This window comes from Danio rerio, chromosome 11 (genome assembly GCF_049306965.1).
Source record: "Danio rerio strain Tuebingen ecotype United States chromosome 11, GRCz12tu, whole genome shotgun sequence".
Taxonomy (NCBI): domain Eukaryota; kingdom Metazoa; phylum Chordata; class Actinopteri; order Cypriniformes; family Danionidae; genus Danio; species Danio rerio.
The window spans coordinates 26,768,664-26,840,752 of record NC_133186.1 but is presented as its reverse complement, the minus strand read 5'-3'; the positions used below and the strand labels follow the sequence as shown (position 1 = coordinate 26,840,752).

Genomic DNA, 72,089 nt, shown 5'->3' with positions numbered 1-72,089 from the left:
TAATTTTCAAAAGGTTTTGGTTAGGAATATGCATTGCTTAGAACTCTGGGAAAAAAATCTGGACACCTTTAAAGGTAATCGACTCAATGTTTAGATTTATTTGAACCCTCAGAGTCCAGATTTTCAAATAGTTTTATCTTGGCCAAAAATTGTCCTATCCTACAGACCAGACATCAGGAGAACGCTCTTTATTCAATTTTCAGGAGACATTCATTCAATTATTTTCTTTTCGGCTTAGTTCCTTTATTAATCTGGGGTCACCAAAGCGGAATAAACCACCTACTTATCCAGCACTTGTTTTACGCAGCGGATGCCCTTCCAGCTGCAACCCATCTCTGGGAAACATCCACACACACACTCATACACTACGGACAATTTAGCCTTCCCAATTCACCTGTACCGAATGTCTTTGGACTGTGGGGAAAACCGGAGCACAGGGAGGAAACCCACGCAAACGCAGGGAGAACATGCAAACTCCACACAGAAACGCCAACTGACCTAGCCGAGGCTCGAGCCACCAACCTTCTTGCTGTGAGGCGACAGCACTACCTACTGCGCCACTGCGTCACCTTTCAGGAGGAATATAAATCTCAATTTCCAAAAAATTGACACTTAAGACTGGTTTTGTGATCCTGGGTTGCTATGCCCCTTGTGTTCAACTTAGTCAAGAACCAAGACTGTAACATATTTAGACTTTTTAAAACATTCTCAATACCTTTTCCACCCATTTATTCGTAGTGACTGTGAAGAACGTATATTTACCTGTTGTTCCTGGTACCTGTGGTGTTGGGAAAGTGAAAGTGGGGACTCTTGCCCAGGCACATTTCGGATACGGAGCGCTCCTTGTCTGTTCCGATCCAGCGATTGTGGTCGAGGCGGTCGAAATTGGCTGCGTTGATGCCATGATTTGAGTTCCTCTGACACAACCTGCCTGGGCAGGCCTCGGCTGGGGTGATGAGGATACTCTCTGAGTGAAGGGGCCCGAGACAGTTTCACATGGGCGGGTAACAACCTACAACTCCGTTGCTGCGATGGCAGAGCCTCACAGTAATACTCATAGTGACCATTGGAAGAATAAACAGGAGCCTGGTGGTTAACATACGACCTCCCGCTGTCCATTTCTAAAGCATGACCCCATCCGTCCTCTATGTAGCCCCTTGTGAAACTAGGTGAGGATTGGTATTGAGTGTTCTTGTAGAAGTGCGTAGGTGAGCATCTTTGTGGCACTTGGTTGTCGGCGAGGCTGGCGTATTGGTAGCCGTATTGGGATTGGTGAGTCCATGGAAGTTCTCCTGGGTGCTCCTGGCAGGGCGAGCTGGCGTATGACTGGAAAGAGTGCTCAGAGTTGCTGTCTTCTGAGCTGGAGTAGTATACAGGGTTTCCTACATTCAGTCGCATCTGGGAATAATCGGATGATGACACTGCGAATTCCGTCAAGCGTCTTCTGGGGCCCTTCAAGCGCCCACGAACCGGCTCGGGCTGATAATGGTTGGGTTCGGTGATAGGAAGTCTGTCAAAGTGAGAAGAAATATGTTTCTGTTTATCTGAGGTGGCAATAATGTTCATGAAACACATGTGATCTGAGGCGTACGCTGCAATTTAAAGGTAACAAATTAATGTTTTGAGCATTTTTATTTCAAATAAATGCTGTTCTTTTAAAGCCTGCATGAACCGGAAGCTGCAACCGTTTTTTTTCTGTATTGTGACACAGTAAATAGAGAAATGGAGTATTAAAGGAGAAAGCAGTGGGTGTATTGGTGATTGGATGTAGTAAAGTAGGCATTTCATTCATAAAAAATGGGAAAAGGTTTCGGGAGAGTTATAACAACCTAACAGACACCTCCTCCTCACCATTTCTATCATAGCGCTGTCAAACTGACAGATGGAGGGGCGTGGTTAAGTATGTTAACCACACCCAAAATACTTATAAACAATTGTAATCTGAGAATTTAACTGAAAACAAACAGGAAGTGCATTTTCAGATTTCAATTTTAGGTTACAAGACCAAACTTTTTTTTTCTTACCATATAATAACACAAAAATAGCATTGTGCACTAGCAAAATCAAAACGGTTAGTTTTGATTTCATGTGTACTTTGAACTAATCATCAAAGAAATCATAAAAAAATCAAACAAATTAAATATTCTTTCCATTATTTAAAAATGTTTTATTTATTATATAACACAGAAAAAAAATTTAGTATTCAATGATTTGTTTACATTCACAAAACTGAATCTTTAAAAAACTATTTATAATTATGGTAAGTAAAAGTAATACTAATGCTACAACTGAGAAAATTTTTCTAAAATTAAGTTTAATTTCCTGTAGTCCATTGCAATCGCCAGCGGTGTGTTCTCTGTCGGAGATTACTTCCTAATGAACTACAACTCCCAGAACTCTCTGCCTCACATCAACTCTTGCAACAGCTGACAATAATCTGGACCTTTACACACAGACACAGTTGCTGCTCATCTACACTGATTACAAGGACTATAAATACACCTCCCCTACATTCACACAATGCGTCTTGTTTCAATACTTGCGTCTTGTGTTTTGTTTTTGATCCTAGCCTTATTCCTCGTTCTGATTCATTGCCGCCTAGTCTGACCTTTCGCCTGTATTTTGACCACGATTATTGGATTATCCTTGTGATATTGTTTTGCTCCTGTTTATGACCCTTGCCTGTTCGACCTCGATTCTAATAAATTCGGAACATTAACAAAGTGTGTTTAAATGTTCGGTTGAAAATGTAAATGAATCAGATTTTAAAACATTTTTTTTGTTGTAGTGTTATTAAAGAATTGCCTTTCAAATAAAAACTGATGTCTCGAATCCTCAAATAAATCAACATCCGAATTTTTTCTGAGGAACCATGTAACACTAAAAACAGTACAGCGACAATTTAGCTTTGCGTTACATGAATGTATTACACTTCAACATATTTTAAATAGTTACTTAATTAAAATATAATAACATTTAATTTAATATAATGAATGTTATAATAAAAACATTTCACTGTATAAACATTTGCATAATTATAACAACATATTACACTTTTTACTAATCAAATAGATGCAGCTTTGGTGAGAGACAACAGATTTCTTTGTAAAACATCTTCCTGACAAACTTTTAAAAGTCACTCTTTATTAAAAGTATTTTGAGGCAGACCTGAGGGATTGTCTTCTGCGCAGATGCATCTCTGGAGTGGAAGGTGCGCTGCAGGACTGTGTGTGTTTCAGGGCAGCATGTGTAGGTATCTGCAATGGGATTCCAGCATCCGCAAGACAGACCTCTATAGAAGGCAACGTGGGGGTAGAAGGACTGCAGATGTGTGGAAAAAAACAAAAACAATCATTTACAATTACAAAGACAAAACTGACACAGTAGAGCTGCAGTTTCCTGATGACATACTCTACTGGTAACAACACGTGCTCCATAAATCAGCCTTAAAAGCCATTATAGAACAGGGGTGTGGTCAAACCCACCCCAAAATGACTATGTGACGTCTTAATGACCAGGTGAGTCAAAGCTGCTTTGTAGAGGTCATAAATCATTTGGGGTTTTTACAATAAATAATCCATGAAAAAGAAGTAAAGGAGATGCAAGTTTGAGATACAAGACATTGCATTTTTTTGCATTTTCTTGTCATTTATTTTACATATGTTTCTTTATTTAACCGTGGAAAATAGGGGGGAAAATTTATGAAAAACAAATCAAATAAATAAATAATATAAAAAAAAACATAATAATACAGTTTAGTCTTTCAGCAATATAAAACAACTATATAAAAACACATACATTGAGAAATTGATGTATAGGATAGAATGGAATGATTTAATCAGGACATTCTCAGACATTTTCAGCTCAGACATTACATTTTTTATTTTTACATTTGTTTTTTTAATGTCATTTACTCTTGTGATTACTAAGCATCTTTAGTGCCACACAACTTGTTTAATGAGCTAAATCAACACAATTCTTGAATTTTTTTTTGTGACAGCTTCATTGTTTTATGTTCAATAAACTTAAATTAACTCAAGTTAACTTAATTGATTTGTGTTGGGACAATATAAAAGAATTGTGTGGAACCCAGCATTTTTTTTTGCATTGGATGATGATCCTTCAGAAATTAGTATTATATGCTGATTTTCTCTAATATGATCAATTATTATTGCTACTCAATCATTAATAACAATTCTTATAATTTCTAATGTTGAAATCATAGTTTTATAGTTTTTTTTTATTTAAAATGTCATTTATTTAATTTCACTTGAACAGCTGAACATGTCCTGATGAATAAAATAAAATACATTTGTAATGGTACTTTTGAATATTACTGTGTTAACACTTCCTCAATAATATAATGCAGCTGAATAGATTTCAAGAGTGATAATAATAAGAATGAATGTAACTGATAATCAGCATTATGATACATTGAATATTGGAGTGATAATGTTGAAAATTCAACACAGGAATAAATAAAAATGGAAACTACAATTAATAACAAAACAGTTATATTAAACTGTAATAATATTTCACAATTTTACAGATTCAACTATCTTTTTAATCAAATAAATGCAGCAGAACAGACTTCTTTTAAAAGACATCTTCCCGATTGCAGATAGATATACCTGGATTTGACAGAGGGAGATCTTTTCATTTTCTGATAGGGCTGGTCTAAACTGCTCTCTGTCCAGGGTGAGTTTTGGATGGGTGCAGGGTCGTTCTCTGGACTCTGGCAGGTGTGCAGGCTCTCCAGGGATTGGGGAGGGGTTTGATAGGAAAGGGGCTGAAGGGGCCGATATGAGGGGCCCACAGGTGCATGAGGAGCAACATGAGAGATGACTATAGGCGGAGGGTAAAAGTCGACAGCAGGAGCTGAGGGAGGCTCTGAGGAGAGCTGGGAGGACAGTTCATCTGAAACACGAGAAAGATGATTTCAATTCATGATAGTTGTGTAAATTACACAATTTTTTTCCCTGAATATGATTATTTCTATAAAATAAAGAATGCATTGAGTAAAGTGCAATGATTCATTTTTAAATGTTAATAAATTCTATTTCATGAATATAATAGTAAGTATTAGGACTGCATGATACTGGAAAAGTCTGACATTTCAATGTTTTGTTTTTCTGAAATATATTTTGTGACATGAATAGAATTGCACCAGATGACTTATACAACTATTTTGTAAGATTTCTGGTACAGAAGTTTAATAATGTAAATTAATGTAAAATAGCACTGCATAGGAGGGCTGCACGATATGGGAAAAATCTGACATTACGATGTAGTTTATGCGACATACTGTATATATAATAATTTCACTAAATGATTAAATAGCACTATTTTGACAGAATTTATTGTCACATTTTATTTTAAGATAACTATGACAGTAAGTAACTATGACTTTTGCTTCAATAAACTCCTAATTAGCTCCTTATTAATAGTAATTACAGTATTTAGGTATTGAGTAGGATCAGGGATATCTAATAAGATCATGCAGAACATGTAGTTCAGAAGTACTAATAAGCACTAACCAGCATCTCAATAACATGCATGCTAATAAGCAAATAGTTAATAGTGAGAATTGGTCCCTAAAGTGTTACCAAATGTATTCATTTTGATTGATTAAGATGATTCTGTAAGAGAGTGAACATGCATAAAATGTAATAAACAAATTACAAGCATATGATAAATACAATAAAATAAAAGGAAAGTTTAATAAACAGTCGATGCTTTATGGTTTTGTAAATGTAGAAATTACACTGCAGAGTCTTTACTGTATATCTAATTCAATAAAACTATTCTGTATTCAACTTCTAATTTTAATAACATTTTTGTGTCCAGGAATACTTTAATCTCTCTCAGGCATTAAAAACATGCAAATGATAAAATTTCACTCCATTGTGAATAAACTCTGCATCAACCCAGTCCCAAATCAACATTGCATATCTATTCGATGTGACTATTGCAGGTGCACACATTGCGATATCGGTGCTGAAATGATATATCTTCCTGAGACCCTGCCCATTAACTTGTGTCCTCTGTAGTGAACATTGCATTTTCATGAATTTTCTTTGAATTTTTTGACCTATTCTGTCAAGTCCTGTTGTACTGTTCAGAGGACATCATGGGCTTTCTAGTCATATGTCATTTGATTGGTTGGCATGCTAGGTACCACTTCCTACACTGCATCCGAAATGGCCGACATACAAAAAAGCACATTTAATGGGAAGGAGAGAGGTTTGTAAAGTTTAGCTTTTTAAATGTTTTTTACTATTATTATTACATATATTTGTTTATTAAAGTGTCAGGAACAATACATTAAGCTTTTAAAGCTATTAACATGTGTTTCAAAATATCATTATTTTAAATGTCCACTATAGTGGACACCAGGACCATCTTAATGTAACTGATGACTGCATGATGTAGGGGGCAGAACTGAAGCAGAGAGGATTCTTTATAAAATAGTTGAGGGAGACTCTGATAGAGTCTGACAATCAGACAATTAAAGACAATTAGAGAATGACAATTAGTTTTAAATCGCTTTTATGTTAAATTTGTTTTGGATTAACACCACTTCTTTTTTTGATTTCAGCTTCAGACTTTTTCTTGAGTTCTTTCAAACTAATCTGTTTCAGGAATTTCAATACAAAAGGAAAAAACGGCTTTGTTACAATAACGTTGGATTAATATCCCTTTACAGCCATTTCCTGTACAGTTTTGTTGCTTGTCCTGTGGTCCATTACCGTGAACATGCTGTAAAATTAAAAATAAAAACAAAATGTAAAAACTCTAAATTGTAGATTTTTTTTAACCCAAAGAATGCAGGAAATCACAGAAATAAGAAAAAAAGAACAAATTCTTTGGGTCTCAGGAGGATATTGTGCAGCCTTACAGCATAGCTGTTATTGTAAAAATAATTCAATAAAATACATTTTATTACAATTAAAAATGGTACAATTTCTTGTGCCAGTATGCTTTAATCTAATTTGATATGCTCATACAGTCACAGGCCTCAAAACATCTAAATAATTAACTTTTGTTCCATTATGTCAAAAATCTTCAATGACTGTGGCTCCTGGTCAACTATAATCTCAAATCAACATTGCAGATCTTGCGATGCGACTATTGTGGATACAGACATTACGATACCAATGCTAAAACCATGTATTTTGCAGCCCTAGTAAGTATAATGATTTATATTATTTGTGTAGAGTGTAAAAGCATATGTAATATATGTAATATATATGAAGTATATATTATATAATTAATTTTATTTACATTCACTTTTAATATTTACAAATGTACATTATTTTTATATATTTAAATAAAGTATTGTATACCACATTAAAAATATGTATAATTATGAAAAAAATATTAAATCATGTTAAATAATACAAACAAATATTAAATAACTACAAATGTATACTCAGGAAAAAAAATTCCCTTACCCTCTTCAAGCACAGCTGAGTCTGACAAGGAGCTGTCATCTGAAGCACCTTAATTAAAAAAAATATATATATATATTATATAATAAACGTAAAAACCTTTAATACAATGAAGCTGATAACACACTGTACGGTGACATCAAAGTGCAATGAATCCCAACAATTAGCAAATGAAATGTCATGGTGTAATGTTTTAATATAGTGGCTGATTTAAATCTGTACAATCGTATTCTTACATTTTAGCAAGATTTGCTCATACCCCAATTAGAAGTAGAGTTTAAAGTTTGCCTCTTTTTTAAAATCATACATTTCCATATGAATAACATTGATCAATTTCATATGAATTCGCTTCTTCTTTAACACCTAAAATAGATACATTTCCTTTTGAGATGGGGCGATTTTAGCTGCTCTAACTCTCTAACCTCTCTGTGTGATTATGCCAGGCCGCGGTGAGGATCGTCCGTGTTCCAGTCTCAGTCTGAAAACGGCCTCCTGAAGGTCTTTGAGTTTCCTCTCCTCTCGCTGGTACTGCTGCAGTCGACTCCTCTTCACCCCCTTACTGAGATGCTCCTCCTGGCACAGTCTCTGCGCCGCCACATAGATCTGCTGCTGAAGAGCCAAATCAGCCTCCACCGAGCTCAGCGCAGAGTTCTGTGTGCCACAATCATCAGATTTACACTCATTCATATTAACAGGATAGCATGGCTAATGATTTCATGCTGATTGTTCAGGACTTTACCTCAGTTCTGTGAAGGATGCTTGGCTCGTCTAATTTAAATGCAGCTCCGATGCGCCGGCGAATCTGAGGAGGCTTTTCTCCAGGTAATAGAGGATAGACTGAGGACAAATGTCCTGTGAGCTCCTGAAAGAAAAGAGTGCATTACATTGATTTCTGTTTAATTTGATTTTAATTCAAAATCTTTTTTATAAATTAGTTTAAATGCATCAAGTACGTTAAAAAGTATTTGTTAAAGATTAAATTTAACTGTGTTATTAAACTATTAGTGCTTTTAAAGATTAATTTTAGATGACTGTTAGTTCACTTTAAATGCAATCTAAATACAAAAGTACAGTTACAGTTCAGGTCCTATGAAATAATATTATTTTTATAAATTAATTAGTAGTTTTTTGGATTCTGTATGAATGGTTAAATACAATTGTAGCAATCAAAAATGATATCCAAATAATTTCAGGTTTTAATAATTTTAACTGTGTCGCATGTCTTTGGACGGTGGAGGAAACCGGAGCACCCGGAGCAAACCCCTGTGAACGCGGGGAGAACATGCCAACTCCACACAGAAATGCCAGCTGACCAGGCAAAGGCTCAAACCAGCGACCTTCTTGCTGTGAGGCAACAGCACTACCTACTGCGCCACCGTGTCACCCTCCTTTTATTATTAATATTTTTAAAAGATTTTTATTTTTATTTTCATTATTTCAGTTAAAAGGAAAACAAAGAAACAATTGTGTAATTTTTTACTCAAAAATATTAATATAATTATGATTATATTTCAGGCAACGCAGTGGCGCAGTAGGTAGTGCTGTCGCCTCACAGCAAAAAGGTCGCTGATTCGAGCCTCGGCTAGGTCAGTTGGCGTTTCTGTGTGAAGTTCTGTGTGCATGTTCTCCCCGCGTTCGTGTGGGTTTTCTCCGGGTGCTCTATTTTCCCCCACAGTCCAAAGACATGCGGTACAGGTGAATTGGGTAGGCTAAAATTGTCCGTAGTGTATGAGTGTGAGTGAGTGTGTATAGATGTTTCCCAGAGATGGGTTGCAGCTGGAAGGGCATCCGCTGCGTAAAACATATGCTGGATAAGTAGGCGGTTCATTCTGCTGTGGCGACCCCAGATTAATAAAAGGACTAAGCCGAAAAGAAAATGAATGAATTATATTTCAAATAAATAGAATAAATGAACATAATAAAAGTTATTAATATAATTATTAGTAGTAGCAATAACAATAGTAATATGCTAAATTGTCAGTGTTTTTCGATTACACATTCACAGACACTATATTAAAACACTATATTGACCTTATTCTAAAATGCGGAAGTGCGCGTGTTTTTGCGATTGTCTTAGAACTTCCTTAGAAGTTGATCTGATCTGTCTTAGAGCTTTAGTCGCCTATGGGAGAAATGACAAGGAATAATAAACGGCAGAAAATGGCCAAACTACTTGCTCAACAAACAAATGTTTGCATGACTATACAGACCAAGTAGCATATTATAATAAGAAAATATTAAATTGCAACATCAAGCAGCGTAACGAGCAGTTGTTAACGTTAAAAAATGAATGGAAGTGAATGTGACCGGAAGTCGCGAGACAAAAAGATTCAAATGGCAGCGCCCGCTCGTCAGCTGAGAATAAGGTGAATACAGTAAATGATTTAAAATTAACCAAATTCAGTGACATTCATTTTTTTTTTTTCGGCATAGTCCGTTTATTCATCGGGGGTCGCCAACTTATCCAGCATATGTTTTACACAGCTGGATGCCCTTGCAGTTGCAACCCAGTAATGGGAAACATACATCCATACACACTCATTCACACACATACACTATGGCCAATTTAGCTTATTTAATTCACCTATAGCTAGGGATGTAACGGTATTGTAAATACCGTCATACCGCAATATTAATTTTTTTCGATATTACCGAAGTCGCATGACTCGGTAAAACTATAGGTCTTCTGAGAAAATTTGCTCAGGCGAATGAAGCGAACGGGAGGTAGCGAAAACTACAATCCCCATCATCCCTTGCGGTCTGTTGTCGCTACAGATCCAGTAATGCGGAAATGGAGTGTGCTGCTAGAAGCGGGGATCAAAAAGAGCTGTAAAACTCTAAGGCCCCTTTTACAAGAGTGCGTTTTAGTTTTAAAACGGCGTTGTAGAATGAAAATGATCCGCGTCCACACTCGCGTTTTACCCAGCGTTTCTGAACAGCTCTCCGTCCACACCAAAACGCTGAAAACGCACATCACGTGACCACAGACACTCTCGGGCAAGCGCTCCAGCATTCTACCCAGATGAGAGCTCTGCTTGTCGGACTGCTCATCAAGCATCTTCCGCTGGATCTAATCTCACTATATTTGCTAAACGTGATATTTCATTCATGTTGTTGTCTTTATCTAACGACATAGGCCAATTCCCTGACTTTGGTCATTGGAATCTATTAAGTTACTTGTTCACGGGTAACATGTTTTGGTTAAGCGCAAAGATAAGTTAATGATTAATCCAGGTACATTGACTGATCGCTTGCCTTTATTTCCTACAATGTATAAACTTATTGTATGTGATACTTTTATAATTGTCGATTATTAAAACTGATATTCAACAAAAGTGAGGGTGCGTTTCGTATTTTCACTGAAATTGAAAGGAGGTAGTTGTTATAGGCTCCGTTTTGTTATAAATATCCTCACAGTGAAGATGACGCTCATATATGCAGCACGACGCCTCAACATTTCTGCTGTCTGTAAGTTTTCTAATATTAAAAAGGAAATAGGCAGTTCCTTAAATCATGTTTATATTTTATTGTTGAGAAAGTGAAACAACGTAGCCAAGGTGATGTGAATGAAGTTATAAGTACACTGTTCCCTTTGAAGATTTACCCGTGTCCTCGGTATGTTTTCCATATCAAACTGAGAAGGGGGAGACTGCAGCCTTGATCAAACTTGCGAAGTCTTAACTTACAAGAAGAGGATGCGAGACTGAACTGTGTGTGGGCTACTTAATATTGAGGAAAAGCCCCAATCAGATAGGCGAACGTTTGCAGCCCCGCCTCCGTTTTCAGATGTCTCCGTTTTCCATCATCCACACTGAGACGGAGCAGCAGGTTTTAGAATGAAAACGGCCTCTCCAGCGTTTTCAAAAAGCTCCGTTTTCGGCGCTCGAGAAATAAGTCATATAAGTCATATCTCTCTTGTCCCAGAAACCTCAGTACCAAATGAGAGGTTTTTTTTCTGTTGCAGGGGACATTGTAAATGCCCAGAGATACCAGCTTTTACCAGATTATATTTATATGATAATTTTCCTTTAAACCCATCTCTATCTAAGTGAGTGAGTGATTAAATGTTGAATGTGATGAGTTTTCAACAATACTAAATTAAAAACTTAATTTTTTTTTTACATGGTTTAATATTTTTTTTTGTTATTAAAATTGAAGTTCCTGTTTCAAAGCTTACAGATAGATGGCTAATTTGTATGTCATTGACACTTTTGGCTCTTTTTTGGAGTATTTTCATAAGTTTTGTTTTTTCCTGTAAATGATTCAATAAATACCGTACCGTGACATTCATACCGAGGTATTACCGTACCGTGAAATTCTGATACCGTTACATCCCTACCTATAGCGCATGTGTTTGGACTGTGGGGGCGAACCAGAGTACCTGGAGGAAACCCTTGCCAACACAGGAAGAACATGTAAACTCCACACAGAAATGCCAAATAGCCCTGCTGGGACTTGAGCCAGCAACCTTCGTGCTGTGAGGCAACAGTGCTAACTACTGAGCCACCATGTCGCCTAAATTCAGGGACATTCAAAATGATATAGCTTTTTTATGACTGCCTTTCAGTCTGCAACATCACAAGGCTCTAAATGATAATATACCATACACCCCTGCATATAATAGTCTTTAAGATTGGTATTACAAAAATCTTTTGGACAGTGAAGCAGATCTTTAATTTGTCTGCTTAATTTTAAGTATGATTACATTGATTATACTCTATTAATCACATTTAAAAGTCACAAGCAGGTTATCTTGAACCAAAATTCCTGTTTCTCCAGTGTGAAACTTTCCAGCGAGTCGGAACAAGTTACAGCCTTCAACCTCTACATTATGCAAGCCTGTTGAAATATTTGGCTCTTTCCTAAGTCCTACCAAGAGCCCTACCTGTCAAACTAAACCTGCCATCTATCTTCTCCAAATCCATGCCTGCATGCATTTAGAAACAATTCTCTTGGAGACAAAAACCACAAGCCCACGGCTCTTTAAAAAGCCACAACAGAGGTAAGGCTCAGATGATACACACACTGGCGTGACTTCAGACTATTGTGACATAAAGGTGTCATCAGACACTGAAGAACACCTGGACAAGCCCCAACAGGAAACAATGATGCATTTTCTGTGACTTAACATCTTACCAGGAGGACTAATACGCCACAAAGCCTCGGGGCTGAAGATCATGAACATTTAGTACTAATTTTTGTGGTATTTAAAAACAAATGTCATCCTATTCTTCTTTAGAATGTGTAGGTTTTTGCTGAAAAGCTTCCTGAACCATTTAACATACTATTTATTTCAATGGAAAATTGAACGTCATCTACACGATTGTGTCAGCATGCAGTGGAAGTCCACTTTAAGTTATTTAGGAGTGTTTTGCAGGATTTGTGTGGGTGTCCATTTGCAGCAAATCTCAGAATTCAGTCCTAAAATTAGTAGTTATGATGTGTTACAGGTCAAATTTTAAATGACTAAATCAAAAGTGTAGCTGTTTTATTAAAAAACACATCAAATTGTACAAGTGTCTGTGAACATTAAACCATAAAAAACTTTTAAACAATTATGAATATTTATTTTATATCTCACAGTGTCTGGTTTCATCTACTCCACATTATCAAGCTTGATAGTTATGGCATGCTAATACATGCTAGCAAAATAGTAAAATTTAACAACTTGCTACAAGATTTTATCGATATACAAAAACATGCTAGCAACATGCTAATAATTAGCTATTAACTTGCTAGCAGCTTGCTAGACACGTTAGTAATGTGTAAAACATTCCTGAAAGACGTTTGAAATATTACAATGTTAACTTGTTAATACGTTATAAAGGTGTAAATCTGACTAACATGATTATATCATGCTAGTACTTTGATAAAATCTGTTAGCAACTTGTTAAAACATGCTAACAACCTTATTGCATTTCAGTCACATTTATGATGTCAGGTGTGTTCAATCAACTTATGTCTGAACAAGTTTATGTTTGAAGTGAATCAAAAACTGAAATAATTCATAATTTGTGGGTTTTAATATATCAGGGTGATCATTTTATTTTCATGCTGGTACCAATAACATTGGTGAGATTTTACTGCCTAATACTGATATGGCAGCCGAACTATTTACGATTAATTTGTGGTGCTAAAAATGTGTGTATAAATAATAAATGCAACCTTTCAACATGATTTGAATGCACAACATGTTAAAACAAGCTAGCAATGCTAAAACACATCTGCAACTTGTTAAAACATGCTAGCATTGTGACAAATGATGTTAGGTACATATTAAAACATGATAAAACATGCTAGCACCCCATATATGTGAATAGTGACTTACAGCCTCTCTGATGCAGAGTTTCTTGAGCTCCACTAAGCACATTTTCAGCCTGTCTTCCAGAGATTGCTGCTTGAGTTTCATGACCCGAGTGTGAGTTTTTACATCCTTCATCATTGTGGTGTGGCTGTCCGGACCTAGAACACAAAACATAAAACCACACGTAAAAAAAAGAGATGAGAAGCAGCTTTGAGATAATAACAGAAAATAAGCAATTAGACTGTGTTATAAATATTGTATGTTCTATATAGATACAATAATTTCGAATTCTGTCTAACTAAATTAGCTAGCAGCACAACTATTGCTCTATAATCGCCAAAAAATGTAATTACATTCATATCAATCAGAATTCAAGATAAAAGATATTTCAGGATGTACACTGTTAGACATTTCTGTAATTTACAGTTATTTACTGTTTTTCACCCAGTATAATACTGCAAATTCCTTTTACAGTAAATAACTGGATTTACCATTGCATTATGGGAATTTAGTGTAACGTCGAACAACATATACAGCGATTTACTGTATTTGTAAAAATTTGTGTATTATACTGTATTTTCCACAACTGCTTCGATGCCACCTTGCGGCGATTCGACTACTCTGCACCACAGGATTTGCCAAATTTTGTCTGAAGACCCTGAAAGAATTCTGGAGAACAATTTAGTAGCGTGCCTGACGAACATGCTGGATTTAACAAACTCTACTATGGTAAGCTAAGGCATCAGCTGCGTCCCAAATGGCACACTATACACTATGCACTCATGCACTATGTACTTATGCACTTACACACTCAACAGGATAGTATATGTATGTAGTGGCATCCCAAATGGCACACTAATGTTTTTTTACTAAGCGGAAATTCCACCCGTTTCCCTAATGACGTTTGACGGTTGCCAAATCAGTGAAATAAACGACCGAATTATCAATAATACCTGCCGTGAGTATTGCCGCATTCACCATCAGGAGGCGCTATAATCATTCTTGTAGGAGAATTTTGCTTTCACCATCCAAAATAAACAAAGTTATTCAACATGTGCGTCCCATAGCTCCGCCCCTTCCGCTATGTGAGCAAACCTGCGGTCGTTGAGTGCGTGAAGTGTCCATCATTACACACTTCATTTTACCGGCTGAATGAGTGCATCATCAGGGTAATCAAAGTGCACTTATTATTTTTAGAGTTTTCAGTGTGAACACACTACTTACTACTTACACTATTTATACTACAAAATGGCGTAGAATAGTGCATAAGTATGCGATTTGGGACGCAGCTAGTGTTTCATTTTACAGAATGTTTTGTGGACGAGAATAAAACAAAGTAATGTATAAAGTTGGCTTATATTATTTTCTCTGGCTTGGAGTTATTTTGCCCATTTGAGAAATATAATATCTATTAAGATGTTACCTTTATTTAGTTTATTAAATTAACACTGCTATTACTTTAAATAAGACTGTTTATGACTATTAGCCATTGTTCTCATCATATCTTTTTATTTATTTACATAGGAACCGGTGTTGCAACGGGTTTTGGTTTAGGAGGAAACCAGAGGGATGCAGACGGAGGACACATTAGCACGAAACAACGGTCTGACGAAGAGTATTTTCCCCCAGAAGAATGTGAATAAAAGACCAACAAATAATCCAGGTAAACATGCGTCTGTCTGTGCTGACAACACTCGATGTTGATTTGAGCACATTTATAACTTGGTTAGCATTTGCTCGGCGACATTGGCTGAAGCGATCTTAAAATGGTAACGTTAGCTAAACTGAGCTAAGATAACACAGAATTGAACTCAAACTCATTTTAACGTGCAACGTTTAACTTATATTGATTTATGCTATATATATATGTGTGTGTGTGTGTGTGTATATATATATATATATATATATATATATATATATATATATATATATATATATATATATATATATATATATATATATATATATTAGCTGTTGTGAACTTATTTTTCTCTGGTTTAGAGTAGCTTGAGAAAATAACATCGCGACGTAACCTATAATAACGCCACTTACACTAACGTAAATCTATACAATATGCATAGAGGTAAAGTTGGTTTTATATTCGCACATTCGTTCATTTAGAAGCCTCTATACTGTTTACCATGTTACTTTGAATATTCGATTAGAATTAGCATGCCAGTATGACTCAACATTAACACTATTTATTTGACTGTGAGCAATGTTGTACTTTGAAAGTCATTTGCTGATAATATGATTTTGCTATTTAGAGTTTGCAAATAATACTTTTATGAAATTGTGTTATTAAGCGGAAAGACTGAATTGCGAATATAAAACCAACTTTACCTCTATACAATATGCTGATAACCACCTTTTTGCTAATTGTTGTTTAGATTTGTTTTGTTGGGTTTCAGACAGATACTTTATTTTGTAAATTGATATTAACATACATATACACATAAAGTCGTTTTTTTTTTCTTTATCACAACACTTTACATTTGGTTAAACATAATTGTTACCATTATATTTTTTTGTTTAGATATGGCACTGGCACAGCAGCGCTTATAGGTTTTGTCTGAAAAGGAAAACAGCATTTTGGAGGAACATCTTGAACAGCACAGCCTTATGCTTAAAAATAAGCAAGAGCAGTAAGCAACCAAGGTAAACAAATAAAAAAAGTTGTGTGGAGGTTGTGGATTGTAGCATGGTATTCTTATCTTTTATTCTTAACAGTGTTGTCAGTAAGTTACAGTAAAAACCCTTTAAAATGTCTAACAGTGTATGTAGACTTTCAGGAAACAAATGCTGATGGGGGTTTCGACAGTAGTTTCAGTTATGGGGAAATGAGTAAATGGGTGACAACAAAGGGTTTATTACTCTTGTATCCGGTGACTGAAGGCAAATGCCTCTGGCCTGTCTGGAGAGCTTATCTACTGAATTCCTCAACATACATGTTCAATCAATCATATGACAGCACACAAAGACATAGCTGAACAATGACAAAAAAAAAGAAAAGAAAAAAACGTTGCACTATACAGGAAAAAAATATGGGGTTTTATTTTGTCTCATTGTAAGAAAAACTGAGTTTAACAAGGCTTTTTAAAAAGCTGCTATAGTGTGGTAGCTTCCGATTCAACTGTTATATCTTTACAGGTGTAATGAACATTAAAATCATTTTCTTTACTGAAGTGAAAACTAACTACTAAATTCTATAAAGCTATAAAAACGTTCAAAGGTTGAGGATCTGTGCTTTTAATGTTTTTTTAAAAATATTTCTTATGTTCTAAATGATTTTACCCTCTATATCAGGGGTGTCAAACTTAATTCTTGGAGGGCCGAAGCCCTGCACAGTTTAGTTCCAACCCTGCTCCAACACACTTACCTGTAGGTTTCAAACAAGCCTGAAGGACTTAATTAGTTTCATCAGGTGTGTTTAATTAGGGTTGGAACTAAACTGTGCAGAGCTGCGGCCCTTTTGGAACTGAGTTTGACAACTGTGCTCTATATCAAAAATATAGACTAAAAGCCAAAATATTGTCAGATAATTAAAAAGCTGTTAGTTTAAAAAAACTATTGGCCCTCAAGAATATTTTCAGCCAATCTGCTTTCTTAGTTTACAGTAACTGTCATTGGTTGGTGATTATTTCGCATCCAGTGAGCAGTGAAAATAAATAATGGCATAGTGGCCTACTTAAATAATATTTATATTTACAAAATGGCAAAGAGGCAGTCATGCATATTTTCATTTTTTGAAACCACAAATAAATCTGAAAATGAGCCTGATCAAAAAAGCTCTCGATAAAACTAAACTACGTGAATGGATCAGGATAGCGGGAGACAGAAGCAAAGTGATCAGCAAAGCGCCAGAAAGCATGACAGAAGAGGAATATGTGGGCTCTTCTTGAAGACATCTACAGTTTGGACAATGATAAACAGACGTTACATATTATCGTCTACAATCCTACACAGCTGTTGGCATTACAGTTGTGAATTTATTATTTTGAAACTGAAGGTGACTGTGCTGAGACACAAATAGCATAACACCTTCGTGACATCATACAAATACAGACTTCATGTGAACTTATAACAGAGCTGAGGAGATTACTTTTATTCATTCATTCATTCATTTTCCTACGGCTTAATCTCGGATTTTTCAGAGGTCGCCACAGCGGAATGAACCGTCAACTATTCCACAATATGTTTTACACAGCGGATGCCCTTCCAGCCACAACCTGGCACTGGGTTCATTCATTCATTTTCCTTCGACGTAATCTCTGATGAACCTACAACTATTTCAGCATGTGTTTTACACAGCGGATGCCCTTCCAGCACATCCATACACACTCATTCACACACACTCATACACTACGACCAATTTAGTTCATCCAATTCACCTATACCGCATGTCTTAGGAGGTACATGTGGGCTCTTTTCTTGAAGATTAGACTGAGTGAGTCATTTAATATTCTTTTTTTCATTTGTCACATATTAGTGAAATGAACTGAATAGTGATTGTTTTTACGATTTATGTTTGTAGCCATATGTTTTCATTATCCATTACTGACCTATAATGTTAAATGGCACAAAATAATTAAAGACCATTCAGAAATATGATGCTCTTTTTTTGTACGCTATCACCATTTAACGATATCATGTTCTGGGAGAACTGAGGTTGTGTGGTGGACGTCGATCACTGTAACTTTTATTTCCTGGTTTTGTTATAGGAATTATTCATTTACAAATTAAGCACTGAAGTTAATTAATCGCTTTTTACAGTTTACAATTTAATTACACCTTGAAATGTAACGTATTTTGGTAAAGCTACATAAATGTTCAAAACCAATGTCAATCAATCATAATCAATGCTGACAAAAGTTATGCTGCTTCGTATTTTATAAAGAAATTGTGGTACTTTATTCAAACTGATAACTGTTAAAAGAAGAGCATTTGTCTGAAACAGTTTTCTGTAGCAACATTATAAATGTCTTTACTTTTACTTTTGGTGAATAAAATGATTCATAACTTTACAGGACATTTGCATTTGAACGAGTATTTTAGAATGTATTTAGAATATTTCCAATTTATTATTATAAATATATAAAAAAAAAAAAAATATATATATATATATATATATATATATATATATATATATATATATATATAAATATATATATATATATATATATATATATATATATATATATATATATATATATATATATATATATATATTTTACATTTCAAACTATATTAGTATTCCTTTCAATTAACTATAAAGAAAAAGAAAATTACACAGGTTTGAAAACAAAAATAAAAGCAAAAAAATTGTCATTTTTGATGAATGATCGTTTTAACCTCACAACCACATGCGTTTTAACAAAAAACTGAACTTACCAGAATGCAAAATAACCCCACTATCGGTATCACTGATCTCCTCTTTCCCTTCCATGACTGTTTGTCAAGCGTTATTCAAAGCCACGGTTTTCACTTCCTTCACAAGTTCCTAAAAAAAGCAAATACAACTGTTATCACACTCATGCATGCTCACTAGAGACCAATTTAGCTGTTGAAGCCAAAGTGAAGAGAAACTAGTCTCGTGGAAGCACTCAGTCGCTCAGCTGTGACGGGCCTCCTGACCCACAGCCTCAGGGGTCATTGCGGATTCCAGGAGACAAACAATAGGTTTCACAGGACTACTAAAAATCACAGTCTAACTACGCCTCGCAGCAATGCGCCGTCAGCAGGAGCTCCGGGTGAGCTTTAACTAAGAAGGCATTCAAGTACTCTTACTTCCATGTGTATCTGAAAAATGTCAATTTTTTTTCCAATGAGCGGTGCTTAGATCACAACACTGGAATGCTCCCAGCAGTACAGGTTAATGAAGAGGTCTGCTATGCCTCATTGCACTCGGTTGTAATTAATTAACCCCAATTCATTTCTGCAACAGTTTGTCAGACTCTACATGCAGGAAGGGTGATTATCCACAGACTGGGCACATTACATTACTTTTACAGTAAAATAATTTTGGTCAAAACAACTGATATCCGTTTACACATTCCATGGGTGTGTTCAATTTCGATTATGCTGTTATAGCTAGAGGAAAGGATTATGATTAATTAGCGTGTGCATACAAGCTTATGTTGGGCTGTGCTTGTGTGCTTAGTGCTATGCATTAAAAAGTCACATGATCCTTGCTGATTTGGTGTTCAAGACAGATTTCTAAGGATTGTTTTTATGTTGAAAACAGTTATCTTGCTTCTTATTTTCTTGTAAACCTGTGACACACTACTTATTAAAAGTTTGAGGTAAAAAAAAAACATTCAAGCGTTCATGAAAATAAATAATAGGAACCATTGTTAATATAAAAGCTCTAGATCAGAGATATCAGAAAGATCATCTGACACAAAAGATGGGAATAGTGATGCAGATTATCATGTGAATAAATTCCCTTTTAAACTGCATTAAAACAGCCCTTTTACATTGTTTTAATATTTTACAATATTACTGCATTTTAAATCAAATAAATTCAGCATTTTTTAAGCAAACTTATTTTAAAAACTTTCAAATCATTCTGGCTGTATTTCCCAACAGCTTCTGAAGTCACAGTCCAGAGCACCACCAGTTCATGACACATTTGTTCTGCGGTGTACGAGTCTGACCTGCTTCCTGTCAGTATGTCAAAATGTTATTCTACGTCATGATGACAGTATCCTCAATGTTCTGAGTAGGCTGTGAACATCTACAGTTTGGACAATGATTAACAGACGTTACATATTCTCGTCTGCAATCGGACAGCTGTTGGATTAGTGACAGCATTACAGTCGTGAATTTATTACTTTGAAACTGAAGGTGACTGTGCTGAGACACAAATAGCGTAACACCATCTTGACGTCATACAAATACACACTTCATGTGAACTTATACCAGAGCTGAGGAGATTACTTTTATTCATTCATTCATTTATTCATTTTCTTACGGCTTAATCTCGGATCTTTCAGAGGTCGACACAGCGGAATAAACCGTCAACTATTCCACAATATGTTTTACACACCGGATATCCTTTCAGCCACAACCTAGTACTGGAAAACACCCATACACTTTTACATTCATACACACATTCATTCACGTAGGCCAATTTAATTAATCCAATTCACCTATACAGTATGTCTTTGGACTGTGGGGGAAACCGGAGCACCGGGAGGAAACCCACGCCAACATGGGGACTCTGAGAACATGCAAACTCCACACAGAATTGCCATCTAGCCTAGCCGGGACTCGGACCGATGACCTTCATGCTGTAAGGCAGGGGTCACCAATCCTGGGGCCTCATGTACGAAGACTTGCGTGGAAATCTTACTAAAACATTGCGTACGCACAAAGCTGTAAATGTGCGTACGCAGAAAAAAATTCAGATGTATGAAACACTGCGTACGCCGAATCTCACGCATATTCTTTTGTACATCTGAATGAACGTGAAACTGAGCGCAACATGCACGAGCGCAAAACCCCTCCCTGCCTCCTCCCCCGTATGAATATGCTAATGACTATGCTAATGGCAAAACCCAACGAAAAAGCAACGGCAAAATCAAACAAAAAGAGAAACTTTGAACAGAATGTGAATTGGAGGTGCTGCTTTCGGAGGTAGACCGGAGAAAAGCGGTGTTATTTGCAAGTTTGTTCTCCGGAATTAACAACAAAAGAAAAAATAGAGTGGGAGAGTTTAGCTGATACGGTTAACACAGTTGGGTCTGAACATCGCACTGAGTGCATTTAAAAAAGAAATAGTGTGGTTTATATCTGTAAAATGTTGCAGTACCCTTAGCAGTCTCAGTGGCGCACCTCATAAGAGGCATGTGATCATGTACTGACACGTTCGAGCATAAACTCGGCTCGAATCCAGCATCTGATGAACTCTTTCTTCTTTTTTTCCCCGCTACATATCAGATTTTGCCCACTATTTATCACGAGAAAGACAAGTAGGAATCATCAATAAGTTTGTGCATCAATAAGCATCATATTTTATTTGCACATTTATTGAATGGAAATGTTTCTGATTCACGCATGCAAATTCATCTTCAGATAGTGTCTTTATAGCAATGTGTGTGCGGTAGATAGCTCAGATTACATTGGGAAAACAGGCGACCGCTGCAAATTGTGCTTTAATGTTTAGCTGGTCAACTGTATGATATGGAAATCTTACATACCTACTATATGAACCCGTCTCATACAGCTGCCATTGCAAGGATCAGACACTTTGTAGAGAGGAATTTAACACAACTGCCTCTAGGAGTCGCCAATGGAAATAAAACAGACACGCACAAAAAATGTGCGTACGCCTGCCAGAAAGCTGCCGTGAACCTGCGCACATTCCCACGTTCAGTTCATTGTTAGTAAATCCAAACGTGAGCGATTCTGAGCATGAAACCTGGCGTACGCAAAGTTTTTGTGCGTACGCAGCGTTGATACATGAGGCCCCAGCTCTTTAGGAACAAGTTTGATGACCACTGCTGTAAGGTAACAGTGCTAACCACTGAGCCATTCGGCTAACCGAGGAGTACTTATGGATTGAAATCAGTTACTGAATACAGAAAGTGTGTCAGCAATGTAGTCAATTAGATTGTACATTTATAGTTACTTTTTCTGATTACTTTTGGATTACATTTAGATTACTTTTGTGATAACCATTATTTGTTGACACATATATTGTGCTATTTTAACAGATGCAAACAAAAAATATACTCCATTCTTAGTCACAAGAGCCCCACTTGATTACAACTTTCACTTACAGCTTACCACCATTGTGTAAATAATCATGTAATCCACTAAAAAGTAACTGTAGTCTGATAACGATAGTTTTAAAAACTAGTTTAAATACAAGACCTTGATTTTTTGAAAATTCTAATTACGTAATACAGATTACAAATAATCTGTTTCTATATTCAAATACCCAATACAATTTCCTGAACTTTTAGGCAATTTACACATTAAGCTAATGCTCATTTCTTTACTTGACAGATTTTAGATTTGTTGACATAAAGTGTTTTTAACTTATAAAAGAAAAGTGTTTTAAAATTGGAAAAAGGAAATGTAAGCAAATGGTTAATAAAAAACAGACTTAAAACTATACCAAATATGAGTTTTAACCATTAAGAATATTTTTAACAAAGTAAAAAAGAAGTTATTAAATGCGCTGAGCTGTCTCACATATAATGACTTGTATGAAAAACTAAAGTACTCACATATTGTAACACATTAATTCCACTAAAAGTGTATCCGGTAAACAAAATCAGTTGATTTCCATAGGACGTCTAGCTCCACACTGCACTCTTGACTCTGGATGAGCAACGGTAGGAGTTTGGACTGTGAAATGAACCTGGGTGCGTCTTGCACATACCTCAGTGTGTGTGTGTGTGTGTGAGGGAGAGATATCACGGCGTCACACCTCTTGTAGACACCTGTCGAAGGTGATAATAACGCTTCCTGTTGTCTTTGTTATCAGCAAGAACAAATATGAATATGTAACAAGTGATTATATTCAATCATAAATGTGTAAGCATGGTATGTAAGTCGATACGCACTTGTTTCACTTTAACTAGGTTAAGTTAAAAGTTAATTTTTTGCATTTTAAATAACTTGAATAAGACCTGTTTCTGGTTCATTAATCAAACAAACTATTTTATGATAATGATGAGACATTAAGTTCTTTATACAGACAGTCATGTGTTTGACTTGCGGCTTAATGCTCTTTGGATTTTATTTAAATATTCAGGAGAACATGAGATTTTACAATTAGTCAATGTAGTTCAAATGCTACTATCAAAGCAAAATGATTACAGTATTTGACATTTTTTAGTTTTTACTCTTACAGCTTGCAATAAAAACTGTAATCTTTTTAATAGTGTTATCAGAACTTTTGACCTATTCAATTGAGTGTTTTAAGGCTGCCTCCTACTGGTGACTGTTAGGCATCTCAATTCCCACACGATAAGCCTGTATAGCAGGGGTGTCAAACTCAATTCCTGGAGGGCCGAAGCCCTGCACAGTTTAGTTCCAACCCTGCTCCAACACACTTAGGGCCTACTCACACTATGCCATCCGTACCGTGCCCAGGCCTGTGTCCCGGATCGTTTGAGAAGTGTGAGTGCGCTGAATCGGGCTCAAGCACGGTTCACTTGGCCGGCCCTGGCCCGGTTGGAAGAGGTGTGCCTGAGAGCGGTACACTTGGGCCCGAAACTGAAAGCAATACGTGACTTTTAAGGGGCTGTTTCATATGGAATTAATAATCATTCTTACTGTTCAGTGATCGCAAACTGCCGTAGTTTATTAAAGACGAGAACTCCTCACAGCATGACAGCTGCGCACCTTCAGCAGATGACATAAGTGTGCCGAGGCCCGATATGGTGTGAGCGCGGGCCGTCGGGGGAGACGAGAGGGGGGACAAGCGTGCTTTGGCCCGGTTCGAGGCAACTGTACCTAGTGTGAGTACGGCCTTACCTGTAGGTTTCAAACAAGCCTGAAGGACTCAATTAGTTTGATCAGGTGTGTTTAATTAGGGTTGGAACTAAACTGTGCAGAGCTGCGGACCTTTTGGAACTGAGTTTGACACCTGTGCTGTATAGAAACTCATCTGGACTGAATTAATACTTGATATATATGATCACTGATGCTAATCTAAAATATTTCTGTGGCTTCTGATTTCTGCAAATACCACAGAACTGAAAGGAGAAGCTCCAGTGCATGTGTTGCCAAAATCACAGATAACCAGTGGTCTAATAGGGTGTTTAAAAAGCAGAACTTGAATTGAAATTGAATTTAAGGCTGAAGCATTTTTAAAAGATCACTATTCTTTACTTTACTTTTTTATTTTATTTTTTTATTAACATTTTATCTATTAATTACAAAACACATGAAACAAACCATCAGACAATGCCCGTTTTAACAATTTAATGCTAAAGAAAACAGAAAATTATACATATAAATACCTTCATAAATAATATAATTATAATACAAAAATAAATAATAGCATAATAAGTAAATAATTAAACAAAAGGAAAATATATAAAGATAAAATAATAGTAAAATAAAAAAACATAAATATAATTTTTGACATACCATAACTCAAAATACAGCTTAAAGAAATAAAATCAATTAATAAAATCCAAGTGGAGTCCAGACTTTATAAAAAGCCTCAGTGGACATATGAATGACTCAGGTTAGAAATTCTAAGGAAATCATTTCCCTAATAATATTGCACCATCCTTTCAAAGATTGGGTTTGTCATTAGTGAAATAAACGATTAGTGAATTTGTCGAGCAATTCTTTACTTTATGTTGTCATGCAGTTTCGGCCATTTTCTACTGCTGATAAAAAGAACAGAAGCTTAAATATATATGATGCGCAAGAATCAGTGAGTAATGATGAATGTTATATCAGTGGCCATATTGGTATCAGCCAATAAATGTTTATTTTTGAGGTTATAGCAATATTCCCAATGAGAAAGTAAATTATAGGCCATTCAATTATGGGTCAGTTCTACCCTTTTTAATCATTGACAATATTTTGTAACAATTCACTCGCAAGTCATTTGTTTGCTGTTTATTCTGAGTTGCCATCAAACTTTCTGAGACACTTATAGCATTGCTATGGGTTGTGTCTTTCATTTCATTCTGACACCAAAAGCTTCCTGCTTTTTGAACACTGGTTTAGTCAGTGTATGTCTTTTTAAATGCAAATGACCTCTTCTCAGAAGGGGCAGCACTTTTACACCTTCACATACAGCATCCAGCAGCCACTATTCTTCTCACATTTGAAAGATTTGCCACTTTGAACATCGAATATATGGTTTTCTGAGCACACATATGGGTAATACGATAAGTTCTCCTACGCATTAACTGTCGGATACACACAAGGTTATGTCAAAACACATAAATTGTCAATGTTGTTTTTTTGTCTGTGAATGTAAACTTATTTATAAATATAAGATTTATCAAACAGCACCTACTGGACATGAAAACAACACACAATCAAATCAACTCAACGAATGCTTTGTTGGGCAGGAATTATTCAAATGTGCGATACTGTGATGTATGATCCCAGACTACAATTGAGACATTTAAGGAGATCAATTGAAAACTCCTTGAACACCTTTAAGTATCAAATACACAGAACTGAAGCCATATTCTGTTGCTGTGTGAATGCTGTCTAGGTTTCCAAAATTACTACTGAAGAGACAAACTACTGTATGACACTAAACAAGCAAGCAAACAAGCCTCCTTTTCAGCTTCATTCTTTTAACTGTACTGTAATGCAAATGCTGTTGTCATGCATATAGTGTCTTCACCGAGGCATTGTATGGACGATCATTCCACACATGCAGACCCAATAGAAAACCAACCCACACACACAGATGTCAAGAGAAACACTTTTCCAAAATACTGTGGGAGACGCTGCACCTGCTGCTCTCATGGATCACTTGCATACATTCAGGATTCTTGTCCTCGCACTGGCTCTCTAAGAATGCCGGTTTACTGCCTATAGGAGCCACCGCGACTGGCAGATGGCACAAAATCATATCATACAAAAAAATGACCAAGGAAACAAGACTGCTGCATGCCGATGTCTGCTTTCACAACTAGTTTGATGAGTAGCTACGCCAAGTAATTGGTTTGCGATCAGATTGGTGAAATATTAGTTATGTGTAATTGTGCTGTTGAAGTTTCACGTCATGCAAGCTTGCATATAATTATTTAAATTTTTATATATTTGCAAAAATAATAAGCATTGCACCTCTACAGTAACATGTAAATTGGACTGCAAAATGAATTTAAAAATGTAGTGTTTATATGAACAGAACTTTAATTAAGCTGAAATTAGATACAATTCATTCTGACAAAAATTTGTCTATTTTTTGTAGCAGTGTGTTTTTTCTAAAATATAAAGACCCAAAAAACCAGTACGGTAGCATTTGGTAATGCTTGGCTCGGTTTGCATTTACACTGCAGTTAATTACCACTTTAAGTGGATGAGACTATCGCTATAGTTGTGATAAAGTGGCTTTAGTCTTTTTTTTGCACTAGTGTCTTAAGGTTTGTATTGTGGCTTATCTTATAGCTTATATATTGTAAACATCATCAATAAAATGTATACCGAATTTGACCTTTTAATATTACTATATTAATAAATTCGGTCAATTTAGCATTTAAAATACTGCAGAAGGTGCTGTGTATAGATCATAAAAGCCAAATTGTCCCATTTGTTTACCTACAGGTTTCTGCAGGTTTCACCAAGTCAAATTTAAGACTTTTTAAAGACCTTTTTAAGACCATAAAGAGTGAAAATTTAGACTTATGTAGGACTAAACACTATGAATTCTTTTAATGGCCAAGTAGAAAAAAAATTTACTTGCTCCATCAAAAAACGAATTCTAATTAGTTATTTCTTTATTTCTTTATTTTATATTTCTTATATATTTTAAATAACCTGTTAAAACAAGTGCTGCTTAAAAAAACTCTTAAAAACGAATGTATACACAACAGACTCTTCTAATATTAGTTATGAATATTGCTTGGCTTTTTGAAATGTATTGTTGGTAATTGGATATGTGTTGGATCTATTGGGTGGCTTATAATAATTTATTATTTTTCCTTCGACTTACTCTCTGATTTATCAGGGGTCGCCCCAGCTGAATGAACTGCCAACTACTCTGGCATATGTTTTACGCAGCGGATATCCTTTAAGCTGCAATCCAATACTGGGAAATGTAGCTTTCAACAAACAAAGAAAAATTGAGACCCATTTTAAAATGATTTAAGACCTACAAGGCAATATTTCAGCAAAGGCTTATTAAAGACCTAAAACTGTGTTTTTAAAATTTCAGAGAGAATACCCTGTTCATATCTTCTTTGTGGGTTATCTAAACATTTGTGGCCTGTAAATATGAAAATGCCTTCTACTATTTGGCTTTGCATAACACCAAACCTGGGCAGGGCACCAAAAAGCTTACTAGATTTAACCACATGACTTTTGTAAGAAGTAATTGAGTTTTAAGGACTGTGTTATTTGTGTCAAAAGAAACCCCAGAGGGACTTTCCAAATATGAGATACTGTAGGTCTTTGCTATTGCTGACACTTCTTGCAGATTCTGAGTCTTGTTTTTATGTAAGCACAAGGGATGATTAAGAAAACAACAAGTTTGACTAGTTCTTGTTTATCTGCTAACTACTCGGATGGCATTAATTTGTTGATTCTAGATTTGTTTTGTTTTTTTAAATCCTCCTGTAGTTTTGTACCATGGTTGCTATAGAGAGAGCTAGTATTTTTGTGTAAGAAAAAAAAAATTCTTGGGTCAAGTCAAAAGTTCATGTGAAGTTATGTAGCGGTGGTAGTTTTGCAAGGGCAGAGATGGGTCAAAAATCTAAACCAACAAACTGATGAAGACAGCTGTGATTGAATATATGCATTGTTTTTTTAGTGCTACATCCAATGGATTTCCATAGGATTAGCTGTCTACAGGGTTAGAGCGATATTGTACAGAGGCTCATAGATTCTCATCTCGCTTCTTCCCGGGGATGTGGGATATGTCGGATTAGCACACATGGGAGGCGGAGAGGGTTTTTATTATTGTGGGGATCTCTCCCATCCTGCGCATTCAGACAGGGAACTCAGGCACGCTGGGAACACCAGTGAACTGTGACCGTCGCATATTAACCTTCACTGAGGACCTGTCCACGCCAGACACATTAAATAATGTTTATGGAGTGAAAAAGTTTATGAGGGGAAATTTTACTCAAATTTTTAATGAAAAAGCATGACATTTCATGACACACTACCATTCTGAAAGATGTTCTCAAAAGAGGTCTGACCAATGTAGCATTTATATTAGTCAAAAATAAAGTAAAAATATTGTGAAGTATTATTACAATTTTACTATTCAAATAATTTATTATGTCTCTTTAATGCCAAGCATATAGTTTAAGCAGTCAGACCAGTCTTTAGTTTCACATGGTCCTTAGGAAATATTTTTAATATGCTAATTTGGTGTAGGGTTGGGCGATGTCGACTAGTTTGGCATTGTCTAATGTGAAAAATTGCAATGGACGATTTCATCATTGTCGTAGGCGGCGGTGAATTAATTATTTATGAATAAATAATTAATAATGAATTAATTATTTGTAGCCTACAGTTTCAACTACCTGATCCGCATGGTCTTGGTTTTACACATAAGCAAATCATAAATAAGTAAAGATAAGATACACACAAATTACCACCTGTCAATCACTTCTTTCCTCGGGACTCTGGCATGAATAGGCAGAGTGATCTGTGTCATTATGATGTCGACAAACTTGGTTGGTAAAAAAGTTGCACAACCAACGGTATCTGAGGTTTTCGCTAAAAGTACAAGTGTGAAAGCAAAAGATTGAAGCAGTGTACTGACACTGTGACAAGTTACACAACAGATTTAAAAGGCAAAAGAGTAGTTACATAGAGACAAGATTAATAATTATTTTAATTAAATATCATGTCTATAGTGAGATGCGATCCAGCGGTACATCCTTGATAGTCTGTCTGACATGCACTGCTCTCTGAAGGTTTTGAGCTCAAAGCACCCGCTGATTGCCTGGAGCTCAGATGTGCGCATAAGCTAGAACGCAAGACAGAGTGTGTATGTGTGCGTGTGGTCACTAGATGTGCGTTTTAAGCAGTATAGTGTGGACAGAGTGCTTTTTAGAAATGCTAGGAGAAATGCCAGTGTGGACGTGGATTGTTTTCTTTTTAAAACGCCATTTTAAAACTATCATACGTACTAAGCCTGGTTTATACTTCTGAGTAAAGTGACCGGCATAACCCACGGTGCATGCAACGCGCGTAGCTGTGCATTTACACTTCTGCGCGCTGTCTCTGTTGATCTGCAATAACACTTCTGAAATGCTAGTTGGCAGTGAGGTGTTAATGTTCCTCTGTGTCGAGTTTCTTCGCTGGTGTTTTGTTTTTTCTGAATGCTTCCTGAATGTACAAGTGGCTCAAACTCGCTCATTTTGAGGCAGGAACCGTCGGACGTTCAACAACTTTAACTATGAGGTACACACAAAACAAAACTTTTCATCTGAAGCTCCTTCACGGAACTCCACACTTCTAAACAATCGCTCCATCGGGCTCGCGCGGCTCTCGGTCCCACCCAGACTCGTCAGCGATACCAAGCCGACCAATCACAGAGCTTGCGCTATGCATCGTTGCGACGTGTAGTTAAATTTTTTGAGAGGTGCACGTCAGTGTAGGCTGGCCGTAGCTTTCGCGCGCGCTTGATGCAGAAGTATTAATCAGCCTTTAGTGTAAAGAGGGCCTGAGTGTGTATTTTTCGTCAGCGGATTGCTGCTGTGATGGGGGCAAGGCGGAGGATCGAGCAAACCCTAATTTGGTGCTGCATAATATATTATATATATATATATATATATATATATATATATTCAACTAAATACATTTATTCTTTAAAAAATTCTATAACAGAAACTGTCACTTATGATAAATTAAAAAAGTATTCAATATTACAATCACATGTAGTATTAATTTCTTTGAAAAAACTTTTAAACAAAGAACTATAGAATTTTTATACAGTCACAATTTACGCACCAATATGTTTCCATTAGTTAATGTATTTACTTACTGAACACATGAACAAACAACAAGCAGTACACAGATTACAGTATTTATTCATCTTTGTTAACATTATTTAATAAAAATAAAAGTCATTCGTTGTAAGTTTGTTTACTGGCAGTTAGGCATGGGCCGGTACAAGATTCTGACGGTATGATAACCTTGGATAAAAATATCAAGGTTTCATGGTATCACGTTATTGTGATTACTACTCTTAAAATTTATTCTTTTTTCTTTATGTCTGGATATAAAATTTTGAAAACCCCTTTGAAAACAATATATATATTTTTTTTAAATATTTTGGAGCAGTAAACATGTCAGGCTATATAATGACAATGAATCATTGACTTTTGCTGTCTTCATTAGTTTCAAAAACACTGATTTCTTTACATTTAACAATGGCATCTTTGGAGATCTTTTCTGCTGCAGATACTGTCATCCTAAAAAAAATGTTCATAAAATAATCATACACATACCTTGGGAACGGTATAACAGAAAATGTTGGCGGTTTTAAAACCTTGATTTTCCCAAACCTTCATATACTTTGAAAATGGTTATCATCCCATGCCTACTCACAGTGCAAAAATTAATGTTAGATAGCACAACATTTCATAGTTCATATCAAATATGTATTAACTAACATTAATTAATGGAACCTTATTGTGTGACCTATCATATACATATTCTAGGGATTATACAGAGACTCATTTTAAAAACCAAAGTATTATTCACACTAATGTTATGCACAGCTTCACACGAACACTGTAAAAAGGGAAATATGCAGCTATTTTTATTTCACATGTCCATTTTACTGCTGTAAGCTAATCTATGCAAGTTAACCCAGTCATAAAAATGATACGTTTGCTCGAGGTAAACAATTTAGATGTTATCCAATATAGCATGCTTCTTATCTGACGAGACATTTTGTATAGTTTATAGTATCAGTGTATATAGGCTAACCTAAACAAAAGTCTGTATACAATTACAATGAAGATACGTGATATGCTGAAAGCATTATGGCGCAATCTCAGGCAACATTCACACTGCAAGCCTTAGTGCTCAACTCCATTTAATTGCTCAAATGTGATTTTTGTTTGGCAGTTCACATCTTTTAAACAAACACAGAGGCTGCTACTACAGTCTGTGTTTATTAGGTTTATTTATTTATAAGCTGATGTGCTGCAGGAACCAGCGAATTGAGAGGAGAAGGAGAGAGGATATTAAATATACATTACTGGCCTTATTGGCCAAAGAACCATATGTGATATCTTTTTTGTCATTGATTACAATTTTCAAAAGTCTTGTAAAAACCATGAGTAATCCTTTCCAATGAGCAAGGACTATGTTTAGCTCGTGTGGTCAATGAAGTACTTAAATTCCACTGATTGACTCACAATTGTCTCTAATCCTCACTAAGTAAACTCATAATGTAAAAATGTTTGGTGTAAATCCCCTCACTGCAAAATGAAGACAAATGTGGTGGAACAAAACTTTAATAGAACTCTTCAGACTGAGCTTGAACTGCATAACATAGCAAAACTTTAATCAAAACAACATTCTTTAAACCATCTAGTGACACTGGAAAAATGTTGCTATCTTTGTGCATGAGGAAACACTATATTCAGCCTTAAAAGAACAGGAAGTCCCTCAAACTAGTGTCTAAATATACGTTCTGTGGGTAATTATTGACTTGTAATTATTCCAAACTAGTATCCATAGTAAGACTCTGCATAATTAAAGCTTTGGCGTGAGACTGAGAAGGAATAAGAATCTTTGAGGCCTGTGAACACCAACACCGCACCCTGGCATTTTGGTGCTTGTGCGGCCATGAGGCACTCTTTCGGGAAATAGAAAAGATGTAAAGTGGAAATTGGTTTCAAATGAGCCGAAGCACAGATGGATTGTCTGATGTGGAGTGATGTGAGTTGTACCACCAGTACTGCAGCGCAGCACGAATCCCTCTGGCTGTAAACCCCAGGAGAACTTTCCCTCTGTATATTCATTACAACTAGGGCAGGACTAGGCAGATGAAACAGACCTCACAGATCCTGGCTTAACTCACTCAGCTACACTGGGGTGGTGCGTCTGCTAGTGGAAAATGTTTGAGGCTAGACTCAACTCACATAAAATGTAATTATTATAATAGGGAAATGATAATTTAATAAAGAAATTTTGTTTTACTTGTTCCTCATTTTTTTTTTAGACAAACAAAATAATGTAATGAAGCAAGAAAGTGATCAAATCACATAAGCCATAAGTCTTTTTAGTGTAAAGTTGTATAAGCTTGTTAAGTGGTGACGTGTTTGTGACGTATGTAATACTGTTTCCGGGTCAATCATTTATTCATTTACTGTTTCAAATCATTCATTTATGATCACGTTTTATTCCTATCACACATTAAAGTTAATTTTATATAAAATCATAGTGTACACAACAATCTCTGGGTTTGCTGCATAACAAATAACAAAATGTTAACAATTTATAAAAAAATAATCACTTTCTGGCCATCGGATTTTATGCATGGACATATATACTGCGATCATGATTTTTGAAAGCCTTAAATCGCTTTGTAAACGTTTATCATTACCATTTTATAAGTCTCCCCATTCAGTTGAATAGAGCGCTTGGACCCGGAAGCCGCTTCGCGTGATGTCACACTTAACAAGCGGATACAAGTTGTATACAATTTTACAACATTGTTGCCATGACAACAACTAACAACATGCCTGCAACCCTAACATGACTGTAAAAATGACAAGTACATGTTTACAGCTTAAATAGTGCTTGTGCTTTGACAGAATGATAATTGACTAATTATAGTATAGTTATGGGGTTTTAAGCATTTACAAGTTTAATTTTAGAAAATTATAAGCCATTCTTTACTGATTAAAAATGTTTTCAAAAACTGGTCCTATTTACTTTGCATCACCGTGACCTTTTTAAATGTTCTTTTACCAAAAAAAGTAAATAATGTTTGTTGTAATTTTTGTTAACATCATGCCAGAAAAAAAAGGAATTTACTGTATAATAACGCGGAACGTCTTAGAATTTGGAAAAACTTAAAGGTGCTGCATGTAAGATTTTCACTCTTCTAAACTGTAAAAATACTATAATATGTTTTCAGATATTTATGAAACATGCAAACTGAACATTCTTGTTTATCTGGTAAACAATGCTGATGTCAGTTATTCTGCTTTAAAAATGTCCATTACGTGCTGCATCATTCTTCATTCTTTTAACCATTCTTTTAACCCACCCAATGTCAGTTTAGCCAATTCAGTACACCGGCCTGCCTTGATGAAAAACAGCATATGTGATTCATTCATTCTGAAAAGCTCATTATTAAATATTAAACCTATATAACATTATTAAATGAACATGCTGAATCACTGATATGTGATGATATGCTTGCACTTACACAGTTCTGAAGTATTTTCAAGATCTGAGGTAAACTCTCTGCTGCTGTTTTCAGTATATGGCTATAAATGTGATGTAAAATGGCATTCAAACTCACACTGTTAGCATTTAACACTGAATAACGCACATGAGGTGTACCTGAGGTGATCATTGTCAGTTTTCTGTTGTTCAGCTGCTAGAAATAAAAGCTATTTCAAATATATAAATTTGAGGTGTTGGTTAGAACAAAAACTCAATTTAATATGGAAAATATTCGTAAGTCTGGCAACCTGCGCTTGCGTTTGTTTTGATGCAGGAATGCAACACCTAGTTCAACCACTGGTTGTCAAACTTACATACTGCGCCTTTAAAGTTCTGTTTGCCCATATTTTATATTCATTTCTATGACAATGTCAAGATAAAGGTTTCATTAAATTTTTTAAAATTGTGTCTGAAAATAAAATATAATTTATATCGCTCCTATTATATACCTGTAAGTTTTTCAATAGATAAAATTGAATTAAATGATAGGATGAATTTCATAAAAATTCAAATAAGAGTCTGGGGGAAAAATCAGACATGCAAAAATGAGAAAATCTAATTTCACAGGGCCTTAATTTAATTTGACATTGTTTTCTGCATGTCCACTTGTCCACAGTAAAATATTACTGTTGACAAATGTGCGTTGAAGTCCTTTTATCTATTACTAAGAGAAACAATATCTGCTTTAATCATTTTATCTTCATCCAAGAGGAACTGCAACGTTTCTTTGAAATCAGTGTGCTGTGGTTACATATGGCTTTAGTCTCTTCCTGTTTAGTCTTTATGTCATTCCACAGAATAGCAGACAGATATTTTACATGTGATTGCATGTGTAAAAGTATTGCAGTGTAGACTATCTGATTCATTTCTCAGGTGTAAAACAGTTGAAATATGTTAAAATTTACCACAGAACAGGAAGCTTGTTGGATTCATTTGTAAATTAGAAAGGAAGTTGATCATAAGCCTCTCATTGACATGTCTAAAGTGACTGTTTTGACTTGTATCACTCAAGCGACCTACATTAACATATTTAGCATTGATAGGAAGACACAGAGATCACTTTTGCTAAAAAATGAGCCAAGATAGTATTCTGAAGAGTTTCAAAACAACCCATTACAACAAACCAACAGATTTAGCCAGTCAAATCTACTAAAATGTTCTGCCACACAAGTGGATGAAATAGAAACATCATTCCAGCGGCTGTCATTGTATTAGGCCACATCCAGAGGTGCTAATGAGAATCTTAAAACTGAGCTGTTGGCAGCAAACAATACACACACGCTGCTTGGCTCCAGTTTGGCCGACCCTGGCTATGAACCAACAAAGCCGCAGATTCCAGGGCTATTCACGTTTCAGTGGTCTACACACCTCCCTCAGATGCCGGCCCACTCAAATCACCCTTGATGCTCTGAGTCACACTGATCACTGGATTCCACAGCATTAGACAAGGAATGCTGTTCCTTTTGTAAGAAGGGCAACTGAATAAAGTAATGAGACTTCCACTTTATTTGATTAAGAGCTCAAGTAGTTGTTTTTGTGCTCTTTTTAAGACAAACTGACATTAGATCATGTGTCTTATACATCAAACCAAACCCCAATTGAGGAAGTTAGTGTTCCCAGCTGAATAAATGAATGGAGTGTAAAATAATATCCACCTTTAGACAATGAAACAATATAAGCATCTGATTCTCACGCTGCAGTTGAATTACCTGCACGTTTTTTTTTCTTCATCAAAGCTTTGTAAGTTCTCTATTTATGCACTTATACTTCCATATAATCAACAATCAAAAGCGATGCTGATGACTAATTTTACTTTGAAAAAATGCTTTCATAAGTGTAACAATATCTTTGTTCCTATTTATTTTACATCATAATGATTTATACTCGATTTTATGGGTTTTAGAGTATAAAGTTAGATTTTCTTAGTCACTAATTTAGATGCAAGAAGGGTAAAAGGGCAAATACAACTTCACTTGCAGGTTTGCCAAATTGGATTCATATTAAACTTCTAAAGCTAATCTTTAACACATTACACACACCAATTATCCCTAAAAAGTTTTTTTTTGCATGGTATACGTAACCATTACTTAACATACTAAACCATTACTTAAAACATGTTAAAAACTATAATGCTTTTAATGTGAAGTCTGGTTTAGTAATTGTTACAAAATCCCAATATTTTTTTAAAATAATTTCAACAGGAGAATTTCGGGTTACTATGTCCAGCTTTATCGCAACTTTTAAAACTACGTAAACTTTAAAATATTATTCGTAATCTAGTTTTAATAATTTAAGAGAGGTTTCAATGGTTGCAAAACTTTTGGCTGCAGTAGCAGTGCTGTAAGTTATACGCTCAATTTTCATCTGGTGCTGTGTATTAGTTCAGGTTATGTATATGTATTATCGATTGAGGAAAATATCACCATACCTTTTGTCGTCATAACAGCAAAACCACTGCAGGGTCGTCAAATCTCCACGCAGCGCATTATCATGGGATATTATTTATCCACGCTTTCTCCAGCGCCGCATTCCAAATTGATGTAAGCGAGACTGAAGAATGGACTATTCTAAGCAACGCGAACTAAAGGGTCTGCTTTACACTTAGATTCTTGCTCATGGCTCCGACAATAGAAGTAAAACATGTAAAAAAAATCAGTGATGTAGCAAAGTCTGCACGACGCTTATGACGACATGTGATATATCATAGATCTATGTTTTACGACAGTACTCCTAGGCAAATCTCCCTATATAACAATGGTACGTCCCTCTCCCCATCAGAAACTTTTTTCCACAGCGCTGACTGAACTAGTGATGGTGGGAAGCTCGACTGCGAGAGTTCATTCTTTTGAACAACTCTTTTCAAAGAGTCGGTTCTACAATGATACAGCAACTACAACATAGTTTAACCATAGCCTGTAAAACCTGCTGCTTGCGTGGCGGTCATATGCTAAAGTTTTTTTTTTTCAGTGAAGATGATGTAATATATTTGATATAAAGAAATGGAGGCGACACGGTGGCGCAGTGCTGTCGCTTCACAGCAAGAAGGTCGCTGGTTCGAGCCAAGGCTGGGTCAGTTGGCATTTCTGTGTGTAGTTTGCATGTTCATCCTGTGTTGACATGGGTTTCCTCCGGATGCTCCGGTTTCCCCCAGTCCAATGCGGTATAGGTGAATTGAATAAGCTAAATTGGCCTAAATATGGCGCGTGTGTGAATGGTGTGAATACAACAGTGTATGGGTGTTTCACAGTGCTGGGTTGTGGCTGGAAGTGCATCCGCTATGTAAAACACATGCTGGATAAGTTGAGGGTTCATTCCACTGTGGCGACCCCTTAAAGTGGAGTAAGCCGAAAAGAAAACGAATGGATGAAAAATTGTATAATGGTTTTTACATGTATTAGATTTAGTGGTAGCCTACCTAGAGGTGTGATAGAGTTATAAGCCATTTATAACCTGCTAACCACATTTTGAGCATGTCAAACTTAAAATCTTAAACTGAGTTTGGTGTCTAATATTCAACTCTTGTCACAATTCATTGTTGTGAAAAATGTTGTGAAAAATGCTTATACTATTTTCAAATTTAAATATTTTAACATTTTTCTCACAATTTGCTCTAAAACTAGTACTCTATGCTTGACTTAAATCCTTAAACGAGTACAAAATCAATGACATTCCCTGAAAAAGTGGTGTTTTATATTTAAGTCAAGAGTCTAAAAAATAAATAATAAACATATTTATTATGAAAATATTTTTAATTAAATAAATAGGTTAAATAAAACTCTCTAAGAATTTTGGGCGCAGTGCCTGGCAAACGTTTGCCATGTGAAATTAGTTTTCCAGTCTAGTTTGACATTTCTAAAAAAAGTAGCCTATTTTTTATTTCCTTTTCCACCCGAAAATGTTTGAATCAAGTTATCTTTTTGTGTGTGTGTGTGTTCTGAAAACACTGAATGCATCATCAATTCTAAAAAACTAAAAATGACCAATCCTTATAAACTAATTTAATAGTCAGGTGCTGAGGGAGTCCATTTAGTGAATCGGCTCAAATGATTTGGTCACGAAGTGGACATCGTTAGACTAAATACATGCAATGGTGCAGCCCAAACAGTTATATCCTGTTATATCAATGACCTGAATAAATTGTTTGCGAATGGTACGTCGACACAGCGTTGGATAGGAAACAGGGGGTTTGTTTTCCTTTTCTGTAAAAGAGCCGTTGAGCTGCGTGCAGGCGAATCTTTTGAAACAGAGAACATAGAGAGTAATGTGGCATTATGGGACTGCAGGGTGCTGGTGGCTTTTATTAACATATGAAAAGCTTCACCTTGAAAAGGAGACTGTCTCACAGTAAATGCTCATGCGTAAGTCACTGGAGTAATGAGAGAAAGTTTTAGCCAACTCGATTTGATTAAACAGAATAACATTCCACATCAGTAGGTCTATTTTTTAAATTCACAAGCCAAAGACAGAAAGTAAATCAATTAAAGTGGTTAACTTAGCAAAGTTCTTGTAAGTTAGTTAGGTTCTAATAAAAGGTTAGGGTCTAACAAAAGGTTACTAAAGACGTGAATTCCGTTAGCTTTAGCTTTATTTTTTATAGGTTATTCATGTACGTATATTTTATATTATATTGTATATTTTTGGCTGTTTATAACAATATTACATGATATTTGGCCAACATCTATCACATACGCGCACACACACACACACACACACACACACACACACACACACACACACACAGGAGTATACAGGAGTTGGACAATGAAACTGAAACACTGACCAATTTAGTGTTGGATGTTTCATGGCTAAATTTGACCAACCTATTGACCAATCTTCATTGATCGGACATTCCACAAGTAAGATAAGAGTGTGAAAGTTTAATTTGCAGAATAATAGCACAATTCACACAAAAGTATGGGTGACATATCAGAGTTCAAATGAGAATAGTTGGATCGTGTCTCGCTGGTGCATCTGTGACCAAGACAGCAAGCCTTTGTGATTTCAAATTCCAAATGTAGGTTTCATTGGTGCCAGCAATGAAAATGTTGGGCTGTGGACAATGTGAAACATATTGTTCTCTAATGAGTCCACCTTCACTGTCTTTCCCACATCAGAGAGAGTGTGGAGAAGCCCCAAAGAATCGTATCAACTGGACTGTTGCATGGCCAAATAAAAGCATAGGGTGGATCAGTGAGATAGTTTGAGCTGCAATATATTGGCATTCCCTAGGCGCAACACTTAAGAATGAAGACAAAGGAATTGTCTGTAGACCTCCGAGACAGGTTTATCTCGAGGCACAAGACTGGGGAAGGTTACAGAAAATTTTCTGCTGCTCTGAAAGTTCCAATGAGCACAGTGGACGGTTCATCTTCCAGCAGGACCGTGACCCAAAGCACACTGCCAAAATATCAATGAAGTGGCTTCACAACAACTCTGTGAATGTCCTTGAGTGGCCCAGCCAGGGCCCAGACCTAAATCCTATTAATCATCTCTGGAGACATCTGAAAATGGCTACACCATCGCTTCCCATCCAACCTAATAGAGCTTGAGAGGTACTGCGAAGAGGAATGGGCAACAATTCCCAAAGACAGGTGTGCCAAGCTTGTGGCATCATATTCAAAAAGACTTGAGGCTGTAATTGCTGCCAAAGGTGCATCAACAAAGTATTGAGCAAAGGCTGTAAATACTCATGTACATGTGATTTTTCAGGATTTTTATTTTAAGAAATTTGCAACAATTTAAAAAAATATATATTTTTCACATTGTCATTATGTGGTATTGTGTTTAGAATTGTGAAAAAATAAATGAATTTAATCCATTTTGGAAAAAGGCTGTAACATAAAAAATGTGTAAAAAGTGTAGCGCTATGAATACTTTCCGAATGCACTGTAACTACACCTTTAAGTCACAGCATTATTGCAGGCATATGATAATAAGATAAATTATAACTTGTGATTAATAACTTTGTAATTTGGAAAAGCACACAAAGTCCTTCTAGAAACCTAACTCTAGATGTCAGCAGCGACCTGCAAGGCTTCTCTCAGAGTTCATTGTTTGAGATTCAGATGACAAATTAATATACAAAATAATATTTACAAATCTAATACCAAGATATTTTTCAATTCATAAATATAAAAGATGGTCCAAGTTAATATTGTTTAAGCTTACTAGCTAATATTTTAGATTACATTGTACCGGACGCCTTCTAAATGAGGCAATTAATTTTTTTAATGACCTTTTACAAAAAACTGCACTAAAAACTCAAATATACCCCACATTTAAAATTAAAACATAAAAAGTAACATTTCTTTACAATTGAGAAGGCTTTGTCAATACTTTCATTAAATGCTTTTTCAGTATGTTGAGTTTCCCTTAAGTGGAAAAAAAAAATTTCAGTTGAATGAACCTATTATAAAGCTAGACTCTATTCGATACACATTGTAAACATTCAATAACTGACTTACATACCAGACACACAGATTCTGGCTCAGCACCGAGAGTCATAAGTAGAGTAGCATTTAACCTTATGATTCACAGCTCTGATACATACACACACACACACACACACACACACAGTTGTATATATATATAGTATAACATTAACCACAGAAAGTAATTTAGCGACGTGATCGCATGTGAAAACGTGTGAAAATGTATTTTCTATATAGATACAGTTTGCGGGTATGAATTAATGCCTTTGTCTAGACATAACCCACAAAGCATCACGTGACCCAAGTAGTGCAACAAACAACTTAACTTTTTTTTTTTCTTTCTTATTTTCAGATCTTATCTGTCACTAGATTTGACACATATTATACATAAAAGTGAAGTGGGCAAACACAAAAGAAGTGTGAACAGGTGACTTATAAGTACTTAAGTTTCATAGATAGTTACACTTATGTGCTACTTAATATAAACAACATATATATATAAATATATATAGATATATTAGAATACACACACACACACACACACATATATATATATATATATATATACACATATATTTACAATATATATATATATATTCTAAAACAATAACACAAGCATGTAAATGTTTCAACCTTTTTCATGTTTAAACCATCTTCAATGACAGGAAGTCAGCTTCCTTTTTGTTTTGAAAAGTCTAAAATTGTAAAAAAAACTTTCAGTTTTACTAACACCATCATTCCGCCCTGTGTTGTCAGATTTGTGGACAGAAAACAGGTTTCAAAATGAGAATGGGAAATGTTTCATGAGAATGTTTGTGTATTTACATTCTCACCCAGGGTTGATACTCAAACTGTGGTTGGCAGGGGCAGTTGAACACCGTAAGGATTTAAGTCAAGCATAGGTCACAACCCATTTTTTGTCTTTGAACATTTCTTAGAAAAGATATGTGACTCTTATGTGTCGTTCAAGGTAGCATCCGTTTTTGTTCACTGAAATATAAAAGCATGTAAAGTAACTAAACCGGGGTCATTTCATTTATTCTATTTATTGATTAATAAAGTGCATCATTTTTTGTGTATGTACATCTTTGGGGTTAATGGGCACATTTCAAGTAACCTAAATTTGATGACTTGTTTCAAAACTAGGTGCCATACCAAAAAATACAAGCGATGAACCTCTGAACTTTCAGAAACATTCCACTTGATTTCTGAAATGAAAGAGACTGGCACTTGTGCACTAATTTCAAAACTAGTGCCAGTTAACAGGACTGTAAGATCTGTTAGTTTTTGTAGGTTTTCGACCGTAATTGTTGTCAATATTTCATCCACAGCATATATGTATAAATGTATGCTTGTTTCATTTGTAACGTCTCATTGACACCGAAAGTCTGCATTCGAAAAAAGACAGATTGAGAAACAGATTTCATGCCTTTTGAGTAAGTGAAAAAAGCAGCCAGCGTGTCGATGTATTTCAGAGCAGGTCTCAGAAGTGCCGTTGGAGTAAGAATTCGAGGGGATGTAACTGGTGTAAATTAAAAATAACAAAACAATAAAAAGCAGTCTAACAAAGTAAAGCTATAAGATAGCTTCCTGTGATATTATACTGTAAAATATGTCTAAAGTGCTGTTTAACAGAAAATATTTCAAAAGACATTTTAAACAAAATAATAGTATCTGTTGTCTTTGCCATGATGACCGTATGCAATATTTTATTAGTTGTTTTGCAAAATAGTAGTATTCAACATTAAGTGCAATTTAAGGGCCTAACTAGGTTAATTATTTTAAATTTGGTTAATTAGGCATTGGACAACAATGATTTGTTTTGTAACCAATAGAAAAATATAATTTAGTAAGGGTCTAATAATATTAACCTTACATTTTTGGGTATCAGTTTTGTTTCATATGTTTTTGAAAGAAAAATTATTCTGTTCATCAAGGCAGTAATTAATCAATGTAAATAAAAAATGTGAAATATTTATTTAATATTTAAAAAAATAATGATAAAACAAACAAACAAACAAAAATAATAATATTAGAGTGATTTCTGAAGGATCATGTGTATCTGAAGCTGAAAATCATTAAAATTACTGGAATTAATTATTAAATGAAATTATTTTCTACTTTTGAACTGTAATTTTGCAGGGCAATAACAATTCACAATTTTACAACTTGCACTGTATTTTTAATAAACAAAGCCTTGGTGAACAGCATAAGTTTATTTTAAAACATTTAAAAATCTTACTCCAAACTTTTGACCGGTAGTATATATCTTTTAACATATATACGGTACATATAGTCTTCTGCCAATAAAATAGTTTTTCTTAGTTTTTTTACTGTGTCTATGTGTGTGTGGATTTCCCCCTTATCTTGTCTTGAACCTCAACAAGCAGCATTGTCTAATTTTTTGATGAAATGAAATTCATGACCTAAGGTTGCCTTCTGAGCCGTACATGCGAGAACCATTTAGCCTTTGTGATTAATTTAAAAAGGGAACTGCTTTGCCATATCACCAAGTGTGAACCATTGAACTATCATGTCATAAAGCAGCCCACTCATTTCTTATGAGAACATTTCTCCAAATGAAACCTTTGCGTTAAGACCAGTTGCACATTTGTTCAGTTTTTGTGTTGCGAAGTGTATTATATTGGTCACACTTTACAATAAGGTTCATTAGTTAATGTTAATTAATGCATTTACTAACATGAACAAACAATGAACAATACATTTACTACTGTATTTGTTCATGTTAGTTAATGTTAGTTAATGAAATTACAGCAGTTCATTGTTAGTTCATGTTAACTCATGGTGCATTAACTAATGTTAACAAGCATGACCTTGAATGTTAATAATGCATTAGTAAATGTTCAATTAGGATTAATAAATGCTGTCCATGTGCTGTTCATGATTAGTTCATGTTAGTAAATGCATTAACTAATGAACCTTATTGTAAAGTGTTACCATTATATTTAAGGGCTTGAAAAAGGACACAAAAAAGGCTTGAAAGTACGATAGGCAGTTTTACTTTTGATAAGAGACAAAGGCGGATGCAATGTTTCTCAAAACTGTTTCTTATAGTTTACATGATTTTACTATTAAATGTTTGCTACAGTATTTTTAAGAAACACAAGTGAGACTTTGAGTACCGGAAATGCTTTTATTTCTTAACATACACAAGATTACAAAAAAGACATTATTTATTTAAAAGTTGTCTTTGAATTCATAACATTCAAAATAAAAGGTGACATAATTACCCTGCGAATATACTGCTGAAATGTGTACAGTATATTGCTTGTAATTCTTTTTTGATGTTATCATGTACACTAATTAACATGCTCAAAAGTACATTGTAAGAAATAAAATAGAAAAATGCATAGAAAAAATATAAAAGTAAATACAAAAATATGTTAGATTTAATTATTTGAAAATAAACAAAAGAAGGCAAAGTTAGATATAGGAATAGCATAATAATGTTGTATTCTGAATTTGCACAAATTATGAATTACTGAAGACTACTATCAGAATGTAAGCATATATATTTCTAATACTTGCAGTTTAATCTTATCTACTATATAATATGTTCACCAATGGATTGATTCCTATGTAAAAATGCAATGCAGAAATGCACAAAATTAATACTAAATGCTCAACATGATTACTTGATATCTAGTTATAGCAAATGACCTACGGTATGCTTGTTTAATTTTAAAGTTTCATTAGAAGCGAAAGTTGGCAGTCGGAAAAAGACAGATTGAGAAACAGATTTCATGCCTTTTGAGTAAGTGAGAAAAGCCGCCCGCGGGTTGATGTATTTCCAGAGCAGGTCTCAGATGTGCCGTTGGAGTAAGAATTCGAGGTGATGTAACTCTGGTGTGCTTGGTCATTTTGACTCAGACAGCTCAGACACAACATGGAAGCTCTGCGTCTGAAATGTTGATCGAGAAAGAAGTAGATAGCCGGATTGACGCAGCTGTTGAGAAATGCCAGACAGCAGGAGAGCATGAGTCCTCTATGTATGACAACATAGGTGTCCTCATTAAGATCTCCATTGATGATCAGTAACGCAACATGGATGGCCTTGAAGCAGTTGAATGGAAGCCAGGAGATCAGAAAGGCTGAAATGATAGCAAACACAATCTTAACCGAATGCCTTCGTCTGGCATCAGTGCGTGTGTTGGCAGGATTGTGACAGTGACGTCGCAGGTTGACCAAAATCGACCCATAACAGAGGCCTAGAATGAGTACCGGGAGCAAGAAGGTTAGCAATATAGTCAGAAGATTCATTCCTTGAACAAAAGAGGATTTGGAATCTTCAGAGCACACCGAATTGTTGATCAAGTGACGGTACGCCAGAGATGGAGATCCTAGAAAGAAGGAAACCACCCACACGATGCCACAGGTAATTTGTGCACAATTGCTGCTGCGGAGAAACCGAGAGTCCATTAGGCGCACCACTGCCAGGTAGCGGTCCACGCTCATGCAGGTGAGGAAGAAGATGTTGGAAAAGCGGTTAACCGCAATGATAAAGCTGCTAATCTTGCATAACACCTCACCAAAGGGCCACTCGTCATAACGGGTCGAAATTGCCCACATTGGCAGCGTGAGAACAAACACGAGGTCGGCTAGTGCCAGGTTCAGCACGAAGGTGTCTACCAGGCGTCCACTTTTCTTGCGCCGCTTTCCAATGACCACAATCACAAACAGGTTTCCCAAAGAGCCGGTGAGGAACATAATGATGTACAGCACAGGAATGTAGATGTTAGACATGGGCAGCAGTTCAGCGTCGGGAAGGGTGTAGATTGGATTCTCGTCCGTGGAATTAATTGGATAGTCATAGTCATATTCACTTGTCAAGCTCATTGTAATTCCAGAGTGTGCCATCTCTGTGCTGCTTGCCATCTGTGCACAAGTGATGGGCAATGAAGAGAAAACCTAGCAAGTCACATGATGGAAACCACAAACTGCAATAACAGGTTCTCTCATGCTCTGTTTCCTTAAAAGTTGTAAATTTAACACAAAGTGACACTTTTCTTTATATTTACACTTCTAAAATATCAATCAGTGATTTATTACATTTTTGGACTTACTGCTCTAGTGTAATTACTTAAAACATTTGAAAAGGCTGTTTTTGCTCATAATGAGCTTATGTACATTTAAAGATGGACACCAGAAGAATCTTTGAGACTAAATAGTTCACAGAATCTTTTGTTTCATAGTAGGAAGAACAGTGTCATTCAATCTAAAGAAGATTTTTGCATTTTAAACAACTTTTAGTGGGATGAAAATGCTTCATGATTGTTCTGGGATCTCCACTGAAGCACCGATGGGAATAAAGATTTTAAGAATTCCATATTTTGTATATGTAATAAATCAAATGTGAGTGCCATGGGATTTTATTGAATGATTTAAAGCAGTTTTCTCATAAATGCGTAAACACTTCCTCTTTGTCAGTATAAGACGAAAAAAAGCACCTTGCAAGCAGTTAAAAGAAAAAAACGGTTGATGTCATGCCTTTTAGTTTTTAATTCAGCTTTGCAACAAACTAAAGAATAAAGTGCAGAGCTTATTTGAGTCATGTGTGATGTTGTGGTTTCCTGGGTTTTACTCTGCATTTTCTAAACTTTAAGACCTTTCAGGCTCAGACTGGATAAGACAAGTTTAGTATAGACATTTAGCTTTCAAAAGCACCAAAAGTTCACTGATGATCAAATTAGTAATCCTTCGGTGAAGTTCTTTTTTAACAAACAAACTGATGTGTAAAGAAAGGGTCTCACAGTTAAATTTAAAGCAACCAGTTTTCTGCTGGTCAGTGTGGCAAATTCATGTGGTGAAATCTTGTGGGAATTTTTGTACTCTCAAGCTAAATCTTAGATCGACATGCAAATGAGTGGATTTCAAAAGTGTAAGTATAACTGTAACACTTATAATATAACTTCACACTTCGTGACAGGTGAATAGACAACAAGAAAAAAGAAAAGTGAGATAATTTCACACAATTGAAAACCTAAAAGGAAAGCTTTTTTAATCAGTATTAAGAAATGTAAGGTGCATTCCAGTGTTTTATCTTACAAAACATCAGTTTTATTTAAATTTGTGTGTGTGTTTCAGTTCTTGTCACTTGTAGGGTTTATCGCAAGCTGGGTTTAGTGGGACCTTGGCAATAAGCTGGATAGTCGAAGATTTCCCGTGCTGATATGTTTGCAAGTCATTAGAAAGACAGTGCCCTTTATTAAAGATATGCGCAACACTGTACAGAAGCCACAAAACAGATCTTTTAAATTCATTACTATCATTCAATATTTATAACATTAAATATTTATTTAATCATGACAAAAAAAATTAGCACAAAAAGAAAGCATTTTTAGACTATTCTGAATATTCTGCCCTGGCAATGGTGTTCAAAACCAAAGCTGACAGATAGTTAACAGAAATAAAGCACCATCACACTTTCTTCTTGCGAATGTGAAGCACCTTTACTTGATTTGCTTGTAAAACTAAAAAGGAAAAATACAAAAGGTAAAAATTACAAAGTGATTACGAAATATCACAAATAATATACATCTTTCACATTTGTAAACATAAACTGACATATTTAAACTGATATCAAACAGCTAAATAAACAATCCAGGCACTTTAATGACGTGCATCTATATGCAAGCTTGTTAGCATTTAAACAGAACATCAAGCATTAAACATTTCAACACTGACCCTCCTTAATCAATTTAACCCAAAGGAAGTATTGCAGATGTTTTCAAAATAAAATTAGTAACTTACAGTCGTTTCTATCACAAGGGCTAAAAGCAAACAACAAGTCGCGTCTCTGCATGGCGATCACAGTCTCTTCTTCTATGACTTTTTAAATATCCGGTTGTTCTAAAGAATGGCGCAATGACATTTTCACAATTACACCACTTAAATAAATCAATGCACAGCTTACCAAACGAATCAACACCATACAGTACACTCCCCGCCTGGTGTATTGCATATACCACTATGCTTTTAATCACTAGATAAAAGTAAAGCTACGTCACATATAGGCCATAAGTACTCCCTGACAGCCCCTTGCTTAGCAGTCTTTACCATAACCTTTCGGACTTTCCCATCAGATGAGGCTACGGTTTTTGTTACGAGGCCATTTGGCCACTCACTGCGCTTAGCTTCCCCATCCTTTAACAGAACAACGTCTCCTTCCTGAATGTTATCTCTCTCCTCAGTCCATTTTCTTCTGGATTGCAAGGTGGACAAGTACTCCTGCTTCCATCGCTTCCAGAATGAATCTGCTAACATCTGGACTTGACGCCACTGACTTTTGTGCAAGTGTCCTAACTCAAAGTTTCCTGGTGGAGTTGGGGCAACACTTGCTTTCTGAGTTAAGAGCATTGCTGGTGAGAGCACTTGAGGCATACTTGCATCTGTAGAAATTGGGGTTAAAGGTCGGGAATTCATAATGGCCATGACTTCTGCCATTATGGTTGTTAAGACTTCATGTGTGAGTCTTGTAGCAGATTTTACTAAGAGCGCTTCCAGAATACGTCTGGCTATCCCCATCATTCTTTCCCACACACCCCCCATATGAGAGGAGTGTGGAGCATTGAATGTCCAAGTGCAGCTTTGATTCTGCAAGAACCCTTTTAGCTCAGAGTCGCCACTGTCGATTTGGAGTTCTTTCCCTGCTCCAACAAAATTCGTCCCTCTGTCTGATCAAAAGTGCTTTACTGGCCCTCTCACAGCCAAAAAATGTCTCAAAGCACAAATAAAGCTTGACGCTGATAAAGATTCCATAACTTCCAAGTGAACTGCTCTACTACTCAAGCAACTGAATATGACAGCCCATCGCTTGTTCTCAATGTTGTGCCCTCTTGTTTTGCGTGTCACCACAGTGAAAGGTCCAAAAACATCAAGACCTGTGTATGTGAAAGGTGGATCTACAGAAAGCCGGTCTGGGGGCAGAGCCGACATCTTCTGACTTTCCATTTTACCTCTTAGCTTTTTGCATAGGACACATTTGTGGATGATATTTGAAATGCGTCTTTTACCGCTGACAATCCACAATCCAGCACTACGTATAGCGCCCTACGTAAAATGCCGTCCTTGGTGAGCCACTTGATCATGATAATGCTGAATTAAAAGATCAGTCACATGATGGCTAGATGGAAGGATCAAGGGATGTTTCTCTGGATCTGAGATGTCAGCGCACTGAATGCGACCCCCGACTCTTAACAGACCTTCCTTGTCCACAAAGGGGTCGAGTCTTAGGAGTGTGCTACATTGTGAGATTTTACCATTCTTGGTCAGACTCTCAAATTCTTCTCAGAACACTTCTCGCTGTACAGTTTTAATTATGGTCGACTTAGCTTGTGAGGTCTCAACATCTGAGGTCTTTGTACACAAATGCCACTTTCGACAAGGACTGTTAGGTGAAGATTGTGAGAAGGATTTTGTGATGTGAGTAAGAGTTGTGACAGCTCTCACCAGAGACTTCCATCTCGAGAAACGTTGGAATCTGCTTGAGTCTAGAGACTGTTCAGTAATGCTCGTTGCCAGAACTTTCACTTGAGGGCGAATTTCAACATCCTCTTCTACTTGAACAAGTCCATAGGATTCATCCACATTACATCTCACAGGACCACATTTCCTAAGGAACTCTGGACCTGAATACCAGTTGGTTAGAGGTAAGTTGGCTGCTGGCACGAACCTAGTGGCATGGTCCGCTGGATTCTGTTCGGAACAGATGTAGTGCCACTGATTAGGTTCTGTGGCTTTCCTTATGCGTGCAACTCTGTTAGCCACATACATATAGAATCTGCGTGTGACATTGTGAATGTATCCGAGCACTATGCGGCTATCTGTATAAAAGTGGATGTCATGAAGCTCCAGGTCAATTTCTCCTTTTATGAATTCCATCAACTCCACAGCTAGCACTGCAGAGCATAACTCGAGGCGCGGAACAGTATGTGCTGGAAAGGGGGCTAACTTGGATCTTCCCATCACAAACCCCACATGAGGCTGTCCATTTGAGTCAATCACTCGAAGATATGCTACGGCAGCAATAGCTAAAGTAGAAGCATCCGAGAAAATGCACAGCTCACAAAGTGGAGCTCTGCACACTGAGGTTGGAACATAAGCTCGAGGTATTTGCAATTGGTCAAGCTCTGCTAAAGATGAAATCCAGGCCTTCCATGAACTTTCCTTTTCCAATGGAAGAATGGTGTCCCAATCCTGTTGGATTGTTGAAAGTTCCCTCACTAGAGCTTTGCCTTGCATAGTGATTGGACAGACGAACCCGAGGGGATCATATAAACTATTGACAGTGGAAAGGATCCCTCTTCTGGTGAAGGGTTTGCATTCTTGAGAAGCTTTAAACATAAAGCAATCTTTCTTGAGGTTCCAACTGATACCAAGGCTGCGTTGAAGAGGTATTGTATCTTTACTGAAATCTAGGTCTTTGAGATCTTTGGCTCTTTCACTAGAAGGAAATTCTTCCATCACCGAAGCACTGTTGGAGGCCACTTTATGCAGGTTCAAGCTTGACTTAGATAGCATTGTCTGTGTGCGTTTTAAGAGATCAATGGCTTCCCTTTCAGTTGGAACAGACGTGATACCATCGTCCACATAGAAGTTGCGCAAGACAAAGTTCTTCGCATCTGTTCCGCACTCCACTTTGCCGTGTTCTGCTGCTTGTCTCAGGGCATATATTGCGACTGCAGGTGACGGACTATTGCCAAAGACGTGTACAGTCATTCTGTAATCAATTATCTCCTTTTCTGGGCAGTTGTCTTTGTGCCAAAGGAAGCGAAGATAGTTGCGATGCGGCTCTTTTACTTTGAAGCAATAGAACATTTGTTCTATGTCTGCCATCACAGCTATTTTCTCCCTGCGAAAGCGCAACAGTACACCCAAGAGAGTGTTGTTGAGGTCAGGACCGCTCAGCAAAACATCATTTAGGGAAACTCCCCTGAACTAGGCACTTGAATCGAAAACCACTCTTATTTTGTCAGGTTTGTGTGGGTGGTAAACACCGAAAATCGGCAAATACCAACAATCCTCCTCCGAATGTAAGGGTGGAGCCAGTTATGCTTGTTTATGCTCGATCACCTTCTGCATGAAGTCAAAGAAATGCGTTTTCATTTTTGGTTTCTTTGAGAGAGTGCGCTGTAAAGAGCTTAGCCTCTGCATAGCTTGCTCTCTATTATTTGGGAGCTGAATCCTTGGGGAGTGAAATGGAAGTGGCGCCACCCAGTGTCTATCCTCATCAAGGTACGCCTCTTTATCCATCATTTCTAGAAAGACTTTATCCTCCACAGATAGAGTGGCTTTACACATCCTCCTTTAAATTCATTGAATAGCTCTCGTTAGATTCGAGAGAACATGGTGGGTTGGGAATGTATGACAAGAGAGGTGACTGAGCTTTTTCTACGACGTTGATGCCCTTTGTGCATGAAGGGAAGTATGAAGTTCGTCCATTGAGAAGTACGTTGGTCTTATAAGCGTTCACACTTGATTGACGATGAATGCCATCAAGACAAACTTCTCCCACTATTACCCAGCCTAGGTCTAAGCACTGTGCATATGGTGTGTCCATTTCGTTGTTCACGCACTTTTTAGGAATTTCAGATCTATCGTCTGGTAAGCTGTCGCATTCTATCAAGGGTGGAAGTGCAACTACTGTTTTTCCATCAAGTGATTCAACAGAAAATCCAGTTATTTTCCTCCCCGCCGTAGACACTATGCCTGAACACGTCTTCAATGTGTACGGGGAAGAACTACTATCGATGTTGAACAGATCAAAGAACTGTGACTTCACCAAAGATCTATTACTCTGCTCATCTAGTACAGCATAAATGCGCTTGGCCTTTTCACACTGATTAGATGGATAAACTTTCACGAGACAGATCTTTGAACATGATTTAGGCTTATCAACATCTCCGCAAATCTCTGTGCACTTGTTGGTGACCTCAGCTGTGTCCTCATCTGTTTTTTCTTTGATTTGTTCTGTCTTTGACTCGGGTGTCTCAATAGACCATGTAGTAACAGACCATGGTGCAGGTCCAGGATGCATGGCCGCCACATGTCGATCACTATTGCATTCCCGGTACCTGATCAATGCTATACAGTCTTTTGCAACATGCTTGGTGGAACCACAACATTTAAAACAAATGGACTTTTCCTTCAAGTGTGCTTTTCGTTCATCCAGATGTTTGCTCCTGAATGTTCGACACTTATGGAGTGGATGAGGCTTATTGTGCATGGTGCAGACCTTGTTTGGTTCTACATTATTTTCCAGCGTTCCTTCCTGGTTTGATTGTGCAGCCTTTATTTCTGTTTTTTTTGACAAAGACAGAAGCTCTGCTACTTATCCTGGCAGCTCCATCGGCTTTTGAGCTGCTCAGACTGCTGGATGAAGCAAATGCAAAACTAGGATCGTTTCTGGTTCTTGCTTGTCGACAAACAAACTCAACAAAGAACTCAAAAGGAGGAAAATATATTTATATATTTTATATTTATATATAATATATATTTTTATTTTAATAATTGATCATTTTTTATTTTAACAATGCCATCAATGTAAATGTTTAAGCTAAATCAATTTTAAAACAATCTTTTTGTTTCATATTAATTAAGATGTCAATAAAGGTCACTTTGTTGATGTTTTTTTTGGTGTCATGTGGAAAATAAAAGACATGATGAACAATAATGTGATAAATGTTTTAAGATCGCTTTATCTTAGAATGGCATTGTTTCAAGTTACATCAATGAACGTACTGTGGTTATAAAAGTAAATTGTGCATATTTTCGTGAAATAACCCTAAACCAAACTCATATCATAACCCTGACAGTACAGGGAACGCACAATTAATTTTAACAGCATATTTATATGTACAATTTCCCTGCCTACAAGAATACCATAACATAAATGTAACTGTCATTCATTTGAGTTTAAGAAAGACTAATTAATATACTAATTACTAATGTATTGTAGTTTAGATTGAGTATTATCATCAATACCAACAATGTAAATATAATTATAAACCTGCAAGTTGCTGCAAAATAAATCAAATTAACTTTACAAGTAATTTCAACTTACATTACACATGAAAAAAAAAATTGATGCATTTTTAATTATCTTTTTATTTAAGGTAAAGTAACATAAAACATTTCTTGGATTGATTTGTGCTTATGCATGCTCTTATCTTTCCATTTAGAGACTGATCGTGTTATAAAAAATTGACATTTTTACATCCAGCACTGGAAATCTGGCTAAATGTTTGGCCAACATGATGCATAACATTTTTATGCACTCTATCAAAACATCTGTATTAATAGAGAGGAAATATTTAATATCATTTATTTAATGATATTTTAAATATTTTGAATAGAGAGCAGAATTACTGAAAACAAAGGTAAGGCTTTTTACCAAGTTAAAGTGTACCGTAAAAAAGTGATGGCAAATCTGAAAAACTGTGCCTAAACCTCAGTTTTGCACAGGTGACCAGTCATGTGCAGAATTTTCTAGTAATGAGTGCAGAAAATACACGCATGACCAACAATGAACAATTCACTCTTATCTCTGTGTTCCATCAGTTGTAGTCAACTTTTCAAAAAGCAAAACTTAATGTAAAGTGTTTCTGATATACACTGACAGACTGAACAAATGCAGTAAACAGTTAAAAGCTTTGAATTCTCAAGAACAGGAAATGCACATAGAAAGTTGTGTGTTGTGATTCTAGTAACACTGACCTCTGTTAGTGTAATCTGGCATTTATTTAATTCTTGGCAAAACTTTCCCTTAATTTCATACGTAAGTTTGTTTTTCTCTTCTTTTTCATTCTTTTATAACCTGTTTTAACACATTTGATCTGTTTCTATCAGTTTTTTTAATCATTTGTATTATTTGTTTTCTTATACTTGTCTCTTTTAATCCTGTTTATGTAAAGCACTTTGAATTGCCACTATGTATGAAATGTGCTATATAAATAAACTTGCCTTGCCTTACATGATACTTTGTAGAATACTATTTGGATAATGGTTAACGAGTCCATATTATGGGTTTTTAAAAATGACATTCTATGCAGTGTGTAACACAGATCTAAGCGAATGAAACATCCAGCTGAGGGTTAAATCTGAAACTGCACCTTGCTTAAAAATATAGATTTTTAAATAAGAGATTTGACTCATTTAAATACCTGTTCGTAACGACCTCGACACGAAACAATACCAAATATGAATTGCTAGATCCGGTAAAACATGAATGAGCCTTTCCCTTCAGACACTAGCAGAGTGTGAGGGATCATGGGATTAATCATGACGCAAAGATTACTATTACTGAGAGACGGCCAGACAAAGGCTGTGGGGAATAAAGGGTTAAAGTTCATTTTCACATCAATCCCATAATATAGCCAACCGTGTGCTGTGTTTGTTCCTGTCATTTTTCTGATGATTGATACAATAATCTACCCTTCAGTAGACCCAGTGGTATTTGCCTGCCATTTGTTATTAAAAGAAGGTAAAGCAAAGACTACTAATTGTATGGGACTTTGTCGGTAACTGTTACAAAGTTCAAATGGACCAGTTTCTTCATCCTCCAGATCCTGTTATTGTTTCTCCTTTCTACACAATGTGAAGTGTGAGTAAAATGGTTGCCTCATTGCAAAATATGTATTTAATTGTGTGTTGTAACTTGTAATCACGTAGCTGTTATAGATCAGTGCTTGCTTGTAATGTCTGTCTCAGGTTAAGGGCCCTATCATACACCTGGCGCAATGCGGTGCAACGCAATTGTTGTTTGCCAGTTTCAGCCTGGCGCAAGAGTCATTTTGACGTTTTGTAGCACGCTGTTTAAATAACAAATTCATCAGTTGTGCGCCTCACTTAAAAATGCTAAAAACACACTGAATGTACAGCAATACACAAATATCTTTACAAATGAAAAAGAATTAATGTAATAAATTATTACAAAAATTATTACTTTCTATGTAGCTAGTCTTTTGCGTCTCTTCTGCGTTGTGTAAATAAATAATCACTTTAATATTTCTTTTAGCGATTTATTGTCTGTGAAAACAGAACAGAAAAATGAGCGCAGATCTATTCAACCAGCCCTCATGCACTGGCTTCTTCCACACCACAATGAATTTTTTATTAAGGTAACAAATGGGGGCGCTCTACATGTAAAACAATAAACAAATGTTAACCCCTTCCTTCCCAATAGTATTTCAATGTTTGCAGGTGGAAAGATACAATATAACCCTGTTACATTTATAAAAATATAAAAAAAACCACTGCTTTCATGCCTTCATCTTCATCTGGGGGGGCTTTTTCAGTTTATTCATGACAATAAGCTTTTGTATAATGTTATTATTTGTAGCAGTATTATTTATTATATGCATATTTTTATTCGTTTTCTTAAAAACAAGTTTAGATTTGCTCACCTGTCAGGTTTTGGACCATATGGGAATAGCATGTGTATTTGCATATAACTCAGTTTTTTTTTTTTTTTTTTACCAAACTTCGTTATCATTGTTTATTTATTTGTTTGCTGGAGATTAGAACTGAATTTAGAAAGTTTTGAAACAAATCTTTGAGCTTAACAAACAAAATTAATTATGTATAGGCTAATGGATGTCTGTGTGTACAACACGTTAAATTTTCCATGAAATAGAGTGAAAGTGAAAGTAGAGAATAAGGAGGCTCATCTCTCATTCTCACACTGACATGGCCTTAATGCTTTTGCGCCCTGCACTTTGGACTTTGCACCTAGATCGTCAAAATAGAGCCCTAAATCTGTATGGGCTATTTCACATATTGTGTCCAGTTAAAAAAGCGACATGTGCTTCTTCCCTTACCAATTTAAATGTGTTTTGTGCGCGTGATCTCCTGTTGTTTGTTGTTATCGCCACCATCAGCTGTTCTCTACACACGTGGTAGGGTAAATTTTCAAAATAGTTTAACTATTGCCACTGAGTGGATTCCTGCATTGGGCTCACACATCTACTCTGTTCTATGACTACTTCTTAACCTAGCTAGGCGTTTCTCTACGTCTCACACTGAACGCAGTCGACCAATCACAACAGATTGAGTCATCATATCAATCAGTATAGATTAGTCTCACGCAAAGGAGGGGTTTGGGAACAAATAAATCACAGAACAAATCATATGGGAGTCGTTGGGATATTTAGGTAAAATTAAATGCATGTTATAAGAATAATGAAAGTGTTTTTTGACCTTGCTTGCTTATCAGCCTGTTGTTGGAGACCCCAAAACCAAAAAATGACCTTTTATAATGCATAATAGGGGTTCTTTAAAGAAGACCAAATGCATTTTAGTGGAATAAAAAAGTACAATTCCACATTTTAAACTAAACATGCATGATAGTTCAATCAAACATGATTGATTTTGTTCATTATGACTCATTTTCAGCACTGTTATTTTACTTTATTGAACATGAATACAATTGTTGGTACTTTATTTTGTATGTAGCATACTTTTTAAATATAATAAAACATGTCAATAGATTTAGTTTTCAGTGTTAGATAACAACAACTCTATTTAATAATCAAAGTGCTCTATATAAATGCAAAGACTAAATTCACAAAGTTTTACAAGCTCACCAAACCTCTGTAAATGCTCTCAGAGCAAAACAAGGCTTCTGGTTTTAAACTTACAGCCACAAGTGGTAATTCTAAGCGGATAAGATCATGTAAGTATTATATAAGTTCACCATAAAAAACAGTTGAGCCCCTCAAAAAAGACCTTGTTTGCTTTGTGTGATGTTAAATTTGACATTTTGTCCATTGAGGTTTACGTCATAACATTTGACTGAATAATAACGATTATTTTTAATCAGTTCTGGTTTGCTAAATCCAGGATTCTGCTGTTTTAAATCAGACAGGCACATGATTTCTTTAAATGAATTGCAGTTTAAGCTTTTATGAAATATATGTAATGTGAATTCATGTTATACCTGTTTGTACAACACATCCTTGTTTATTTGTATAAATGTTTTATTTCTAATTAATATAAAATAAAAATTATTTCTGAAAAATGTATAACAAATAGAAAATTACCTCTAAAATGTAAAAAGCTCTAAAATGACTGCTGTGATGTCTAATATGAATGAATGAATGGATAGATGGATAGATAGATGTGTCTTTTTAAATTTCATGTTAAAAATTCCATCTAGCAAGTTTAATACAGCAAACTGCCATTTACTATTCACAATTGGAATTAAGCCTAAATATAGTCATTTTTAACACTTCTTTGTGTTTAGCTGTATAAAAACGTTAAATATTTTCACAGGTAGTCACACTTAAGACACTTTCTCAACCTCCTTTTGTCTATTTTAGCAGCTCACAACAAAATCTGTCCCGTGAAGGACTGGGTTGAAGGTTTTTTCATTTACTCCACCAGTTAGTGTTATTTATTACTTTACAACTTCTCTACTATTCTCTATATGTAGAATTTATATACTATACAGCATGTCTTTGGACTGTAGGGGAAACCGGAGGAAACCCACGCAAACACAGGGAGAACATGCAAACTCCAAACGCCAACTGAGGCGAGGTTCGAACCAGCGACCCAGCGACTTTCTTGCTGTGAGGCGACAGCATTATCTACTGCGCCACTACTTCGCCTAGAATTTATATGTTTACATGATATTTTTAGAGGTTTTAGACACATTACAAAATATTCTTATTCTTATGTTAATAGGGCTGACATCAATGCGGTTACCAGTGTTTTAATCAGTATGTGACAATTGTGGAAAAATATGCAAAAACGGTCAGTGACACTAACACAAATTTGCAAATCATCTTACAAAGACCCAGGATAAATCGTTAACCGCTCTGAGTGTTAAATTAAAACTCCTCAGAGCCAACTAGAAAGTGTTAAAGTAACACTGAAACAGTTTTAAAATTAATTACATGATAACTATGAATTATTGATAAAGTCCTGCTGTTTACAAACAGAATTGCTTCAATTAATGCCTTAAAGTGATAGTTAAAAAATTAAAAGATCTTTGTTAAATACATAACCGTTGTTCCACAAAGGTACAAAACCTCAACACCTTTTCAAACCCTCTTTTTTTAGTTTCATTCTTTTGAACACAAAAGAAAATATTTTGAAAAATGCAGATTGAATTCAGACATTTTCCTGCAGTGTGACTTCTTCGAAAATGAGTCAAAACCAGAATCTGATGATGCAATCAGTGCGAGATCTTACAGTGTGTTCATACAGTCTGCAAGCTACAATCACAAATTAAAATTTCCACAGTGTGAGTTGGGCTTTAGATAAAAACCAAAATAAATCTCTCAAAATCTCAGCAGAGGATCAAATAAAAACCTTTTTATTATTATTAAACCTAATTACTTTATTTTTATTTGCATTTTTTCACACTGTCCCAACTTTTTCTGATTTGAGGTATATATTAAAAGTATTAACAACTGTCAGGCTAATATAACAAAAGTATTATAGTTGTTTTAAAGGTGGAGTCAACTTTAGTCCAACTAAAGAAAAGTGACAATTCATACAATATTTTGAGAGAAACTGGGCAAAAAAAAAAAAAAAAAAACTAATTTATAATAAGTCGAAGCTTCTTGATTTTTTTTGTGTGCAAATTTTCACTTTGATGTAATCATTTTCTCATGTGTCTGATATTTATCAAAGAGATATCATTTGAGTAAAAATGATGAAATAGTATATGTATGGTCTGTATCAGATTAAACTAAAATAATATTGTGTAGCAATACAATTTAAACACACTATTATTATTGTTCCCAAATAAGATTCTCTGACACTATGTGCAATTCAAGCTTTACATCAACACTTTGTAAAATACTGTAAATAATTGTGAATAATTAATTGTATTAAAAAATTTACTTTTATTTATTTTAAGAAGTAAATTAGTCCTGTTATTTTCACCATCCTTATTCCAGACTTCAGTATCACATAACTTCAAAATCATTGCTTATTTGTTGTTTAAGGAAAATTAATTTTTATAAGTTATAAAAACACAGTGTTTCTGCTTTTGCAAGATGTTTCCATCAGTTTTTACAGCTTGGTTGGTTTGTTGAATTATGCATCCCACATCTAAACCAATCTTTTTTTTTTTTTCTAATTGCGTTTATAAACAGCTCTCAAAGATTCACCATTGGGTTGTTGCTCAATCTGGCTTTTCCAAATTTTTTTTTTCAAACATAATTAGCAAAAGGAATCTTATCTGCTAACATGCTGACTAAGGGCCCGTAGCGCTGATTCTTCTGGTGGCTCATGGTGTGTGATTGTTTCCACTGCAGACACTTCCTATGAGGCCATTTGTCCAACTGATCTCAGTTCCCTTATGGATTATAAGATTCATATGCATATTAAAGCTCTGTTTCAAAACTTACCCAATTAGAACCAAGAGCATTAACCAGCAAGCATTTAAGAGTAATCTTCCTCAGTGCACTTTTTACTGCATTTGACAGTGGGATTAAAACCAATCATTATAAATATATAAATAAATAAAATAAATAAATGGAAGCATGCATCTGATATTAACTAGCTCTTCAAATATCCCTCACTCACATTCCTTTTGATTATTTTAATTTTTTTTGCTTTTACCAGGAGTTATCACAGAGGACCTGCCATTTACTCTGGCATATGTTTTACAAAGTGGATGCCCTTCAAACTGCAACCCAGAACTAAGAGTACATATGCTGGAAAACACCCACACAATCTCCCATTCACACACAACGGACAATTTAGTTAATTCAATTTACCTATGAAGCATGTCTTTGGGCTTTGGGAAACTGGATCACCCAGAGAAAACCCATGCAGACACAGAGAGATCATGCAAACTCCATACAAAAAGGTTTCCTTGCCCAACCGAGACTCAAACAAGTAACCTTCTTGCAGTGAGTCAACCATGCTAACCACATAGCCACTGTAAAAAGCATTTTAAAGTAAGCTTCCTAAACTAAAATCTTAATCTAAATAATAAAAAAAAACATTGTATGAAATGTAAACTAGCCTTTTACCCATCAATGATCGATTGTTGATGTTATTTGTGATTTAGAGAAAAAACAGTTCTATAAATAATCACATCCTTCTTGTTTGCACTAAAACGGAAGTAAGCAAGAAAAAAGAGACTGAGAGAGAGAAACTAAACAGAAGGTCTAACCACAGAGTAATTACAAGTTCGCTATCAGCAAGAAAACATCAAACCCCCCCGCAGAGTGCAAAGGGGCATTGGGAGGCCCAAGGCCATCACTAACATTACTTATACCAAACAGAAGCAGCACTGATGCCTTTTTTGCTGTTGGAGATCCTGTACAGCCTCTTAAGTTGATTTCTATAAAAGCTACAGCGAAGATTCTCAGAGGAAGACTCTAATGTCACATTACTCCTTACATTTATCCATTCAACCTATAAAATATATCAATCTGAACAATCTTTTTCTTTCCATTAAAGGGGCGTATGCAAAAGGATAGTACTTGCATTTGTCTGATCATTTTTCACAATAAAATGTTTGATGTTTATTTGCCTCCCGGATTCTCTGTATGCTCTATATTTGTAAAGTGAAGAGTTTAAACCAGGAATTTTATCCAAGATTTTGATGGAAACTTTTGAAATTTTTAAGTTAAATTTCTGTAAACGTTTTGATATAAGGAGTCTATGCTGATCAATATAGATTCCCTCAACTCATAAAATCTCTTGCACTGTCTCTGCGTTGTGCATTTTTCTTGTTGAAAATATGTGGCATTTAAATAAACAGAAGATTGTTTCTTTGGTTTAATAAGTGCTGTAGTGTTTATATTGCATCACAATATGACATCATGCTTTGCTTGTTGCTAAAACTTTTTGGTTACATCTATTTTCTTTGCTGCCCCCAAAAAGGAAGAACTCCAATACCCATTACTGTGTACTTATGCACTGGTGTTATGCTTTAGCGCCTCCTGGTGGTTATAATATTTGTAAACTAGCAACATAGAATTAAAAGTATTTGATTTGTGCTTAATTACATATTTACTGCATGTAATAATCTTATTTAATGTTAAATTAATACACTTACTAAAACCAATTCACTGTGAACATTATGCACCGTGCACTAGCATCAACATGTAATAACCAACTGTACTAATATTATCAAAATCATCAAAAGTAATTGATTGCTGTAAAAATATATTACTCCAGTAGTTCATGTTAAATGATGCATTTTTTGCTTTAAAATCTTTACTGTAAATGCAAATAGCAATAATGTACAAGTGGGCAAAATGAAAATTCATTCATTCATTTATTTTCTTGTCGGCTTAGTCCCTTTATTAATCCGGGGTCACCACATACACACATTCACACTCACACTCATACACTACGGACAATTTAGCCAACCCAATTCACCTGTACCGCATGTCTTTGGACTGAGGGGGAAACCGGAGCACCTGGAGGAAACACAAAATGAAAATGTGTAAATGTATTTGAGTAATATTTCATAATAAGTTTAGATTATAAAACTAAACATTTCAGTATCATTTAAGGGGAATGTTTTTGAGATATAATAAATATTGTTATGTATATTGTGTGAATAGTACACTGAAAAAAGTTTTGCATGCAGAACTGTTGCAAACAATTTGTTTGTGTTGAATTTAAACAAACAAATTAAGTTTAGTAATGTTCAACTTAATTTGTTTGTTTAAATTCAGCCCCAAAAAATTGTTTACAACCTCTTAACGTAAAGAAATTGAGTAAATCCAAGGAATCATCTTTAAATAATTTTTTTCAGTGTATGCTTATGATCAGGCTCTTTTAAATTACAATGAAATGATAATAATGATACTTACTTTTTGATCATATAAATATTAATGTCATCATTTTCTTTAAAAAATGACTCAATTGCTCCTGCTTTTATTATATCATACAGTAGTATGTGAACCATTAGATTGACTTACAAACAGTATTTAGTTTATGGTTCTTTTACATTCATTCATTCATTTTCCTTTAGCTTAGTCCATTTATTTATCTGGGGTTGCCACAGCAGTATGAATCGCCAACTTATTTAGCATATGTTTTATGCAACAGATGCCCTTCCAGTTGCAACCCAGTACTGGGAAACACCCATATGCTTGGCATGTGTATGGACTGTGGGGGAAACCGGAGCACCCGCAGAAAACCCATGCCAACACAGGGAGAACATGCAAACTCCACACAAAAATGCAATTACATTTTGTCGGGACTCGAAGCCACCACTGAGCCACCATACCGCCAGGTTCATTTACAGTTTTCATTTCAAAATATTTTATTTTTAAAATCTCACATCACAGACCTCAATGAGATTAATGTTGCATAATTATACTAAAATCACAACAGGCTACTTTCTATATTTCAGTTCTAGTTTGGTTTTTGCAACATTGACCTTTTTTGACCTTTTTTTTTTCTTAAATCTATGCAGCAAGAATATTTTTTTCTCGATTTGCATAAAGTATTTTGCACCACATAACAGCCACAAACAAACCGTTATTTATGCTTGTTTCAACAAGTCCCCACACTTTGACTGATCGCTGTGAATGATCCTCACGAATTTCATTCTCCTCGCATTAAACTGGTGCCTGCAGTGAAACACTCCATGGTTTACACTAGTCTGAAATATGAGTCAGTGTCGGGAAATTGTCTAGTGTTATGCAACACTGAAAGCAAGCCGCGCTGTTCGTCCAAAGAAAATAAAGCTGAAGAATTAAAAAAGGCAAGAGCATCAGTAAATACTCTCTTTGTGCCCTCTAACTGGCCTACTGAGTAATTTATATGACTTTCAAACTAAATTTACACTACCACTGACCTATCTGAAAACATTAAAAATATAATGTGCATTCACAGAATCACATCATGAATTATAAATAATTAAACACACTACGCTTTTTTTGATGTTCAACTTTTTTTGTAGGAGACGTAGGTAATCGAGCTCTCCAAAAAAAAGAGGCGCTCCAGATGTGGGAAGCTCCTCCTCTTGCTCTGCTCTTTCTCTAAACATTCCAGCCAACTCAAAACCTTTGCATGAGGGCTTTTCCTCTCTGCCTGTCACACACACACACTCACCGTTTCCAAGCAGTCTTCTTCAGTCTTCAAGATGAGAGCTCTCCAGCTCCTTGTCCTTGTTCTTTCTGGGTTAGTCGGGGCACAGCAGCAGGCCCTTATGGACTACTTGGAGAGAAGACTCCTTGCTATTGAGGTAAGTACAGTAATGCTCTTCCAGCAAGACCTTGGCCTCCAGATACAGACTAACATGGAGTAAATCTAAAGAACAGGACAACAGAGTTCGTTTTTGGATGATTTATGTTAGTAAGGTCTATAATACTTCTTTAGTTTGCACATAGCTTTCTATACGAGAGTAATAATGTACACAGAAATGCAAACAGTAAACTGCTGTTGATAAGAGATTGTACATGATACACTATTGCTGAAACGCTTGAAGAAATTAAGTCTTTTGTTTAGGAAAGATGCACAAATGTGATCTTAAGTATCAGCCAAAATATTTTAATGTTACAACCAGATGTTATTTATTTAAATGTGTGACAGGAAGAATATCTACAGCATAAAAAGATATGCTAGAGTAATTGGTGGTTCATTCCGCTGCAGTTACCCCTGATAAATCAGTGATTAAGCTGAAGTATAGTGAGTGAGTGTTTATTTAAATGTTCTTACTCTAAGTAAATGTATCAAAATCACTATGAATCATGTGACATTTGGTGGCAGAGAACTTTGTTTTCATTAAAAATCATGCAAATATAAAGGCATCCAGAGGGTTCTTTATAATTAAGAGTCGAGTAATAATGTCCATACAGCTACTTTTGTCTTTTTATATAATATGTAACACTGCACTGAACCAAAAAAACATCCTAAGAATGTATTTTTAAAAGTGAGATTTATACATCACTTGAGAGTCGAATAAATAAGCTTATGTGTTTTTAATAATTAATTTTTAGGATAATTTTGGTATATATGGTTGAGAACATGTCTTTCATGATTTCAAAATCTGTTTGTGGGTGCAAAAAAAATCACCTTTAAATTTGTCCAAATGACGTACTTAAGAATTACTAATCAAGATTGAAATAAAAATATAATTAAAATATAATTGAGTTTTTATATTTACAGTAGAAATTTACAAAATGTCTCATTGAACTTTAACTTTAACATGGAACCCTTTAACTGCTTGCTCTACGAAATGGTTGACCATATTTTGACTGTTTAAAATTATTCACTGTTTAAGTCATTTAAAGAATGACCGTTTAAAATAATGGTTTACACACAGCATTGTTGGTTTACAAAAAAAAAATCAAACAAATATAATTCTGTCGCACTAATACACTTGATTTTGGTTTTATTGTAAAAAAAAAAGAAAGAAAACGTGTTAAATTAGAATCTAAAATATTTTATGGCATGCTTCAATAAATAAAGATGATTTAGTATTCAAAAATGGATTATTTTGGTTATGTTTTTAAATAAATTGGTCTTACACTTAATATTTTTTGATTTTCATAGTATATGTATTTACTCCGGTGCTTTAACCATAAACCGACATAAACCATTTAATAGAGGTTGACATTTGAGAAATTATCTGTGTTAACTAGCAACATTAGGAGTTAACATTTTTCTTGGTGTGCAGAGATAAGACTGATTTTGTGGTCAGGCTCACATATACAGTATAGTAAAATCCATCAATAAATGTACATTATTTACCAGACTACTGAATATGGTAGGTTTACCCAACTGCTAGTCGAAAGAAAAAAATAACAACAGACAATCACATTTTATCTCATTCTTTCAGCCTTCGCTTCGTGGCTACTGCTTCAGTTCATTCTCCACGAATCAGTCACCCGATCCCCCTCTGTGTGTTGGAATCGGCAACATAAAGAAAATTTTCTCTCCTGTTTTCTCTCTGTGCTGACTCTGCACGTACAGCAAGTCATTTCGTGTGATTATGCTAAAACGCACTTCGCTGCTTCTTTCCTTCCACTGAGTCACAAATTCAAAAAAGAACATTTGCTGCCAAAGGTTGATCCATCTGCAGCGCAAAAGATGCTGTTCCAGTGCCAAAGTCCTCATGAATTCCTGCAGCTGTCAGGGGAGGGCTTATATTCGAATAATTTGCACTCATGGGGCTGCCTGACACGGTATTTAAATTGCTCGAGTTCACGGTTTTAAATGTATGATTGCTTAGAACATGCATGTTCATTAAGCTCAAGTCAGTGTTTGCATGCGCATGATCTAACATGCTAAGTCAGTCAAGCCAAATGCATTTGTGCAGAACATTGCACATTGATTAAAAAAATCTGTAATATGGTACAATAATATAGTTTACATTCATGATTCATAATATATCTTTCACCATATATTGTCATTGGCCAAACAAAAAATCATATTTTTAATGGTTAAGTAATCAGGCTCATAATTAGGACTTATATGAAGACCTTGGGGCCTATCATACACCCAGCACAATGTGGCACAAGGCGCGGCGCAATACTTGTTTGCTAGTTTCAGCTTGGCGCAAGAGTCATTTTGAGGCGTTGCGCCACGCTCTTTAAATAGCAAATGCATTTGCGCTCATATGTGCGCCCATAGTCTAAAAAGGAAGGCGTTCTAAGGTGCACTGCTGGCGCGTTGCTATTTTGAGAAACTATAATAGATTTTTCATAAGACCAAAACAAACTCGGTCTAAACTCCAGCGCAGAAATGCACCTCGCTTACACAATGCTTAATAGCCTACACACAAGATGTAGAGCAATACGCAAATATCTTTACATATGAAAAAACATTTAAATATTAAGTATATATAGGATATAATAAGAATATATATAGGATATAAATATAAAGGATAAAAAAAAATACAAAACATATTATTTTCCAGCCTACATAAATATGAAAAACCACTGTTTTTGAAAACACTTGGTTATTATTGTTCATTTATTTGTTTGGTTGAAATTAGAACTGAATTTAGAAATAGTTTTGAAACAAATATTTGCGCTTAACAAACTAAATTAATTATTTATAGGCTAATTGATGTCTGTGCCTAAAGGTTTCCCTATCCAAGAGCGAAGGTGAAAGTATGTCCATTATCTCTCATTCTTGCGTGGTAGATGCTCTGTTTAACTGTTTTCTGTTAAAAAAACTGTTAACTGTTTGTTTGCTTGTGAAATGCTCAGTTTTTCCACTTAGACTTACTTTACGTCCTGTAAATAGCAAATGCGCTTATGGCGCGACGCAACTGGCTCTTAAAGGGAATGGGAGATGAGACTCTGATTGGTTTATTCTCAAAACACGCCTATAACTCATTAAGAAAATAAACTCAACCCTTTTAGACCATGCGCCATGGCGCAAAGCGGATTTTCCTGTAATTAAATTAGCAAATATGAATTCTGACACGCCCTGAAAGCGCTTGCGCCCTGTGCTTTCCGTTTTGCGCATGGACCGTCAAAATAGAGCCCCTTGATGTCAAAAGACATAAAAAATATGTGAAATTGTAAATCGATTTGATGTAACTTGACTACCTTGATGTCAAAATAATATTAAATTGACATCTAACATTGGTGGAGATGGCACACTGGTTAGTGCACTGACATATATTTCAACTAGGCCTGGAACGATAACCGGTTTCAAGGTTTACATCCATTTGGAAAAGTCAAGGTTGTAAAACAGCACAAATTTTCTGTTAGGTATTTGTAAGTTTTTTTTCTTTACCTGCTGTTTATGATTTTTTTAGTTTAGTTTTTACGGCAACAATATCTCCAGCAGAAAATGACCCTCCACGTCAAAATCTACTGGTCAGCCCACAATTCAGGAAACATTTGAAAAACCAATCGTTTATGCACCAACATCAAGCATGCTGTAGACCCAAAAAGTGCAGTGGCTTACTGCACACCAAAAAAATAAAGAAATCCAATAATGCCTTTTTAAGTTGTAAAGAAATATGATTTTTTTAACTAATGAATGTAGCAGAAGTCTCTTTCACGAGAAGTGTTTCTTAAAAATAAAATAAATTTATTGTGTTCATTGGGAAAAAAAAAGTAGTTTTTACTCAAACATAAAAAAAAACATATACACTTACCGGCCACTTGATTAGGTACACTGTACTAATCCCAGGTTCAGATCACACTGTGGTCATAAAGAGATGGACATGGTCAGCAAACAAAACAGACTGTGGCATTGACATTATGCCAAATTGGTACTAATTGGCCCAAAGTGTGCCAAGAAAATATCCCCTACACCATTACACCACCACCACCAGCCTGAACTGTAGATACAAGTCAGGATGGATCCATGTTGTTGATGCTAAATTCTGACCCTACCATTTGAATTTCACAGCAGAAATTAAGACTCATCAGACCAGGCAACGTTTTTCCAATCTTCTATTATCCAATGTTGGTGAGCCTGTGTGAATTGTACCGTCAGTTTTCTGTTCTTAGCTGACAGGAGTGGCACCCGGTGTGGTCTTCTGTTGCTGTAGCCCATCCGTCTCAAGGTTTGACATGTTGTGCATTCAGAGATGCTCTTCTGCATACCTTGATTGTAACGAGTGGTTATTTGAGTTATTGTTGCCTTTCCATTAGCTCCAACCAGTCGAGCCATTCACCTCTGACCTCTGGCAGCAACAAGGCATTAGCGCCTATTGAATTGCCACTCACTGGATAATTTCTCTTTTTTAGACTATTCTCTGTAAACCCTAGAGAGGGTTGTGTGTTAAAATCCAAGTAGATCAGCAGTTTCTAAAATACTCAGACCAGCCTGTCTGCCATTAACAACCATGCCACACTTGATATTTTATCCAAGGTTTTCATACCGCCAGAATCTTTTACCAACCCATGCCCAAACTCAACATTGCTCTGGGTATCCCGATTTCAAATCCTGCCTCTTGGACCTTTCCTGATCTCTTCCTTGATCTAAATCTTTCTCTCACCCAATTTCCTAACAAACAGTATCCTATCAAATTAAAGCAAAACATCTAATCAACAACATAGCAACACCCAAACAACCACCTAAAAACTCTGGTGACTTTTAACCAGAAGAACCACTTGCGCTTTTTAAACCCACAAGACCACAGGCTAATTGCTAGCCTTGAGTTTGTCTTTTCATATGAAAGATGCCTCATTCACTGATACTTTTACAGTTGACTAATTCATATCTCCTTTGCTGAGGCTCTTGAGACTTGTTTTTGTTTATTTCTCCATTGGCAGGACCGCATCTCCTTGTGGCATGAGCAGACCAGCCGCTATGCCTCTGAGCTGCGCGAGTTCAAGCAGCAGATGGTGGCACAGCTAGAGGGCCTGGACAAGAGCAAGGAGGCGCTGCGGAGCGAGTTGGACACTGTGGGAACACGCGTAGATCGCGTGGAGAGAGAGATGGACTACCTCGAAACACAGAATGGCGCGCAGCCTTGCGTGGATGTAGATGACAAGCTGGTGGAGCAGCAGGTGACGTTTGTCAAGGAGAGAAACAAAGCTAAGTACGCCAAGCTTACAGGTAAAGAGCTTTAGGTAACATTCCACATGCTTAGCTATGAGTAATGCTCGTCCCTCAGCATGATAATATGAGCCATAGTTGGATCGTTCAAACAATTCTGTAATCTGCATTCCAATTTGCAATCCATTAGAGGAGCAATTTTTTTTATTTGCAAACGTTGTAGCTAACTTAAAACATACATAAGAATAAAAAATACTTGCTGCCTTAAATTTTTTTTTGTTGAATTAAATTTTCTAGTCATCTAATTTTTCAATCTAACAGACAAAAAATATTAACTTTGTATAACTTAAATTTAGTTAAAATCTTACTAACATATTCAAATAAGAAACTAACATAATTTATATGTTGTTGTCATAGATTTTTTTACAGTGTAAATGGGGGTTTTGGTCTGCCCTGTAAATGCATTTTTAAAAATGGCAAAATTTATTCACATTCATTTCAATTCAGAGAATTCAACAAGAACATTTGTAAATATTTTAAAATAAAACAACCAAAATTTTAAAAACAACAACAAAAAAATGTCTTCACGAAATGTACAACATAACACCAATGGACTAGTAAATCTGTCATATTTATATAAAATAAATTTGTATCAGGAAATGTTTTCATACTATTTCATATATTATTACAGTATATTAATACATATAATTTCTAGTTTAGTTTCAGGTTTTTAATATATTTCTTCATTTTTTTATTTTAGATAAAATTTTATGCATTGTTGCTGTTAGATGCATTGTAGCTGTATGTAGACTGTTAGGTTGGGGTTATGGTTAGAGTTAGTGTAGGTTGACATGTACTTGTAAAGTTTCTTATAGTCAGTTGCAGTAAATATCTGCTGAAGGAGCAGTATCAGCAGATTTAAGCAGACAGTCTACTAATACTCAAATGAAAAGTTGTAGTTGCAATGCAACTTTTAGTCAACAAAATGTGCAATAGGGACCATCAAAATAAAGTGTAACCGAAATGATAAATTCATCTGTCATACAGCCTGACATCAAATCACTTTTCAAATAACGTTTGCAGAATTTTAAATGCTTTTGTAGCCTTCACCTAATCTGTGCCTTTCTAACATTTTATCCTAAAGGTGTTTTGAAAACAGGATGTAATGTGTGTAAAGGTATAGATTTTAACAGTGTATGATGATTTCCAATAAGCACTGTAGTTCTATAGTTATAATAATTTTAAAACAATGATATCACATGGTTAAAAAAAACTTCAAATCAATAATCAAATCAAATCAATAAAAAAAAAGTAAAAAAAAGTGCCAGACGCACTTCAAAGATTCAGTTTTAAGAATCTTATAATGAAGCAAAGCTTCTGTGGGTAAGTGGCATGAGAATGACAGGGAAGCAAGTTCAATCAAATCAAGCTCTGAGCTATACAGCAACTTGACGGAGTAATACATAATGCATTAAAGAGGGGGTCTAATCTTCCTAAAGTCCTCGTTTAGAAAAGCACTTAGAGGTACTAAATAAAAAGTATTATTATTCCATCACTGAGTGAGACAGTAATTATACTGCTGGAGGACAAATCATGATGCTTTTCACACAGCGCCTCTACACTTCAGCAGCTCTATATTGCATTTTCATTGCAAAATGGCACAAATCTGATTAACCCAGTCTGTCATTAGTGTACTGTGCATTGCCATTAGGCTTTAGTGTTCAATCAGGCTTTAGTGTAAAGCGCACAATAAGTAATATTATGAGGAGCGGGATAAACTTTGAAACAAAAAGGGTAAATATTGATAGAAATGCGATGAAAAGAAATGATGCAGAAATTTTGTTGACTAAGGGGTTAGTTCATCCCAAAATTACAATTCTACTCGCCATAATGTTGTTCCAAATCTATAAGGCATTCACTCATCTCCAGAACACAAATTAACATATTTTTATGATATGTGAGAGGATACTACCCCTCCACTCAGTTTCTCTTTACTCAAAACTTTTATGCTGTGAAAAGTGACAGAGATCAAAAAATAAACCAACATGCTTTATAAGCTTTACAAGAGGAATAGATTCAATTTAGGATTTTATTCACTTGTAAACATCAGCAAACAATGTTTAAAGCATTCAAATTTGGTTAAAACATGCTCTCTTGATGTGTGAGAACCAATCAGAATGTCACATTGCACATTTAAGTTTTTGTTTTCATGCATCAAAACTGCAAAGTTGACTTCCAAACAATGTTTATCTGTGAATAAAAGGCCAAATAAAACCTGTTCACATATAAAGCAATCACCCATCTCGTCTTGCTAAAAAAAAACTTTTTATAAATGTTTAAAGCTTCGAAGTTGAGTGAACTGACATTCAACGGAGGGACAAACATTTAGCTTCCTTTGTGTTACAAAAATGAATGAAAGTGGGTTTGGAATGAGGGGAGTACATGATAAATGATATTATGAAGTTGAGTAAATGAGGACAAAATGTTCAGTTCTAAACCTCTAACATAGTGCCAAAGTAATTCAAGGGAGAAATATATAAGGGATAAAGTAAATCCAGGCAGTTGTTATTGCAGAATAAAGCCAGACAGGTTTATCAGCGGGCCAGTGTTGTTGTACAAGACTGAAGTGATTTATTCTTTGAAAACAACCACCTGGATTTACAGTACTTTCCTCTGCCTATTACATGGCTGCTTGCCCCTAAATGTAAAAATTAAACCCAAAACATAGTTCTGAGTGCAATTGTTTAGTAATTCTTTAATTAAAATTTAAAGCTAATAGAATTTAAAACAGCTGAATGGAGCATATACTAACCTACGCATTATTCAGTCACAAGATGGCACCAAACAATCAAAGTTTGATAGACAATCATATAAATATGAATATGAACACATTCACTGCTGGTCAAAACGATTTAATGGATGAGCCTAAATTATTAGCTTTGGCAGTTGTTATCTGGGAATAGCGTACCTTGGACCAATCAGAATCAAGTCCTCCAGACAGCTGTGCAATAATACACTATAACAAGGAGACAGTTGACCCAAAAATGACAATATTTTAAATGTGTCCTTATGTTTAGACTGCAGTGATATGATCTCCAGCATCAAAGCCATGAAGATCCTCAAACGAGTGGGCGGTGCTAAGGGCATGTGGACCAAGGACATGGGAAGCGCCACTGGGAAAGTGTACATCCTAAACGGGACTGATGATAACACAGTATTTGAATTTGGGACAGTCCGTGAATTCACATCCTCCCAAGGCACTTCTGGAGCCACCACTATACAGCTCCCTTCGGCCTGGCGTGGAATGGGCCACGCCATCTACAACAACCACATGTACTACCTGAAGCAGGGCGAAGAGATGAAACTAATAAAGTTTGATCTCCAGAAGAACATAATTGTGGACAGCGCTGTTTTTCCAGTTAAAAACCAGCTCCCCGTATACAGCCTGAATCCCGAGACCTTCATTGATTTAGCAGTGGATGAAGAGGGACTGTGGGCAATCTATGCCACTCAGGAAAACGAGCGACACATCTCTTTGGCCAAGATAGACCCCAAAACGCTAGACATCCAGCAGATGTGGGACACCCCTTGTGTGAGGGAGAATGCAGAGGCAGCATTTGTCATCTGCGGGACTGTCTATGTGGTCTACAACTCCAAATTACCCAGTCGATCTCGCATTCAGTGTGTGTTTGACGTCAGTGATATGGTCAACAATGATGAAGCTCCACATGTATACTTTCCAAAGCGATATGGCACCCATTCCAGCCTCAAATACAGCCCTGTGGAACAGCTGCTCTACGCTTGGGACGATGGCTATCAAATCCTCTACAAACTCCAACTAAAAAAGAAGCTAGAGGTGTAGAAGGCTGACTGAAATGCCCATGTTATTGGCTTAATTATCTTATTCAACCTGGTTAAGTCATTTCAATATGTTTGAGCTTTGTATTTACACAGAAAACACAACATATGATTGGTTGGACACATTTGTTTTGTTAAGACTTTACTGGAAATTAATGTACAGGGCTCAACAATGAACACTTTATCTCAGTTTGCCTGGAGCAGAACTAATAAATGATTTCATATGTTATGTTAATATCAAGTACATACTTTCAATAAATAATTTCACAAATACATCTATTATAGATATTTGTTAATATCTTTTATATAAGTGCTGATACAACCATCCATTTCCTATTTCAGTGATCAAAATACTATGATTAAAATTGTACACTTGCAATTATCTGTGAAGTAAAAAATAGGGAGCAATACATTTTTGTATATTTAGTTTTTTATTGGTTGTGGGTTTCTTATGCTTACATTATAACTAAAATGGAAAATAATGAATATAAATGTTTAATCATTTCTAGAATTGCACGCTATTTCAAATAACAAAACACATTTTAA

At 35.7% G+C, this 72,089-nt stretch overlaps 3 protein-coding genes across 5 annotated transcripts in view; 1 reads left to right on the top strand and 2 right to left on the bottom strand.

Annotated features, from left to right (window-relative positions):
• Positions 1–36,396, bottom strand: part of inavab (innate immunity activator b) — a 45,036-nt gene extending 8,640 nt beyond the window's left edge. Inside the window, exons 1-9 of one of the 2 annotated variants that reach the window (XM_005169303.6) lie at positions 36,269–36,396; positions 19,147–19,255; positions 13,780–13,913; positions 8,191–8,313; positions 7,874–8,102; positions 7,455–7,502; positions 4,632–4,917; positions 3,169–3,321; positions 763–1,510 (exon numbers count right to left, since the gene is read on the bottom strand). In XM_005169303.6, coding sequence (XP_005169360.2) covers positions 763–1,510; positions 3,169–3,321; positions 4,632–4,917; positions 7,455–7,502; positions 7,874–8,102; positions 8,191–8,313; positions 13,780–13,913; positions 19,147–19,201 — 1,776 coding nt within the window. In that variant the 5' untranslated portion in view covers positions 19,202–19,255; positions 36,269–36,396. 2 annotated transcript variants of the gene reach the window in all.
• Positions 36,397–40,928: 4,532 nt separating this feature from the next.
• On the bottom strand, positions 40,929–47,118 carry gpr25 (G protein-coupled receptor 25). The gene has a single exon (XM_073916757.1). The coding sequence runs from the start codon at positions 45,165–45,167 to the stop codon at positions 44,034–44,036; it is 1,134 nt and encodes a 377-aa protein (XP_073772858.1). The 5' UTR covers positions 45,168–47,118; the 3' UTR covers positions 40,929–44,033.
• Positions 47,119–62,271: 15,153 nt separating this feature from the next.
• On the top strand, positions 62,272–71,818 carry olfml3b (olfactomedin-like 3b). 2 transcript variants are annotated; one of them, NM_001077251.1, is made up of 3 exons: positions 62,272–62,460; positions 67,460–67,745; positions 70,763–71,816. In NM_001077251.1, exons 1-3 carry the CDS (start codon positions 62,359–62,361, stop codon positions 71,545–71,547), a joined length of 1,173 nt encoding a protein of 390 aa, NP_001070719.1. In that variant the 5' UTR covers positions 62,272–62,358; the 3' UTR covers positions 71,548–71,816. The 2 variants fall into 2 exon arrangements, with proteins under 2 accessions (NP_001070719.1, XP_073772109.1); XM_073916008.1 differs by having other exon boundaries at positions 62,284–62,460; positions 67,460–70,152; positions 70,227–71,818.
• The last annotated feature ends 271 nt before the right edge of the window (positions 71,819–72,089 follow it).

What these genes read in the sequence shown, in the direction of transcription:
- gpr25 (XM_073916757.1), bottom strand. Translation starts at nt 45,167, where the DNA reads ATGGCAAGCAGCACAGAGATGGCACACTCTGGAATTACAATGAGCTTG.
- olfml3b (NM_001077251.1), top strand. Translation starts at nt 62,359, where the DNA reads ATGAGAGCTCTCCAGCTCCTTGTCCTTGTTCTTTCTGGGTTAGTCGGG. An exon ending in GAAGACTCCTTGCTATTGAG is followed by an intron (nt 62,461 to 67,459) that starts GTAAGTACAGTA and finishes CTCCATTGGCAG; the next exon opens with GACCGCATCTCCTTGTGGCA. An exon ending in TAAGTACGCCAAGCTTACAG is followed by an intron (nt 67,746 to 70,762) that starts GTAAAGAGCTTT and finishes CCTTATGTTTAG; the next exon opens with ACTGCAGTGATATGATCTCC.